The sequence below is a fragment of the Myxine glutinosa genome, unplaced genomic scaffold (assembly GCF_964187855.1).
Source record: "Myxine glutinosa unplaced genomic scaffold, kmMyxGlut1.1 SCAFFOLD_2542, whole genome shotgun sequence".
Classification (NCBI taxonomy): domain Eukaryota; kingdom Metazoa; phylum Chordata; class Myxini; order Myxiniformes; family Myxinidae; genus Myxine; species Myxine glutinosa.
This window is the reverse complement of record NW_027618636.1, coordinates 1-66,116: the sequence shown is the minus strand read 5'-3', so window position 1 is coordinate 66,116 and position 66,116 is coordinate 1. Positions and strand designations below refer to the sequence as shown.

At 47.9% G+C, this 66,116-nt stretch overlaps 1 long non-coding RNA gene across 1 annotated transcript; it reads right to left on the bottom strand.

Annotated features, from left to right (window-relative positions):
* Window positions 1-37,934: 37,934 nt before the first annotated feature.
* LOC144889315 (uncharacterized) lies at window positions 37,935-63,089 on the bottom strand. The gene is made up of 3 exons (XR_013621691.1): window positions 63,021-63,089; window positions 62,538-62,637; window positions 37,935-38,063 (listed from the first exon to the last, which is right to left on the bottom strand). It is a non-coding gene; the product is annotated as an uncharacterized LOC144889315 (long non-coding RNA).
* Window positions 63,090-66,116: the final 3,027 nt, after the last annotated feature.

Below are 66,116 nucleotides of genomic sequence, written 5' to 3'. Positions count from 1 at the left end.
GACCCAGATGGAAATAAAGGAAGATGGAAAAGATATATGGAAATGCTGTTGAATACAGAGAATGAATGGGATGGCAACATAGAGAGTAACCCAGTTTTAGGACCGGCAGAGAAGATAACTGAGAAGGAAGTTGAGGAAGCGATAAAAGCAATGAAGGGTAGAAAAGCCGGAGGGCCGACGGGAGTTGTGGGAGATATGTTGAAGGCAGCAGGAAGTTGGGGTGTGAAGAGAATGACAGAGATCTGTAATCTGGTGGTGAAAGAAGGCTGCATTCCAGTGGATTGGGAACTGAGTACCTTCGTCCCTCTATACAAGGGGAAAGGTGACCCTCTGGAGTGTGGCTCGTACCGAGCGAAAAAGTTATTGGAGCATGGAATGAAGGTATTGGAAAGGGTGTTGTAGAGGAGGATAAGGAAGAAAGTGAAGATCGACGAAATGCAGTTTGGATTCATGCCAGGAAGAGGAACGACAGACGCGCTTTTCATTGTGAGGCAGTTGCAGGAGAAGTACATGGAGAAGAGGAAGAAGTTGTTTCTTGGGTTTGTTGATCTGGAGAAAGCATTCGATCGGGTTCCACGCAAAGTATTGACATGGGCATTGAGGATGTTAGGAGTGGAGGAATGGTTGATCAGAGTAGTGATGGCAATGTACAAAAGAGCCGCACAGCTGTAAGGACGAAGGACGGGAACAGTGGTGAGTTTGAGGTGAAGGTGGGAGTGCATCAGGGGTCGGTACTAAGTCCACTACTATTTGTAGCTGTGATGGAGGTGCTGGCTCAGAACGTAAAGGAGGGTTTACCATGGGAGTTGTTGTATGCAGATGATCTGGTGTTGATTGCGGAAAGTATGGATGGACTGAAGGAAAAGATGAACACGTGGAAGGAATGTATGGAGACAAAAGGTCTGAAGGTGAATATCGGAAAGACGAAGGTGATGGCAAGTGGTAAAGCATGTGGTGAGGTGGAAAGAACTGGGAAGTGGCCCTGTGCTGTGTGTAGGAAGGGTGTCGGAGTGAACTCCATTCAATGTACAATGTGCGCTGAGTGGGTTCATCAAAAATGTAGTGGTCTGAGAGGGTCATTAACCAGTGTGGCAGCTACATTCAAATGTAAGGTGTGCACAGAGGGAGCTGCAGATGGAGGAAATGTTGAGTTGGATCTTGGAGACGGCGTGAAGCTGGAAGGTGTGAAAACATTTTGCTACCTCGGAGACATGCTGAATGGAGAAGGTGGGTCAGACTCGGCAACGGTTGCTCGAGTGAGATGTGCATGGAAGAAGTTTCGGGAACTGAGTGGCGTGCTGATGATGAGGGGAGTGTCGTTGAAGCTGAAGGGAAAGGTGTATGCTGCATGTGTGAGAAGTGTTGTGATTTATGGGAGCGAGACATGGGTAATGAACGTCGAGCAGCAACGAAGGTTGGAAAGGGTGGAAATGCGAATGGTTCGACGGATGTGCGGAGTATCGGTGAGAGAGAGGAAGACAAATGATGAATTGCGAAAGATGATGGGAATAGAGCCTGTGATTGATGCTGTGAAGAGGAACAGGTTGAGATGGTTTGGTCATGTGTTGAGGAAGGATGAAAGTGACTGGTTGAGAAGAGTGATGGAAATGAATGTAGAAGGAAGCAGAGGACGGGGAAGACCGAGAAAGACTTGGCTAAAGATGGTGGAAGAAGAAATGCGGGCAAGGGGGTTAACAAGGAGAGATGCAGAAAATAGGGCAAAATGGAGAAGATTGTCATGGGGACTGCAAGGCTAACCCCCGCTCTAGCAGGGAAAATGGCCTTTAAAATGCATGTTGTTGACACGACCATGAAGAAGATTTTGCCTTGATAGGACAAATTCTAACTTCACTTGGTGGGGAAAGTTAACCTGAAGTTTCCAACTGAGCATAAATCTCTTTATATTCCTCATCACATCCTCATGGCAAAGATGGATCGCAACGATTTAAATGTCAGACAAGGAAGATTGGATGTGGGATTTCAACTGTGTACCAACACTCACTGACCTACTCCTTTTCAAACGCTGCTCCTGGAATCTTTGATTTATACAAAAAAGTACTGCAAGACAAGACAGCCGATTTAAGAGTGATAAAAATTAGCAAATCAGGAGGACCTGAGGAGATATGAGTGAAGTATGGACCTGCCTCGGTGAACATGGGGTTCAGGTCCTGAATAAACTATTTAACTGTGTTTTGATGAGAGGAAATCCAAAGGGAATGGAGGCAAAGCATTCTGGGAAAAACATTTCATAGTCCAGTTGCCAGATGCATATATTTTAGATAATTTAAGTTATTTAAGATAATATAATTTAAGTTAGATAATTTAAGTCCAACAACATGAAGTTGTGCACATAAAATGTTTTTAAATGGTTTCTGGTGATTTAAGGTCTCCTGAATCAGAAACTGCATCACAATACTCTGTCATCATGAAAGATGTTTTATATATATTGTTGCGGATATGAGGACTGTATTTTTTTTTGATTGTGTGCTTTATCATTATTATTATTATTGTTATTCTGCGCCTCCTGCCTCCGCCGGAGCTGTGTAAAGGTCAAAAGGGCGTCCCATAACTAGTCCACAAGCATACACGTCAGCCAATAATAGAATACCCCTGTTCGATAGTTATATCTTATTCTGTAGCGGTTACCGCTGGATGCACACATTCGCCTTGCACCGGCCAGAACACGGCCAGACGCGCCTCTCCCGGGCATGCCCGGACTCACTGTTCCCGGGCACGCCCGAACCTCCCGGGCACGCCCGGTCTCGTCTTTCCCGGGCATGCCCGCTCTCGCCTTTCCAGGGCTCGCCCAGAGCGTCCGGGCATGCCCGCTATCGCCTTTCCAGGGCTCGCCCAGAGCGTCCGGGCATGCCCGCTATCGCCTTTCCAGGGCTCGCCCAGAGCGTCCGGGCATGCCCGCTATCGCCTTTCCAGGGCTCGCCCAGAGCGTCCGGGCATGCCCGCTATCGCCTTTCCAGTGCTCGTCCAGAGCGCCCGGGCACGCCCAGCCTCGACTTGCCAGGCCGCAGCCAAACACGCCCGGGCAGGTCCAGACTCACCTTTCCAAGGCTCGCCCTTGATACCCGGGCATGCCCGGTATAGCTTTTGCCGGGCAAACTTCCCGACATACAACAACAACACAACATGCATTTTAAAGGCCATTTTCCCTGCTAGAGCGGGGGTTAGCCTTGCGGTCCCCATGACAATCTTCTCCATTTTGCCCTATTTTCTGCATCTCTCCTTGTTAACCCCCTTGCCCGCATTTCTTCTTCCACCATCTTTAGCCAAGTCTTTCTCAGTCTTCCCCGTCTTCTACTTCCTTCTACATTCATTTCCATCACTCTTCTCAACCAGTCACTTTCATCCTTCCTCAACACATGACCAAACCATCTCAACCTGTTCCTCTTCACAGCATCAATCACAGGCTCTATTCCCATCATCTTTCGCAATTTATCATTTGTCTTCCTCTCTCTCAACGATACTCCGCACATCCGTCGAACCATTCGCATTTCCACCCTTTCCAACCTTCGTTGCTGCTCTACGTTCATTACCCATGTCTCGCTCCCATAAATCATAACACTTCTCACACATGCAGCATACACCTTTCCCTTCAGCTTCAACGACACTCCCCTCATCATCAGCACGCCACTCAATTCCCGAAACTTCTTCCATGCACATCTCACTCGAGCAACCGTTGCCGAGTCTGATCCACCTTCTCCATTCAGCATGTCTCCGAGGTAGCAAAATGTTTTCACACCTTCCAGCTTCACGCCATCTCCAAGATCCAACTCAACATTTCCTCCATCTGCAGCTCCCTCTGTGCACACCTTACATTTGAATGTAGCTGCCACACTGGTTAATGACCCTCTCAGACCACTACATTTTTGATGAACCCACTCAGCGCACATTGTACACTGAATGGAGTTCACTCCGACACCCTTCCTACACACAGCACAGGGCCACTTCCCAGTTCTTTCCACCTCACCACATGCTTTACCACTTGCCATCACCTTCGTCTTTCCGATATTCACCTTCAGACCTTTTGTCTCCATACATTCCTTCCACGTGTTCATCTTTTCCTTCAGTCCATCCATACTTTCCGCAATCAACACCAGATCATCTGCATACAACAACTCCCACGGTAAACCCTCCTTTATGTTCTGAGCCAGCACCTCCATCACAGCTACAAATAGTAGTGGACTTAGTACCGACCCCTGATGCACTCCCACCTTCACCTCAAACTCACCACTGTTCCCGTCCTTCGTCCTTACAGCTGTGCGTGCTCTTTTGTACATTGCCATCACTACTCTGATCAACCATTCCTCCACTCCTAACTTCCTCAATGCCCATGTCAATACTTTGCGTGGAACCCGATCGAATGCTTTCTCCAGATCAACAAACCCAAGAAACAACTTCTTCCTCTTCTCCATGTACTTCTCCTGCAACTGCCTCACAATGAAAAGCGCGTCTGTCGTTCCTCTTCCTGGCATAAATCCAAACTGCATTTCGTCGATCTTCACTTTCTTCCTTATCCTCCTCTACAACACCCTTTCCAATACCTTCATTCCATGCTCCAATAACTTTATCGCTCGGTACGAGCCACACTCCAGAGGGTCACATTTCCCCTTGTATAGAGGGACGAGGGTACTCAGTTCCCAATCCACTGGAATGCGGCCTTCTTTCACCACCAGATTACAGATCTCTGTCATTCTCTTCACACCCCAACTTCCTGCTGCCTTCAACATATCTCCCACAACTCCCGTCGGCCCTCCCGCTTTTCTACCCTTCATTGCTTTTATCGCTTCCTCAACTTCCTTCTCAGTTATCTTCTCTGCCGGTCCTAAAACTGGGTTACTCTCTATGTTGCCATCCCATTCATTCTCTGTATTCAACAGCATTTCCATATATCTTTTCCATCTTCCTTTAATTCCATCTGGGTCGACAACGATTTGTCCCACTTCATCCTTCAAGCAGCTCACCCCCATCACATCACACCTCTCTTTCGCTATCTGCTTTGCAATCCTGAATACCGCTCTCTGACCCTCTTCCGAATCCAAGCGTTCTCCGAACATTTTCCTACATGCCTCCTGCGCCTTTGCTACCTCTTTCTTTGCAGCCTTCCTGGCTGCCTTATAACTTTCATGCTCAGCTGTTTCTGCTCCCGTACCCTTCGCCTTCTGCCACTCCTTGAACTTCTTCCTCTTCTTGTCAATCGTCTTTCCAACTTCATCATCCCACCACCATGTTTCCGAGTGCCTTGGTGGTCCTTTTGTCCATCCACATACCTCACCAACGGCTCCCAACAGACTAGCTTTCATTGACATCCAACCACTTTCAAGCTCAACCACATCATCCTCGACCCTACTCAGCCTCTCTTTTAATGCCTCCCTTACTGTCACCTCTTTCAACCTCCACACCTTCATTCTCGGTTGGTACTTCACCCGCCGAGCTCTCCTCGCACCTTTCACCCTTACGTCGCAGACAACCAAGTGGTGCTGTGAAACAGCCTCCTCCCCCGGGATCACCTTTGTGTCTCGGAGGTGCCCCCTATCTCGCCTACGCACCATCAGGTAGTCAACGGTTGTCGTCGACCCACCTGACGTGTATGTAACAAGCTTATTATCCTCTTTCTGGAACTGAGTATTACAAATCAACAAATCAGCTCCATCAGCAAACTCCAAAATCCTCCGTAACCCCCATGAACTCCTTCAAAACCATCCATACTCCTTCCCACATGTCCATTTAGGTCTCCTCCTACCACAACAACTTCCTCATCTTTCACGTTTTCCATCAGCTTCTCTATCGCACACCAGAACATGTCCTTCTCTTCATCGCTCCGACCAACCTGCGGAGCATATCCCGAGATGACGTTCACCAAGAGCTTTCCAATCATCATTTTCACCATCATCAACCTATCACTCACTCTAGTCACACTCACCACACTGTCTACAAACTCCTCAGAAAACAGGACACCAACACCATTCATGCCCTCCAGGCACCCTTGCCACACAAACTTGTATTTCTGTCCCTGCCTACCCTTCACCATTCTCACACCACTTCCCTTCCATCTCGTCTCTTGCACACAACATATGTCCACTCTTCTTCTGACCAATACTTCCACCACTTCTCCTGATCTCCCTGTCATTGTCCCTACATTCCATGTCCCAAACCTCAGAAACCGATCTCCACTTCGGGCTGTACCCTGCCCACATGTAGTTGTAATTGTCATGGTTCTCTTTTTGAGGCAATGTTTTTTTTTTTTTATGGCCGGATGCCTTTCCCGACGCCAACCCACTTAGTCGCCTCCTACGACACGCAGGGATACGGCGTACCTATTCTTATCCAGGGTACACACTGGGAAACGTTTAAAACATGGAAATCCTGGGGGGGGGGGGGGGGGGGGATCACCGCTGCGGTTTAAACATATTTAAAGAAATATTTCAACAAAACCATGAAAACAATCTGGGAAAAGTCTCTAAGTGAGAACGTGGATTTGAGAAAGCAGGAGCAGAGGTGAAAGAACAAACGAGAATATAGGGGGCGGGGCACAAGTCGAGACGAGGAGGCCGCACGAGACACCAGGCCGCACGAGGCGCGGACAAAGAAACGACTAATTACACACAAATTTGCAACAACTACAAAACCAAAACCAAATAGAAACACACAATAACACATACACAACAAAATACGCAGCGGAAATTTGACAAAGAAACGAACGGGAAAACACTCAAACTTTGATGCCGTGGAGAGATCAAAGCAAGCCCCGTCGCTCGAGGGACCGGAAGCGGATTTGGGAACTTCACGATTGGGAACAAACTTCCCGACATAAATGTGTATATATATTGCTGCCCGATAAACGGGCTTTTGAGAGTACCCGAGTGTGATACATTTATTAAACCTACTCGGACGAATTTCCATCTTTGGTCGCGTCAATTCTTTCAACTCGCGTTGGAGCACAGCTCCTTCAATTCTGTGTTTTAGGGTAAGGCTGTGTCTCCCATTAATAGAAATACTCCATTGCACCAGTGAAAGAGATAGATTCCCTTCATTCCCACTCCCAAAACTTCCATTCCCATTGCCAATTACCTCCCTTCCAATTGCCAACTGCATTTTGGGCGGTTTTCCCTTCATCCGCCATTGACCACGAGGCAGGGTTGGGGAAGAAAGGCGTGCCTCCACCTCGTCATAGAGGGGAGGAGTGAGCCAGCCCCACTCGACCAACCATGAACAAGGGGTTTGGCTTGAGAGGGCGGAGAGAGAACGTTTGGGGGAGGTTCGCAAAGGTTGAGGGGCGGGGCCTATATAACCCACGGCGGGGCGTTTCCGAAAAGAGATGCGCTTTGAGTAGAGTCGAGGAGGGAGGAGATCAGAAGACAGGAAGGCCTTGAGTTGGACTAAGCAAGAGAGGAAGTTGTTGGACTGGGTGGGACTAAGAAAGAGAGAGAAAGAGTCCTGAAGCTTGTGAGGGAAGGAGAGAGAACCCGTCACACCAACCCTCCACCAAGCTCCGCGTTGGCTCCACCAAGCGTTCACCTCCACCAAGGCTCCACCAAGCTCCGCGTTGGCTCCACCAAGCGTTCACCTCCACCAAGGCTCCACCAAGTTCCGTGTTGGCTCCACCAAGCGTTCACCTCCACCAAGGCTCCACCAAGCTCTGTGTTGGCTCCACCAAGCGTTCACCTCCACCAAGGCTCCACCAAGCTCCGCGTTGGCTCCACCAAGCGTTCACCTCCACCAAGGCTCCACCAAGCTCCGCGTTGGCTCCACCAAGCGTTCACCTCCAGCCATCCACCTCCTGCCATTCCTGTCATTCCCCGCGTGAGTCTGTCTTTTGTTTGTTCTGTCCTGGGTTAATTAAGACTGTAGGTAAGCTAGTATTTGCACTGTGTCACCTGCGTCTTATGTGTTGTAAATAAACGTGACTGCTTTCTTTTTGCTTGTGTGTATAATAAATCCTGTTATTCCTCCGTACTCTGTTTTCTTCTCTCTTCCTCTTTACATTCGGTCGCTTTAGAGGTTTCCCGATTGAATACCTGTGGCGCGATCTGGTCAACGTTCAGGAAGTCGGGCCAATCGGGGATCCTGCAACGGTCGCGGTTGACCATCCGCTCGGCCCAAAGTAACATCTTGTCCGCGACCCGTAACAATATATATATATAGATATTTTAAAAATACCGGGATCGAGTCTTAAGACGTCTCCTTTTTCAGGAGTAGAGGAAATGAAGTTTGGCACCATTCCACCCACAACTTATACTCCTTTATTAACAATCTTCGTGCGAAATAAGTTGTATAAGCACAAAGTAGAAAAATAATAGCTTCGCAATAAATTTAATTTCTGTCGACAGAGGTCAAAAGGTCATCTAAATTGGCAGAAGCCCAACATTGTGTTAAAAAAAATTTGTTTTGGTAAAATTCTTGAAAAGTTTATTTTGAAAATAATGTTACGTTTGTGGGGGGAGGGTGGGCAGTAGGCAATACCTTAGCCCAGGTAGATTTGCATAGATAGTGTGCTCTGATTGTCATGAAGAAGAAGAAGCCCCATGTATCATAAGTAGGGATCCGGTAGACCGTATGTCGTGCAAGAGCGTATTTTCGTTCCCATCACGAGGGGTGGGGTTATGTTAATTGGTGAAGGACTATGGGTAATTAATCCCTTGTATGTAATGGCCTCTGTTATTTTCCTCTGTTTCTTATGACACCAGCAACACACACAGATAGCCAGGCAATCACGCATTTATAACACTAAATAAAAACCAACTGGAAGCAGGACATTGAAAACTACCACTGATACCACCGACCTGGTGAGCACACAGGCACAGGAGGTCCGGGAGGCGACGCCCTGAAGAGCAGTGATTGGTCCGGGATTGATTGGCGCAAGGACTGCTAAGATGGGATTAGTGATTGGTGGAGTAGGCACGGATGAAGTCAGAGCATCGAGTTTAAAATAACGCTCTCCCCGACATTTTTTCCTCTTTGCTGTCCCTCTAGAAGACAAAAGACGTTGTTCCGACATTTTCTGCCCCTTACACCCGGGAGATCATAGCGAACGGTGGCATTTTTGCTCTCTTGCGTTGGGCATTGGTGCTGTGCAGTCAGCATTTCATATCCGTAACTTTGGGTTTTGACGATCGTGAGGAAAGGCGGTCGTGGCTTGTGGACTCTGGCACGCTTGGCCGTGGCTTTGTGATGGCTGAGGGCCATGCCGAGTGAACCGGAGAGGCGGCGGTGCTGTGTGGAGCAGAGACGAGTGAACGGGCGCGGCCTGCTCGCTGCGCACTCGACAGCTAGAGGGGTGAACTGTGCACGGAGGCCTGGTTCCTGCTCGCGTGCTGCACGACAAAGCGTGCTGTTCCCGCCAAGGACGCGGGGGTTTGGACGATTCCTAACGAGGTTTAAGAGCAGATCGGAGCTATGTGCCCACTAAACAAACACACATTTTTTACTTTCGTTCTTTTATATTTCCCTATGTGTGTATTTGAGTCTGTCTGGGGACGTCCCATTTAGGATATTAGTTTAACGTGAATTTTTTTGTTGCTGGCATTTATTTTCAATAAACCTGTATATTTTGAACATTTTAATTGTGTGTCGGTTTGAGTTAATTGTTGCAGGTTCAAAGACTGCTGGTGGACCCCGACTTCCCCCCCCTCTCCCCCCCAGCCCCACCACCCACTCTTCCCCCGTGCGTATAATGAAGGTGCGCCATAGGTTTGAACGCCTTGGAGTTAAAGCTCGTTTGGTCATCTGTGTCGCCCTGCGGTGTTCACGACAGGGCAGACACGACAATAACATTACCCCGTACCCCTCCATCTACCAAATGGTACACCTGGACACTCACCTTTCTGAGAAACCTCAGAGGAGATTTCCAGGAATGCCTCATTCTGAGATGTGGGAAAACCCCCAAAATATTCCACATTGAAAAGAAAGGAATCCTGATCAAGTTGCTGTTGATGTAAGAGAATAACTATTTTTACTCCGATAAATGTATTTTGATTATTGTTCTTTGAACAAATACAGGTTTGTAACATTTATCCCACAAATCGATCAACTTGTCCTATTTAAGGACGCTCAAATTAATTCTTGTGGAGCCCTGCTTGTTATTGAACGTACGAGGAAGATAATCAATTCAGTTCTTGTGAGATGTTATTGGGGAATATTGGATCAAGAGTGGACATGGGGTGCAAATTATTGTCAATAACTAAGTAAATAACGTCAATTGTGGTTATACACCTGTTATGGGAATTTCCCATTGATTTCAATGAAAGTTAAATACATGTGTTGACAAATATTGCAAAACAAATCAATGTAACTTATCAATGAAATATTTTACATGCATTGGGTCTTGACCCGCTCCATCCTCGGTGAAAGTACTTTCGTCTAAGATTGCACTTGTAAATGATTCGGTCAAATCGTGAAGAATTTTCTTTCTTTGTTACCTCCGCCACCAAAGGTGGATGGGGGTTATGTTTTTACCCCTGTTTGTTTGTTTGTGAACACGATATCTCAAAAAGTTGTGGACGGATTCGGACAAAATTTGGCAGTGAGGTAGTGTATGTGACAAAGACGAAATGATTAGATTTTGGTAAAGATCCGGATTCGGCTACGAGAATGTTTTACGTGATCCTTCATCATTGAGAGATAGGGTCAGAAACGGTACATAGCAGGATATCTCAAAAAGTTATGGACGGATTTTGACGAAACAGATTGCACAGGTTGTGTGTGTGACAAGGAAGAATCGATTCAATTTTGCTGAAGATCCGGATCCGACGAGTCACATTTTTTAAAGTGATTCGTCACCAATGGGAGATTGGGCCAAAAACGATTTTGTTTCACAAACGATTTGCCAAAAACGACAAAAACGATTAATGGGAAAAACGATACAGCAGGAAATCTCCAAAAGTTGTGGACGGATGATTTTGATTAAATGTGATTCTGTATTGTGATTTTCTGGTCTACTCTGGGATACAAAACGTAAACTATCCACCTGGCAGAGGTATGCTCTATACTGAGTGCCGTTCTCGTGAATTCAGTCTGCATTTGATGGGCCAGCGTACTCCTGACCACTTGCGCACAAGACGGAAAGCGAAGCGGGTTCCTTTAGTGGATCCGACCGTCATGTTTGAATAGAGTTTGGACGTTTGGGCGATTTGGTAGGTCTCGACCGGCGATTGTAGGACCGAAAGATCCATGAGGGTGAGAGTGGATCACGTGCAGGGTCGTGTTCTCTAAATTGCTGGATTCCTTTCTTGAAGTTTTACTCTTTGGTCCAGCATGAATTTTATGGGTTCTTGAGGTTCCCGTCAGTGGTTGGGGTGAGCACAACGACCAAGGTCAGTGGATATGTTGAGGGCAAGGGGTATTGCTCTCATGGTGGTGGATCGTGGCACTGGGGGCCATCTCTTCCCTTCCCTTGGCTGGTGATCTCATGTGACTTCACACATCTGCAGAGTTCCCTCCGGGTCATACTCCTCCTTACATCCTGTGAGATGGGGTAGGGGTTGAGCAGAGGCAGCCTCACTGAACCTTCTCGGGTGAGCCAGCTAAGGGAAGGGTGCATTTTCGCGATGCCCACCCACCAACGTTGAGCTGTGATCCAGGGTCGTGTGGTCCATCGTATACTTTTCATCAACCATTTTGGATAAACACATTTCTATCCGTTCAAAAACATACAGAACGAGAAAGAGCAATTAATGGTTGCACACCCTCGCTTGGACTTTCTACCTCTGCCATCGAAGGTGGATGGAGGTCTGTATTTTTTTTTTTTTTTTTTTTTTGTTTGTTTGCAAGATCGAGGCTCGTGAAAGAGCGAACATTAATCACACAGAAAGACAAACCGACACACAAACATATAACATCGGGAGCGGTAGACAAGATGGGGAGAGAGGGGGAAGGACACAATCACAACATTTGAGAGCAGGGACCGAGAGACATGGAGACATCGAGAGATCTGAGAGAGGGCGAGGGCTTTGGGGGAGGGCATGGGAAGGGGGAGGGGGGGTGGGAGAGGTATAAAACATATGGACACGGCCAGGACTTCCAGGAAAGAAGTTGGAATTTCAAACAAGGTGGATCTGGGGTGAATTAGCGGGGGTAGAAAAGATCAAGGTTTTGGATGGGGGAAGATAAGAGATGGTGGTGAACAGCTGTTTTAAAGACCTGGAGGGAGGAGTGGGATTGAAGGGAGTGAGGGAGTTTGTTCCAGAGGCGGGAGAAAAGAGGAATGAAAGAGTGAAGGTGAGCAGAGAGCCGAGATTTCGGCAGTTTAACCATCAGAGGGTTGCTGGCAGATCTTGTGCGACCTGTAGGAATATTTGGAGGACAGAGCACAGAGAGAGCTGGGGGTGCAAGGCCGGAGAGGAGTCGGTAGAAGACAGAAAGACCACCTACCTGCTTGCGGTGAGTGAGTGAAAGGCCCTCAGAGATAGCTTCATCGCGGGAGATTCCAATAATTCTGAAAGCTTTGGTTTCAACAGCGTGAAGCCGAGCTAGGTGTGAGGCAAGAGCACCGGCCCGGCCCATAGGGGAGAACAGTATTCCATTGAGCTGCGGATGAAAGCCTTGTATGTGGTGAGGAGCTCAGGTGTGCCGAGGAAGGACTTCGCACGACGGAGGATGCCCAGTCGGCGACTGGCTTTGGAGGCCAGCTTGGAAATGTGGTTTTCCCAAGAAAGATCATGGCAGATAGTGAGACCCAAAAGCTTGAGCGACAGAACTTCTTGGAGAGGATTGTTGAGAAAGTAGATGGGAGGGTTGTCCAGTCGATCTTTTCGGAGAGACATAGTAAGAGTGTGGGATTTGTCAGGATTGAAAGACATGTTCCACTTGTTTGACCAGTCTGTGATTTTGTCCAAGTCTTCAGAGAGTGAGGAGGCTGCAGACTGCCGATCTGAGGGAAGAGCAATGGAGCGGCAGAGAGTGGAGTCATCAGCAAAAAGATAGAGAGGATTTTCAAGTGAGTCAGAGAGATCATTGATGAAGACCAGAAAAAGCACAGGGCCCAGAACACTGCCTTGGGGCACTCCAGCCTGAACAGGAAGAGGAGATGAGAGAACCCCATTCAGGGCCACACGTTGACGATGACTAGAGAGGAAGTCAGCCAGCCATACGTGGAGATTTCCATGGATACCAAAGGAGGAGAGTTTGGTGAGCAGAGCGGGGTGCCAGACCGTATCGAAGGCACGTGATATGTCGAGGGAGACAGCTCTAATTTCCTGTTTGGCATTGAGGACCTCCATCCATTGTTGAGACAGCAGAAGCAGCATGTCCAGAGTAGCGTGACCTGGTCTGAAACCAAATTGATGCTCAGAGATCAAGCCATTGGAGAAGAGGAAAGATTTCATATCCGAAGCAATGATGGATTCCATGACTTTGCTGATAATTGGGAGAAGGCTGATTGGTCTGTCGTTGCTAGGATCTGTTTTTGCACCTTTTTTGTGCAAAGCGGTGATGTTGGCCGATTTCCAAGCAGATGGCAGTTGACCTTGAGCAAAAGAGAGGGTGAAGAGAACAGAGAGAGGGTGAGATAGAGCGGCAGAGCAGGATTTTAGGACCCGTGGGCTGATGCCGTCGGGTCCAGTTGCAGAATCAGAGTCGAGGGTTGACAAACTTTTCCACCTTGTCAGGAGGAAAGGACACGGAGTCCAGGAGCAGCTGGGTACGACTGGGTATGGTGGGTACAGAGAGGGATGGGTTTGGGACACAAGATTTAGAGGCAAACACAGAGTTGAGGCATTCAGCTTTTTCACGTGCGGAGTCAGCTGTGTAGCCGTTTGAGGTAAGGGAGGGGATGGAGGAGGAACAAACACCAGAAACGGATTTGACCAGACACCACCAGGTTTTGGAAGAGGGAGACAGATAAGAGAGTTCGGTCTTGAGAACGGAGAGATATTGTTTCCTGGCTCTCATGAGGGTGGACACACACTTGTTTCGGGCTTTGTGAAAGGAAATGAGATTTCCTTCCGTTGGATTTGCTTTCCAGGAGACGAAGGCAAGTTGTTTCTGGGCAACAGCCTCACCACAAGATTCCGTGTACCATGGACGGGAGGAAGGGTATGACAACTGAAGACGAGATGGGATAAATCTGTGCATGAGGGAGAGCAATTTACTTTGGAAGAATTCCCAGGATGAGTTGATGTCAGAGGTGGTAGAGATGGGAGACCAGTCCAGATGATTGATGGCTGCTTGAAGACCGTGCCAGTTGGCCTGAGTGAAATGCCAGACTCGTCGACGCTGAGCAGGCTCCCCGAGAATGGTCAGAGAGATGTCCACTTTAACAAGGACATGATCAGATGATCCGATTGGTGCAGAAGAGGAGCAGCAGACATTTTCAGGGAAGTTAGTCAGTACCAAGTCGAGAAGAGAAGACGCTCCGTTGACTGAGATCCGGGTCGGGAAATTGACAGATTGTGTCAGTCCCAGTGAGTCGCAGACGTCCTTTGCTGAGGAGCCATGGCTGGTGAGGGAGGTACCCACACCCAGCCAACTGGAATGACGACAGTTGAAATCACCACATATGAGGAAGAGAGAGTTGGGATGAGTAGATAGAAGTTGGTCCATATTATCAGACAGCGAGATGTAGATGGAGTCATCACTGTTTGGTGGACGGTACAACACACATATGAACAAGAGGTGGGAGCAAAGGGGAAGCCGTAGCCAGAGGTATTCCTGGGGGTGAGGTGGAGAGAGTACAGTGCAGGGCGAGTGAGGACGAGAGTTTTTGATAAAGATAGCAACCCCACCTCCAGGACGAGGCTCAGGTCTATCATACCGGAGGAGGGAGTAACCCGGGAGAGATACTAAGGAATCAGAGACATCATGAAGGAGGAAAGTTTCTGTTAAGCAGATCATGTCTGGTTTGACAGAAGCAACCTGTATGGAGAGATCAGTTAAGTTTGAACGAAGACCCCGGATGTTTGAGGTCCATACCGTTAATGAAGAGGAAGGGGGAGCATCGGATACAGAACAGGGGGGAGGAGGGGCAGGGTAAGATGTGGAAGAGGTGGAAGAGGTAGGGAGAGCTGTTGAAGGTGTGTCAGAGATTTCAGAATAGCTCGGAGAAAGAGAAGGATGGGGCGGACAAAAGGTTTGATGGTGATTGGGTGAGGCACAATGAGGTGTTATTTGAGGAGGGGGAAGAGCGAGGCAGAAGGTTGGGGGAGATGGAGGTGAGAGTTGGAAGGGGGAAGAATCGGGGAGGACGCTTTGAGGAGGGGGAGTGAGAGGGCGGAAATTGAGAAGAAATGAGGGTGGGGAGATTTGAAGGGGAGGGGCGAGGGGGGAGTTTGGGAGGGAAGGGACAAGGGGAGGGATTTGAAAGGGATGGGATATGGGGGAGATTTGGAGGGGAGGGGTGAGGGAGGAGTCTAGGAGGGGAGGGGTGAGGGGGTAGTTTAGGAGGGAGGGGCAAGGGGGGAGATTTGAAAGGGATGGGTGATGGGGAAGATTTGGAGGGGAGGGGTTATGGGGAAGATTTGGAGGAGAGGGGTGAGATTTGATTTTAGAAAGTGTACGATTAATGGGAAACGAACATTTATTGCAAAATGAGTTTCTTGGTTGCACACCCTCGCTTGGACTTTCTACCTCTGCCATCGAAGGTGGATGGAGGTCTGTATCTGTTTGTGAACAGGATATCTCAAAAGTTTGTGGCCAGATTCGGACAAAAAATTGTGGACAGGTTGAGTGTGTGATGAAGTCGAATCGATTCGATTTTGGTGAAGATACGAATCCGGATACGAGAATTTTTGAAAATTTTAAGTGATTCTTCACCATTGAGTGATTGGACCAAAAGATATGCAGCATCATATTTCAAAAAGGTGTGGATGATTTATGACAAAACTTGGTGGATGAGTTTGGTAAGTGACAAGAACAAGCCGATTAGCTTTGAGTTCAGGTCCAGGTCTAGATCCGACCTGTCAGTGGATACAAAACGTAAACTGTTCAGCCTGGCAGGGGTATGCGCTCTACCGAGTGCCGGTCTAGTTTTACATGCGACCTGCTGCCATGTTCGAATCTGGGTGAACATTTCCAAACAGCAAACTGACCAAAGCCCTCACCATGCATGCCCAGAGATAATAAAAGGTGTTGTAGCTGAGAGAAGGCAAGGGCAGGCAACAATCATATCACCTGAGAAATAAAACTTGATCAAAATCCAGATATGACTTTACAATACCAGCGACAGTCCAACTACCTACATCTCCAAACACCAAAAACTGTCCAACTACCTACATCTCCAAACACCAAATCACAAAAACTGTCCAACTACCTGCACTCCAAGCAGCATCCCACAGAGACTGTGCAACTACACACACCTCCAAGCAGCATCCCACAAAAACTGTCCAACTACCTACATCTCCAAACACCAAATCACAAAAACTGTCCAACTACCTGCACTCCAAGCAGCATCCCACAGAGACTGTGCAACTACACACACCTCCAAGCAGCATCCCACAAAAACTGTCCAACTACCTACACCTCCAAGCAGCATCCCACAGAGACTGTGCAACTACCTACACCTCCAAGCAGCATCCCACAGAGACTGTGCAACTACCTACACCTCCAAGCAGCATCCCACAGAGACTGTGCAACTACACACACCTCCAAGCAGCGTACCACAGACACTGTGAAACTACCTACACATACAAGCAGCATACCACAGCGACTGTACAACTACCTACACATACAAGCAGCATAACACAGAGACTGTACAACTACACACACCTCCAAGCAGCATCCCACAGACACTGTGAAACTACCTACACATACAAGCAGCATACCACAGCGACTGAGCAACTACCTACACATACAAGCAGCATACCAAAGCGAATGTGCAACTACCTACACCAACAAGCAGCATATCACAGCGACTGTCCAACTACATACACCTACAAGCAGCATCCCACAGGGACTGCAACTACCTACACCTACAAGCAGCATACCAGAGACTGTGCAACTACCTACACCTACAAGCAGTATACCACAGACACTGTGCAACTACCTACACCTACAAGCAGCATACCACAGGGACTGTGCAACTATGTACACCTACAAGCAGCATACCACAGCGACTGTGCAACTACCTACACCTACAAGCAGCATACCACAGCGACTGTGCAACTATGTACACCTCCAAGCAGAATACCACAGAGACTGTGCAACTACCTTCACCTACAAGCAGCATACCACAGAGACTGTGCAACTACCTACACCAACAAGCAGCATACCACAGCGACACTGCAACTACCTACACATACAAGCAGCATACCACAGCGAATGTGCAACTACCTACACATACAAGCAGCATACCACAGCGCCTGTGCAACTACCTTCACATACAAGCAGCATACCACAGCGAATGTGCAACTACCTACACCAACAAGCAGCATGCCACAGCGACTGTCCAACTACATACACATACAAGCAGCATCCCACAGAGACTGTGCAACTACGTACACCTACAAGCAGTATACCACAGCGACTGTGCAACTATGTACACCTACAAGCAGCATACCACAGAGACTGTGCAGTGTGCAACTACCTACACCTTCCAGCAGCATACCACAGAGACTGTGCAACTACCTACACCTACAAGCAGCATCCCACAGAGACTGTGCAACTACGTACACCTACAAGCAGCATACCACAGCGACTGTGCAACAACCTACACATACAAGGAGCATACCACAGCGACTGTGCAACTACCTACACCAACAAGCAGCATACCACAGCGACACTACAACTACCTACACATACAAGCAGCATACCACAGCGAATGTGCAACTACCTACACATACAAGCAGCATACCACAGCGACTGTGCAACTACCTACACATACAAGCAGAATACCACAGCGAATGTGCAACTACCTACACCAACAAGCAGCATGCCACAGCGACTGTCCAACTACATACACATACAAGCAGCATACCACAGCGACTGTGCAACTACGTACACCAACAAGCAGCATACCACAGCGACTGTGCAACTACCTACACCTACAAGCAGCATCCCACAGACTGTGCAACTACCTACACCTACAAGCAGCATACCACAGCGACTGTGCAACTACCTACACCTACAAGCAGCATACCACAGCGACTGTGCAACTATGTACACTGACAAGCAGCATACCACAGAGACTGTCCAACTACCTCCACCTCCAAGCAGCATACCACAGAGACTGTCCAACTAGATACAAGAACAAGCAGCGTACCACAGAGACTGTGCAACTGCCGAAACCAACAAGCAGCGCACCACAGAGACTGTGCAACTACCTGCACCTACAAGCAGCGTACCACAGAGACTGTGCAACTACCTGCACCTACAAGCAGTGTACCACAGAGACTGTGCAACTGCCGAAACCAACAAGCAGCGCACCACAGAGACTGTGCAACTACCTGCACCTACAAGCAGCATACCACAGAGACTGTGCAACTACCTGCACCTACAAGCAGCATACCACAGCGACTGTGCAGCTACCTACACCTACAAGCAGCATACCACAGCGACTGTGCAACTATGTACACCGACAAGCAGCATACCACAGAGACTGTCCAACTACCTCCACCTCCAAGCAGCATACCACAGAGACTGTCCAACTAGATACAACAACAAGCAGCGTACGACAGAGACTGTGCAACTGCCGAAACCAACAAGCAGCGTACCACAGAGACTGTCCAACTACCTGCACCTACAAGCAGCATACCACAGAGACTGTGCAACTGCCGAAACCAACAAGCAGCGCACCACAGAGACTGTGCAACTACCTGCACCTACAAGCAGCGTACCACAGAGACTGTGCAACTACCTGCACCTACAAGCAGTGTACCACAGAGACTGTGCAACTGCCGAAACCAACAAGCAGCGCACCACAGAGACTGTGCAACTACCTGCACCTACAAGCAGCATACCACAGCGACTGTGCAACTACCTACACCTACAAGCAGCATACCACAGCGACTGTGCAACTATGTACACCGACAAGCAGCATACCACAGAGACTGTCCAACTACCTCCACCTCCAAGCAGCATACCACAGAGACTGTCCAACTAGATACAACAACAAGCAGCGTACGACAGAGACTGTGCAACTGCCGAAACCAACAAGCAGCGCACCACAGAGACTGTGCAACTACCTACACCAACAAGCAACGTACCACAGAGACTGTGCAACTGCCGAAACCAACAAGCAGCGTACCACAGAGACTGTCCAACTACCTGCACCTACAAGCAGCGTACCACAGAGAATGTGCAACTGCCGAAACCAACAAGCAGCGCACCACAGAGACTGTGCAACCACATGCACCTACAAGCAGCGTACCACAGAGACTGTGCAACTACCTGCACCTACAAGCAGCGCACCACAGAGACTGTGCAACTACCTGCACCTACAAGCAGAATACCACAGCGACTGTGCAACTACCTACACCTACAACCAGCATACCACAGCGACTGTGCAGCTATGTACACCGACAAGCAGCATACCACAGACACTGTCCAACTACCTCCACCTTCAAGCAGCATACTACAGAGACTGTCCAACTAGATACAACAACAAGCAGCGTACGACAGAGACTGTGCAACTGCCGAAACCAACAAGCAGCGCACCACAGAGACTGTGCAACTACCTACACCAACAAGCAACGTACCACAGAGACTGTGCAACTGCCGAAACCAACAAGCAGCGTACCACAGAGACTGTCCAACTACCTGCACCTACAAGCAGCGTACCACAGAGACTGTGCAACTGCCGAAACCAACAAGCAGCGCACCACAGAGACTGTGCAACTACCTGCACCTACAAGCAGCGTACCACAGAGACTGTGCAACTACCTGCACCTACAAGCAGCGCACCACAGAGACTGTCCAACTACCTGCACCTACAAGCAGCGTACCACAGAGACTGTGCAACTGCCGAAACCAACAAGCAGCGCACCACAGAGACTGTGCAACTACCTGCACCTACAAGCAGCGTACCACAGAGACTGTGCAACTACCTGCACCTACAAGCAGCATCCCACAGAGACTATGCAACTACCTACACCTACAAGCAGTATACCACAGAGACTGTGCAACTACCTACACCTACAAGCAGCATACCACAGCGACTGTGCAACTATGTACACCTACAAGCAGCATACCACAGGACTGTGCAACTACCTTCACCTACAAGCAGCATACCACAGAGACTGTGCAACGACCTACACCTACAAGCAGCACACCACTGCGACTGTGCAACTATGTTCACCAACAAGCAGCGTACCACAGAGACTGTGCAACTACCTACACCTACAAGCAGTATACCACAGCGACTGTGCAACTATGTACACCTACAAGCAGCATACCACAGACTGTGCAGTGTGCAACTACCTACACCTTCCAGCAGCATACCACAGAGACTGTGCAACTACCTACACCTACAAGCAGCATCCCACAGAGACTGTGCAACTACGTACACCGACAAGCAGCATACCACAGCGACTGTGCAACAACCTACACATACAAGGAGCATACCACAGCGACTGTGCAACTACCTACACCAACAAGCAGCATACCACAGCGACACTACAACTACCTACACATACAAGCAGCATACCACAGCGAATGTGCAACTACCTACACATACAAGCAGCATACCACAGCGACTGTGCAACTACCTACACATACAAGCAGAATACCACAGCGAATGTGCAACTACCTACACCAACAAGCAGCATGCCACAGCGACTGTCCAACTACATACACATACAAGCAGCATACCACAGCGACTGTGCAACTACGTACACCAACAAGCAGCATACCACAGCGACTGTGCAACTACCTACACCTACAAGCAGCATCCCACAGACTGTGCAACTACCTACACCTACAAGCAGCATACCACAGAGACTGTGCAACTACCTACACCTACAAGCAGCATACCACAGCGACTGTGCAACTACCTACACCTACAAGCAGCATACCACAGCGACTGTGCAACTATGTACACTGACAAGCAGCATACCACAGAGACTGTCCAACTACCTCCACCTCCAAGCAGCATACCACAGAGACTGTCCAACTAGATACAACAACAAGCAGCGTACCACAGAGACTGTGCAACTGCCGAAACCAACAAGCAGCGCACCACAGAGACTGTGCAACTACCTGCACCTACAAGCAGTGTACCACAGCGACTGTGCAACTACCTACACCTACAAGCAGCATACCACAGCGACTGTGCAACTATGTACACCGACAAGCAGCATACCACAGAGACTGTCCAACTACCTCCACCTCCAAGCAGCATACCACAGAGACTGTCCAACGAGATACAACAACAAGCAGCGTACCACAGAGACTGTCCAACTACCTGCACCTACAAGCAGCGTACCACAGAGACTGTGCAACTGCCGAAACCAACAAGCAGCGCACCACAGAGACTGTGCAACTACCTGCACCTACAAGCAGCGTACCACAGAGACTGTGCAACTACCTGCACCTACAAGCAGTGTACCACAGAGACTGTGCAACTGCCGAAACCAACAAGCAGCGCACCACAGAGACTGTGCAACTACCTGCACCTACAAGCAGCATACCACAGCGACTGTGCAACTACCTACACCTACAAGCAGCATACCACAGCGACTGTGCAACTATGTACACCGACAAGCAGCATACCACAGAGACTGTCCAACTACCTCCACCTCCAAGCAGCATACCACAGAGACTGTCCAACTAGATACAACAACAAGCAGCGTACGACAGAGACTGTGCAACTGCCGAAACCAACAAGCAGCGCACCACAGAGACTGTGCAACTACCTACACCAACAAGCAACGTACCACAGAGACTGTGCAACTGCCGACACCAACAAGCAGCGTACCACAGAGACTGTCCAACTACCTGCACCTACAAGCAGCGTACCACAGAGACTGTGCAACTGCCGAAACCAACAAGCAGCGCACCACAGAGACTGTGCAACTACCTGCACCTACAAGCAGCGTACCACAGAGACTGTGCAACTACCTGCACCTACAAGCAGCGCACCACAGAGACTGTGCAACTACCTGCACCTACAAGCAGCATACCACAGCGACTGTGCAACTACCTACACCTACAACCAGCATACCACAGCGACTGTGCAGCTATGTACACCGACAAGCAGCATACCACAGACACTGTCCAACTACCTCCACCTTCAAGCAGCATACCACAGAGACTGTCCAACTAGATACAACAACAAGCAGCGTACGACAGAGACTGTGCAACTGCCGAAACCAACAAGCAGCGCACCACAGAGACCGTGCAACTACCTACACCAACAAGCAACGTACCACAGAGACTGTGCAACTGCCGAAACCAACAAGCAGCGTACCACAGAGACTGTCCAACTACCTGCACCTACAAGCAGCGTACCACAGAGACTGTGCAACTGCCGAAACCAACAAGCAGCGCACCACAGAGACTGTGCAACTACCTGCACCTACAAGCAGCGTACCACAGAGACTGTGCAACTACCTGCACCTACAAGCAGCGCACCACAGAGACTGTCCAACTACCTGCACCTACAAGCAGCGTACCACAGAGACTGTGCAACTACCTTCACCTACAAGCAGCATACCACAGAGACTGTGCAACTGCCGAAACCAACAAGCAGCGCACCACAGAGACTGTGCAACTACCTACACCTACAAGCAGCGTACCACAGAGACTGTGCAACTACCTGCACCTACAAGCAGCATCCCACAGAGACTATGCAACTACCTACACCTACAAGCAGTATACCACAGAGACTGTGCAACTACCTCCACCTACAAGCAGCATACCACACAGACTGTGCAACTACCTACACCTACAAGCAGCATACCACAGCGACTGTGCAACTATGTACACCTACAAGCAGCATACCACAGGACTGTGCAACTACCTTCACCTACAAGCAGCATACCACAGAGACTGTGCAACGACCTACACCTACAAGCAGCACACCACAGCGACTGTGCAACTATGTTCACCGACAAGCAGCATCCAACAGAGACTGTGCAACTACCTACACCTACAAGCAGCATACCACAGAGAATTGTGCAACTACCTACACCTACAAGCAGTATACCACAGCGACTGTGCAACTATGTACACCTACAAGCAGCATACGACAAAGACTGTCCCACTACCTCCACCTACAAGCAGCACACCACAGCGACTGTGCAACTATGTTCACCGACAAGCAGCATCCAACAGAGACTGTGCAACTACCTACACCTTCAAGCAGCATACCACAGAGACTGTGCAACTACCTACACCTACAAGCAGCATACCACAGAGACTGTGCAACTACCTACACCTACAAGCAGCATACGACAAAGACTGTCCCACTACCTCCACCTACAAGCAGCATAACGCAGAGACTGTGCAACGACCAACACCGACAAGCAGCATCCCACAGAGACTGTGCAACTACCGAAACCAACAAACAGCATACCACAGCGACTGTGCAACTACCTACACCTACAAGCAGAATACCACAGAGACTGTGCAACGACCTACACCTACAAGCAGCACAACACAGCGACTGTGCAACTACCTACACCTACAAGCAGCATACCACAGAGACTGTGCAACTACCTACACATACAAGCAGCATACCACAAAGAATGTCCAACTACCTACACCAACAAGCAGCATACCACAGAGACTGTGCAACTACCTACACATACAAGCAGCATACCACAGAGACTGTGCAACTACCTACACCTACAAGCAGCGTACCACAGAGACTGTGCAACTGCCGAAACCAACAAGCAGCGCACCACAGAGACTGTGCAACTACCTACACCAACAAGCAGCGTACCACAGCGACTGTGCAACTGCCGAAACCAACAAGCAGCGTACCACAGAGACTGTCCAACTACCTGCACCTACAAGCAGCGTACCACAGAGACTGTGCAACTACCTGCACCTTCAACTTACAGTTGCAGTGTGCCCGAGGACGACGAGTGACGAGTGACGAGTGACGAGCCGGAGGGTGGTTGTTCTTCTTCTTCTTCCTCTGGGGGTCAACTTCCTGGATCTGGAACGGGAAGTGATATTTTTTTCTTTTATTCTTTCCTTTACCCTGTGGATGGTCCATCGATTTTATATATAATTATAAACCGAAGGGTTTTATATATATATATATATAAGTCCTTAAGGGTCAACGAGATTATTTAAATATCTTTCAAAAAAACAACAACATTTCATTTTACGGTCGGTTGAATGTGACGTCACGACAAGGAACGGTGGACGATTTCAAATGCATTAATTAGCTTTTCAGTGATTAATTATTGATTAATTGGTTTAGATTCAAAAGGGTGGAGGCCCGGGTGCCCGGGGCGTCCGTCCGGACGTCTTTGGCTTGAAGGCTCATTTTCCGCGGCGCAACACCTGCGGGGGCCCAGGATCGAGGGTTCGAACCTTTAGCAGTTTGCTTGCAGCTCTCGATCTCATCGTTGATACGTCATCGTGGCCCGCCTTAGCCCGGTGCACCACGACGCCTCCACCGATTGGAGCTCACTTGGAACATGCATTTAACCCCCATGTGATTGATCTAGTTACGTCACCGGCTGGAGCAAGGTTACGTCACCGGCTGGAGCAAGGCGATTCTGCTGCTGGTCTCGCTTGGGGGACCAATGGGTCGCTACAATATTAATATTAATATCGAGCAACACATTTATGCCAATAAATCATCAGCTATTGGAGTTGGACTAAAATCGTAAATACATAAATTGCTGGACAATAATATTAATAATATTCCTTGAACAACAACAACATGTTGTCTGTTCTGATGGTATATTGTCATTACAATATTACATCCTTGTAGTTGCGTACATGTTACTGTTAGATATATGAGAGGTGCGCCGAGTCACAAGTAGAACACATTTGTATTGACTATTGAGTATTGTCTAAACACTCGGTATTATATTACTAATTATTATTATTCTTATTACATGGAAGCGTAAGATTTATTATGCAGGCAGGCATGCATAAACTTTTACAAATAACACTGCATGTGATGAAATGAAAGTGAGCCTCCTTGTTGAAATATATACATAATTGGTTTTTGTCCAATAAAAAGGTGAAAAACACTGTACGGTATATTTATTTCTTGCCTCCGATCCTAAATGCATTGTACAGTCACGTGAAAGAGTAAGTAGGGGAAGGCGGGGCAAGTTGAGCATCGGGGTAAGTTGAAGTGAGGCACCACCTCCCAGCCATTTATGAATGAGTCAGACTTTGTGGTGGCGCCATCTATAGTATAGATGCCCCATTGCATAAGTCCACGTTGTGCCATATTGTTTTCTAAATTGAAATTGAAACGGAAACCAGTGTTGCAGAGGGAAAAATCCAATTTTCAGCCATAAAAGTAAAAAGGTGTAAAACAGGTAAGTTCACGTTTCTTCCATATGCAGCATGGAGATAATATGGATATCAGATGACAATTATTGTTAGTCCAGGTATGTGTCTCCATTCTTGTCGTAGACTTTAATACGATGGATGCATAGAAGATGTGTGTATGTGGAGACATCTCAGAAAGTTCAGACTGGGGTAAGTTGAGCCAGACCCTACGGGGCAAATCGAGCCATGGCTCAACTTGCCAACTCATGTTGGTGGAGATAATAATAATTAGCATTTATAATGCGCTTTTCCCCAAAGGCTCAAAGCGCTTACAGAATACCATATTATTACCGTACCCCGGTCATTGGATACATTGCGAGCCTGCACCACACTGGGTGTACCATCTCCACACCCCAGTATGCCAGGAGCTTGCAGCCCTATCTGAAAATCGCAAACGGAAGCCATCAGCCAAGAAATCAAAGAGATGCTTGTTCAAAGCTAATGGGAAAAAGACATGTCCCCCAAGATCAAACACCCCTAGTTCCAGTGAGACAGATGGTGATTCAGAAGTTGAGTATGATGACGAATCAGATGTGGACAGTGAATAGGATATCATTGAAGGTGACTTTGTAGTTGTCAAATGTGCTGGCAAATCAAGATTTGTGCATTACATTGCTCGGGTTGATGTACTGAATGGAGAGGAATTTCAGTTTGAAGGTGTCTTCCTGCAGAAAGTTGCTGGAAAAGTTGGATCTGACAACCCAGTGTTTGTTCCAAACCCAAAGGATGAAGCAGGATTTGAACTGCAAGACATCGTGCGTAAGCTGCCACAGCCTAAGTGCGTTGGCAGTTCTGCCCGTTGTTCTGGACAGCTTGTGTTCAATTATTGTGACTTGTCAGTTTGGCAGCTTAATTGACTTGATTTCTGACATGTTTTACTTTTAGTTGCAGATCCAAATGATGAAGCTGGCATTGATGAGCAAGATATTGTGCCTTAATTGCCACAGTCTGACTGTTGGCCTTTCTGGGTGTATTTGGGACACTTTTCTTTTATTGTGACTTGAAACTGTGACAGGTGGATCGAGTTGACTTTTCTTACCACAGTTGACAATCTTGTTTTTCTATGAGAGTGACTCAATTTGTTCGTAACTGATTACTATAACCATGAACACAAGGTAATCATTTCGTTCAGTGTTGTAGAATTTTACAACATTAAATATTTTTTTCTGGCAAAACAATGCTTTTCTACTTTAGTTATCTTTATTTGGGGCAATGATCAACTTACCCCTATGTGGTACAACTTACCCCAGAGGTTGGATCAACTTACCCCTCAGGCGGGCAAGTTGAGCCATTTTGCCTCCGTTTTTTCAAAATGTCACAGTGACTTTCAGTGTGGGGATAGAAAGTAAGAACCAGCTACAAAATGTTTCCCAAGGATTAAATTAGAAGGCAAGATACTCATTTGTGCAAGATCATCAGTAAGTTCAGTCCTAACATTCCAAGAACAAAAACTGGCTCAACTTGCCCCGCCTTCCCCTACACCCCATGTGAAGTTTTGACTTTTTCAACGTATTTCAACGTAATAATAATAATAATAATAATAACTAGCCGAAACCCGTGGAACATCCACGGAAGGGAGGATGTGGTGTATGGATAGAGTGTACCATTATGGATGGCATAGGGGATTTGCTTGTCCGAGTAAGAGTTAGGAAGAAAGATGAGAATGAAGAGTGCGTATATGAACAACGTATTTATTGCAAGCTAATTAAATGACAACGCTACGATATACTTTTGAAAATATCACGTACCGTCTCGAAGTCAATGGCATCCTTTTATCTCTTCGTATACAACTCTGATTTCTACCTTATCGTGAACAGGGTAAAGCCTACTTTGATAATCATGAACGGTGGCAGATGCAGGAGTTGGTGAAACGAAAGGGAGGGGGAGGGGGGGGGGCTGATCATGACCGACCCTACGACAATATGACTCAGCCAGCTGATTCAGAGACAACGCAGGAATTGCAAAGTTACCATCATATTGAGTCAACTTACACACTGGTCTTTGAGGAACAATAAACTGCTCTATTCAAGGTGCTTAAGTTAATCCTTCAAATCATTTAAAAACAACCCAACGTTGACGAAGCATGGCATACGAGGCCCGTTCAAAAAGTTCACGGAACGACGTACTCTCAAAGGTCTGAGGCCAAAATGTTTGTTTTTTCCCCCCCTTACACAACGGAAACAACAACTGGATAGGTAGGGCCGAGGCCTACGCCTACGTTTCGTCACTCGGCGAAGTACACTTTGTTTTAAGCTTTCAGAAGCTGAAGCCTTGGTATTTATTGCTTTATATGATACTGATGGGCTGCTGATCAGTTTCACTTCGTTGTAATCACAGTATATGGAAGACATTATGGTAAACCCACCTGATGAGGTTAGCGTACAGCGCGATCGACGACACCGGCACAAATGGCGGAATGCATGATCAGGATTGTCCAATCAGCGGACGGCTTGTTGCGCCTTCACCCAGCAGACGCCAATACGATGGAGTCGTAAGATGGCGTCGTATCGGCCGTTAATCGGATGCTTTTGGGCCCCAACGTCGGCTAATTCAGATTTTTCGAGTATGGCTGTAGGTGATAAACAAAGAGCGCGGTTCGTAGATCGTAAATCCATTAGTGCCGGGGCATTGGGTCACTGGGTGCGGCGTAAAAGGGATAACAAAGTCGAGTCCTTACGGTATTATTATATAGATAATAATAATAATAATAATAATAATAATAATAATGCATTTATTTTATATAGCGCTTTTCAGGAAGCCCAAAGACGCTTTGACAGAGTGTAAAACATAAAAACAATTGCAAAAAAGACAAGAATCAACAGGGAAATATTCAAAGCAAAAAGGAGGGAGAAGGACAACAGATAGTCAGGGGTTAAATGCTGTGGGTTAAATGTTGAATGCAGTGTTGAACAGGTGGGTCTTGAGTGATGTTTTGAATGTGGTGAGTGAGGAGGAGGAGGACGAGTCTCTGATGGTGTGAGGTAGTGAGTTCCAGAGGGTGGGAGCAGCGATGGAGAAGGCCCTGTCCCCCCAGGATCTGAATTTGGTCCGGATGGGGGTGGGAGTGTGTCTGGAGAGGAGGTCAGCCAGGTAGGATGGGGATGGGGCCAGGTCATGGAGGGCTTTGTAGGTCAAGAGGAGGATTTTGTACTGGATTCTCTGGGAGATGGGGAGCCATCGGGGGGGGGGGGTGATGTGGTCACGGGTCCGGGAATGGGTGAGTAGACGGGCAGCGGAGTTCTGAATGTATTGGAGTTTATTGGTGATTGTTGAGGGTGAACCATAGAGGAGGCTATTGCAGTAGTCCAGACGGGAGGTGATGAAGGCGTGGATGAGGGTTTCTGCAGCCGTGGAGGAGAGGGATGGACGGAGACGGGCGATGTTTTTCAGGTGAAAGAAGGCTGTCTTTGTGATCTGTTTAGTGTATTTGTCGAAGGAGAGGGATTGGTCAAAGATTATGCCAAGATTCCGGATGTGAGGGGACGTGGATACTGGGATACCGTCGATGTTGAGGGCAAAGTTATGGGTGGATTTTATGAGCGTTTTTGGGCCAATGATGATTATTTCAGATTTATCATAGTTAAGTTTGAGGAAGTTGATTTGAAGCCAGGATTTTATTTCAGTGATGCAATTTGTCAGGATAGAGTGGGTGGCGGTGCAGATGGACTTGGTGGAGATGAAAAGCTGGATGTCATCGGCGTAGCAGTGGAATTGGAGACCATGACGGCGGATTAAGTGACCGAGGGGGGACAGGTAAAGGATGAAGAGGAGGGGGCCAAGGACTGAACCTTGGGGGACACCTTGGGGGAGGGGAGCAGTGGGGGATTTGCAGTTATTGATGGAGATGAACTGGCGTCTGTCAGAGAGGTATGATTTAATCCAAGAGAGGGCAGTGCCGGTAACGTTAAAGGTGGTTTCAAGTCGGGTGAGGAGGATGGTGTGATCGATAGTGTCAAAGGCGGCGCGGCGCTCAGGTCGAGGAGGATGAGAATGTTGAGGTTGCCAGCGTCAGAGGAGAGGAGAAGGTCGTTGGTGATTTTGAGGAGAGCAGTTTCCAGTACTGTGGTTGGAGCGGAATCCGGATTGGAATGTTTCATACAGGTCATTGGCAGAGAGGTGATGTTTGAGTTGAGTGGCTACAGCGTGTTCCAAAACTTTCGACACAAAGGGTAGGTTGGAGATGGGTCTGAAGTTGTTTAGGGTGTCAGGGTTTAGTCCAGGTTTTTTCAGAATGGGGGTAACAGCAGCAATTTTGAGGGATGGTGGGACGATGCCTGTAGACAGGGAGGAGTTTATTGTTGCAATGATAAGTGGAGAGAGAGAGAGCACAAAGGGAGGCCTTGACAAAGCTGGAGGGGATGGGGTCAAGAGTGCAGGTGGCAGTTTTCATTCCTATGAGGAGTTCAGAGAGGTCAGTAGGGGAGACTGGGGAGAATTGAGACAGGGGATGGCAGGATAAGGGGGGGCAGGTGCGGCGGTGGTCAAGCTGTTGTAGATGTTTTCAATTTTGCGTTGGAAGAATGAAAGGAAGGAGATGCAGTTGTCTACTGTGAATGACTGGGTGGCGGTGTTCAGGGGGCTGAGGAGTTTATTTATTGTAGAGAAGAGTGCTTTTGGCTTTCCGGAGCCAGAGTGGATAAGTTGAGAGTAGTAGGCGGAGCGGGCGCGGGAGAGGGCATCTTTATAGTGTTGTAGGTGGTCCTTGTAGGCTTGGGAGTGAACTGTGAGACCTGTTTTATTGCTGAGTCTTTCAAGTTGGTGAGCACGAGTTTTCATCAGGCGGAGTTCAGGGGTAAACCAGGGAACAGAATGGGTGAAATAAACGGTTTTGGTTTTTATAGGCGCAAGTTGGTCAAGGCAGGAGAGAGTGCGGTTGTAGTAGTCAGTGAGGTCAGAAGGGGTGTGGAGGTCAACGAAGGGAGAAGTGGACATTTTTTCAGAGAGGGTGGATGACAATGAGGTAGGTGAAAGAGCGTTTAGCTTACGGAAGTTGATCGTGCGATAATGCCTTGGTGCTGGGGTGGGAACGTTGACGGTCATAGTGATGGCTAAGTGGTCAGAGAGGGTGAGGTCGGAGCCAGAGAGATGGTGCAAAATCAATCCAGTAGAGCAGACAAGGTCCGAAATGTGACCACGGTTATGGGTAGGAAAGTTGACATGTTGAGTGAGGTTAAAGCAGGTGAGTAAATCAGTGAAGTCAGTGGAGTCCATGTGGATATTGAAATCACCAAGGACGACGACGATTGAGGGGGAGAGGGAACATAGCTGGGTCAGAAAGTAGGAGAAGTCAGACAGGATGATGGGTGTGGTTTGGGAGGGCGGTAGACAACAGCCATGACTGACTGTGCGTGACCAGAGAGTTTAGATACAGCTATTTGATCTTCATTTCAACAATATTGATATTTAAAGATGATATAATAAAACAAATATCATGAAATATTTACATTTTGTAGTCCATTGTATATTTTAAATAAACATAAATGCAAATTTCGCATGTGGAAAAAGTAAGTACACCCCTACATTTATTACTACTTCAAATACCTAAAATTAGAATCAGGTGCACCAGCTGAGGTGCAAATGATTAGAACATCGTTGGAGAGGATCTTGGAGGAACCTGTCTTATTTAAATCTGACATTTCGTTTGGTTTGCTCTTTGTTGTTGAAGTGTGCGGCGTCACCATGCCAAGATCAAAAGAGCTGTCTGCGGCCTTCAGAAAGAAGGTTATAGATGCCTACGAGTCTGGGAAGGGATTTAAAAAGATCTCCAAACAATTTGAAACGAATCATTCGACTGTCCGGAAGATCATCTACAGGTGGAGAAGATTCCAAACAACTGCCAACTTGTTCGGGCCATGCCGCCCCGGCAAGTTCAGCCCGAGAGCAGACCGCAAGATGCTGAAATAAGCTTCCGAGCACCCCAGAATGTCATCACGGGACCTACAGGTAGCTCTCGTCACCGTCGATGTCAAAGTGCACGAGTCCACCACTAGAAAGAGTCAGTCATTAGAGTTAGACTGTCCGCCCCATCCTTCCCTTTCTCCAAGCTATTCTGAAATCTCTGACACACCTTCAACGGCTCTCCCTACCTCTTGCACATCTTACCCGACCCCTCGTCCCCCCTGTTCTGTATCCGATGGTCCCCCTTCCTCTTCATTAACGAACGGTATGGACCTCAAACATCTGGGGCCTTCGTTCAAACTTGACCGATCTCTCCATACAGGTTGCTTCTGACAAAGCAGACGTGATCTGCTTAACAGAAACTTTCCTCCTTCATGATGTCTCTGATTCCTTGGTATCTCTCCCAGGTTACTCCCTCCTCCGGTATGATAGACCTGAGCCTCGTCCTGGAGGCGGGGTTGCTGTCTTTATCAAAAACTCTCTTCCTCAGTCGCCCTGCACTGCAATGCACTGCACTGCACTCTCTCCACCTCACCCCCTGGAATACCTGTGGCTACGGCTTCCCCTTCGCTCCCACCTCTTGTTCATATGTGTGTTGTACCGTCCACCAAACGGTGATGACTCCATCTACATGTCGCTGTCTGATAATATGGACCCACTTCTATGCACTCATCCCAAGTCTCTCTTCCTCATATGTGGTGATTTAAATTGTCACCATGCCAGTTGGCTGGGTGTGGGTACCTCTCTCACCAGCCATGGCTCCTCAGCAAAGGACTTCTGCGACTCACTGGGACTGACACAATCTGTCAATTTCCCCACCCGGATCTCAGTCAACGGAGCATCTTCTCTTCTGGACTTGGTTATGACTAACTTACCTGAAAATGTCTGCTGCTCTTCTTCTGCTCCAATCGGCTCTTCTGATCATGTGCTTGTTAAAGTGGACATCTCTCTGACCATTCTCAGGGAGCTCTGCTCAGCGTCGACGAGTCTGGCATTTCACTCAGGCCAACTGGCACGGTCTTCAAGCAGCCATCAATCATCTGGACTGGTCTCCCATCTCTACCACCTCTGACAGCAACTGACATCATCCTGGGAATTCTTCCAAAGTAAATTGCTCTCTCTCTCTCTCTCTCTCTCATGCACAGATTTATGCCATGTCGTCTTCAGTTGTCGTACGCTTCCTCCCGTCCATGGTGCAGCACGGAATGTTGCGGTGAGGCTGTTGCCCAGAAACAACTTGCCTTCGTCTCCTGGAAAGCAAATCCAACGGAAGGAAATGTCATTTCCTTTCACAAAGCCCGAAACAAGTGTGTGTCCACCCTCAGGAGAGCCAGGAAACAATATCTCTCCGTTCTCAATACCGAACTGTCTTGTCTGTCTCCCTCTTCCGAATCCTGGTGGCGTCTGGTCAAATCTGTTTCTGGTGTTTGTTCCCCCTCCATCCCCCCCCTCAGCTCAAACGGCTACACGGCTGCCTCCGCACGTGAAAAAGCTGAATGCCTCAACTCTGTGTTTGCCTCTAAATCTTGTGCGCCACACCCATCCCTCTCTGTACCCAGTCGTACCCAGGTGCTCCGTGTCCTTTCCGCCCGACGAGGTGGAAAAGTTTCTGTCAACCCTCGACTCCGATTCTGCAACTGGACCTGACGGCATCAGCCCACGGGTCCGAAAATGCTGTTCTTCCGCTCCTTCACTCCCTCTCTCTGTTCTCTTCACCCTCTCTTTTGCTCAAGGTCAACTGCCATCTGCTTGGAAATCAGCCAACATCACCGCTTTGCACAAAAACAGATCCTAGCGACTACAGACCAATCAGCCTTCTCCCAATTATTATCAGCAAAGTCCTGGAATGCATCATTGCTTCGGATATGAAATGTTTCCTCTTCTCCAATGGCTTGATCTCTGGTCATCAATTTGCTTCCAGACCAGGTCACTCCACTCTGGACATGCTGCTTCTGCTGTCTCAACAATGGATGGAGGGAGGGAGGGGTCCTCAATGCCAAACGGGAAATCAGAGGCGTCTCCCTCGACATACGACGTGCCTTCGATACGGTCTGGCACGCCGCTCCGCTCACCAAACTCTCCTCCTTTGGTATCCATAGAAATATCCGCGCATGGCTGGCGCATGGACTTCCTCTCTAGTCGTAGTGAGCGTGTGGCCCTGAATGGCTTTCTCTCACCTCCTCTTCCTGTTCAGGCTGGAGTTCCCCAAAGCAGTGTTCTGGGCCCTGTGCTTTTTCTGGTCTTCATCAATGATCTCTCTGACTCTTTGCTGACGACTGCACTCTGTTGTGCCGCTCCATTGCTCATCCCTCAGATCGGCAGTCTGCAGCCTCCTCGCTCTCTGCAGACCTGGACAAAATCACAGACTGGGCAAACAAGTGGAACGTGTCTTTCAATCCGAAACAAATCTCACACTCTTACGATGTCTCTCCGAAAAGACCGACTGGACAACCCTCCCATCCACTTTCTGAATATTCCTCTCCAAGAAGTTCTGTCACTCAAGCTTTTGGGTTGGGTCTCACTATGTGCCATGATCTTTCCTGGAAAAAAAGCACATTTCCAAGCCGGCCTCCAAAGCCAGTCGCCGACTGGGCATCCTCCGTCGTGCGAAGTCCTTCCTTGGCACACCTGAGCTCCTCGCCACATACGAGGCTTTCGTCCGCAGCTCAATGGAGTATTGCTCTCCCCTCTGGGCCGGTGCTCCTGCCTCACACCTAGCTCATCTTCACGCTGTTGAAACCAAAGCGTTCAGAATCATTGGAATCTCCCGCGATGACGCCATCTCCGAGGGCCTTTCACTTACTCACCGCAGGCAGGTTGGTGGTCTTTCCGTCTTCTACCGACTCATCTCCGGCGTAGCCCGCCCCCTCACCCCCCAGCCCTGTCTGTGCTCTGTCCCCCAAATATTCCTACAGGTCGCACAAGATCTGCCTGCAACCCTCTTGTGGTTAAACTGCCAAAATCAAGACTCTCCGCTCACCTTCACTCCTTCATTCTTCTTTTGTCCCGCCTCTGGAACAAACTCCCTCACTCTCTTCAATCGCACTCCTCCCTCCAGGTCTTTAAAACAGCTGTTCGCCACCATCTTTTATCTTCCCCAATCCAAAACCTTGATCTTTTCTACCCCCGCTAATTTCACCCCAAATCCACTTTTTTGAAATACCAACTTCTTTGCTGAAAGTCCTTGGTGTCCTTGCATTTTATACCGATCCTGCCTCCCCCCAAGCCCTCTCCCTCCCACACATCTCCCGATGTCCCTGCTCTCAAATGTTGTGTTTGTGTGCTTCCTCCCCTTCTCTCCCCATCTTGTGTACCGGTCCCCTTTTTATATACTTTGTTTGATAAATGTTAGCTCTTTCACGAGCCTCGATTCTGTATATAAAAAAACAAAACAAACAAAAAAAAGTCTTCTTCTTCTTCTTCAAATAAAATGACCACACTCTACATTAACCCTCTTAATTGCGTTAATTCCGCCAAGACCCTTCAGGCCACCAATACCCCAAAAGACCCCGAAGGCCCAAAACATCCCGAAGACCCAAAGCACCCCGAAATGGTCAAAGATGCCGACCCCTCCGATACGACGTGCGGTGAAGCGCGCGGGGCGCGCCGAGTCACGCACGCTGGACGCTAGTATATATAAATAAATCAAGCACCCTTCCTTCGCCAATATATCCACACTTTTGAGTACAACATTAAATTTAAAAAAAACTCAAAAGTATTTTTACATTTTTTGATTTATTTCACGTTCAATTGCACATTCATCCAATAACCTGAAACACTACTTTTCCTTTTGCCATTTTATATGTGGAGGCATTCTCGAATAAATTCTAATTTATTGATCATTCGATCATTCATTCGTTCATTCATGTAAAGCTCTTCACAAAATGCAAACACCACATATAGAAAATACCTGGGGTGATATCCATATCCATGTCACATGTCACATGTCACATTCATTGCGTCACTGAGAACGTTATTATACGAGTAAAAACAAAAACTGATCATTCTCTGCACAAATGATTTCTTTTTTCATGAATAATCTTTGCTCTCTCTCATTGGGAAATGTTAAAGGTACAATTATTTTGTTTGCAATGACTGCAGCTTTAAAACTATTTCACAAGGCTGTAACAAATGACCCTTCGTCAATGGAGCGACCATATTGGGGAAGACGGAACACTATGGGGGGAGCACAAGAAAAATGGACACGGGCGGGCGGGCGGAATGCCCATTGCCCAAGCATTTATAACTTTGAAGGTAACGGAGCGAAAAGGTAACAGTTCGGTTAATGCCTTTTTTCCTCGATTCTTCTTGAAGACGAAAATGTTTTGAACAACCGCTGTTCAAGAATCACACGTCAAGCAACAATCATAACATCGACGTTCGACGTATTCATGATGTATAAAACCGCTGAATGAGGTGGATTTCATTTTTCCATTTCCATCGGTGGATGAGCATGAACACCAGGCAAGGTGGTGCCAGGACATCACCGGTCCTGGCACTGCCAAAACGAATCAATCACCCCGAAGGTAATCGAGATCAGGCCTCCATTCAAGCTACTTCACCACAGCACTGTTCTTGCCCAACCTGAAAGGAAGACAAGGACGACAACAATATTTCAGGGAATGTTGCATCATTTATCCTGAAATATCATTTGGCAACATTCAGAAAATGACTACCGACCGCCAACAAAAGATGCCCTGACATTTGACATCATGCGAGCTACCTATCGAGCCCTGATCTGGACACATGCAGGACAGGCATATCCTGACCTTCCTCCACCAGAGGAATGTGGATAGCACATCGATGGCGCGAAGTTAGTACCAAAGCTAATGAGCCTCGTACCTGTACCAGATGCCTGCCGCGAGTTAATAAGCTGTGGATGCCAGAGAAGTTGTGCATCGTCAAGATGCTCGTGTAAAAGCATGTCCGTCTCCATGCATTGGTGCATGTAAATGCGGACCAAGATGCACAAAGCCGGCAAACTCTCTGGCTGGTGATGAGACATCTGATTCAGAAGCAGATGATTCGACTAACCGATGGACTTTCAGATGCATTGTAATTACCGTATGGTGGACATTTAAGTGAATTGTGAACATGATAGACATTAAAATGGATAGTTACCAAGATGGACATTCAAGTGAACTTTTATTTTGCTCGACATCTCAGTTAAATCATGAACATGATGGGCATTCAACTGAATAGAAAATATGATGGACATTCAAGTGAATTCTGATTTTGTTGGACAAACATTTAGTATTATGAAACACATTTGTATCTCCAAATGAAACATTTATGGTGTATTTTTGTGTTTGTGTGTATTATTCCACAGGTGGCCAAAATAATCTAAGGCATCTTTAATTCAGGTCTCTTTAGTCTTGATAATGTGCAATGCAGTCGCGAAAATCATGATATTTATCTCGATGTTATACCTGAAGTAATTGCCAATATCACATCGACTGTATCCAAACTTATGTTGTATGCATATTGCATATACCATGAAGAAAATAAGGGGGTACACTTCGGTTTTGCGGTATTAAACTCAGAAATATTAATATCAGATATATTTGTGTGGTATCATTATTTTGCACAGTGTACTGGGAAACTTTTAGAGTACACATTAAACCAATACCTTCGTTATTCTCTGTGTTATGAAGACAATTTATGATGTATCAAAATGTAAGACAAAATATACATTTCACCATTTTTACAGATTTCTTGACCCAGAGGTAACCGCAGATGTCACCGACAGCTGGGTTGCAGCTTCCATATTGTATGGAAGTACTCTGATCATTTTGACACCTCACACGACCCTCTATGTCCATTATTGGCAGAGTGATGTGTGATTTTAAGAATTCAAGAAAACGCGTTTGGACCCTGACACCGGCAGACATTAATCGCATTGTCGTAAACCCCCGCACACCGCGACAACTTGACAACCCTCCTAATGTGGTCCAAATGGGTGCACTTAATGAAATTATTGGGGATGTCGGTTTACACAAGGTGGGGGTGGGTGCAACGAAGTTTTAAAATATGGCCTATGGCCGCCATACGAACAACATTCACCCTAAATATTGGCCACGCGTGGGCGTGGCCTGTGCACGACCACATATACATGTCATGTAGGCCTACTCCCACAAGGGAGTGGCGCAGTTTAGGCTTGTCTGCGATTATTGGAGCCATTACCATTGCCTTCATCCATCATAATAAGAATGGAAATATTGTTCGAGTTTTTGGCCAATGCGCGTTATGCTGTCCCGAGGGCGGAATATTGACCTCGGCCGTTCGGCCCTCGGGACAACGTAGCTGCGTATTGGCCTGAAACCCAAGCAATATTATAATCTGACTATAATCCACCGACACCCACATTGCCAAGGTCACAATCACTGACATTTGTTTCGTGACATTCAAAGCACTATTAATATACCTACATGCCAACAAACCCAATAATAATATTGTATTGCAGAGTGTGCCTCGAAGTGCCAGGAAATGGCATCTAAGAGTTATTTTTTCAGGTCACTTTAATTTACCATAATTATTGTAGCTAATCTGAGCCACTGCCTAATCTGAGCCATAGTGCCGTGTCTGCATTCCTTAAAATTGTGACAAAGAACACTCACCACAAGCACTTGACCACCTGGATGCTCCCCCGCAGCGTTGCATCTTCTCGGCAGATTGGTCGGCACGTCCACTTGTGTCAGCTGGCTGCAGAAACGGTGACGGGACAAAGTCGGGATGGGTTGGATTGTTCACCTCTTCTTCCCCTGTAGAAAGGACAATCAATTATTGTCAAATCAAACGTATGCAATCGATACGTTTACGATATTTTTGAACCATAATCATTGGGCAAACGCCGACCACTCCTATTGGGCTAGCCTTCAGCCTGAACCCGGACCCGAACCCCCCATCCCCGGTGACTTTCAACGTGGCACCGTCAAAGGATGCCACCTTTGCAACAAGTCAGTTCGTCAAATTTATGCCCGGTCGCAGCTGCCCACGGAGTGAAAAATACAATCTGGAGAGCCGATGAAGCCTCTCTTTTGAAACAGCCGGAAGTAATGAGACGGCCATGTTGGAGGGCCGATTGTTTGGACCAAGGGCACATTTGGAAGTAACATTTTGGAAGTGGGATGATGAAGTTGGAAAGAGGATTGACGAGAAGAGGAAGAAGTTCAAGGAGTGGCAGAAGGCAAAGGGTACGGGAGCAGAAACAGCAGAGCATGAAAGTTATAAGGCAGCCAGGAAGGCTGCAAAGAAAGAGGTAGCAAAGGCGCAGGAGGCATGTAGGAAAATGTTCGGAGAACGCTTGGATTCGGAAGAGGGTCAGAAAGCAGTATTCAGGATTGCAAAGCAGATGGCGAAAGAGAGGTGTGATGTGATGGGGGTGAGTTGCTTGAAGGATGAAGTGGGACAAATCGTTGTCGACCCAGATGGAAATAAAGGAAGATGGAAAAGATATATGGAAATGCTGTTGAATACAGAGAATGAATGGGATGGCAACATAGAGAGTAACCCAGTTTTAGGACCGGCAGAGAAGATAACTGAGAAGGAAGTTGAGGAAGCGATAAAAGCAATGAAGGGTAGAAAAGCCGGAGGGCCGACGGGAGTTGTGGGAGATATGTTGAAGGCAGCAGGAAGTTGGGGTGTGAAGAGAATGACAGAGATCTGTAATCTGGTGGTGAAAGAAGGCTGCATTCCAGTGGATTGGGAACTGAGTACCTTCGTCCCTCTATACAAGGGGAAAGGTGACCCTCTGGAGTGTGGCTCGTACCGAGCGAAAAAGTTATTGGAGCATGGAATGAAGGTATTGGAAAGGGTGTTGTAGAGGAGGATAAGGAAGAAAGTGAAGATCGACGAAATGCAGTTTGGATTCATGCCAGGAAGAGGAACGACAGACGCGCTTTTCATTGTGAGGCAGTTGCAGGAGAAGTACATGGAGAAGAGGAAGAAGTTGTTTCTTGGGTTTGTTGATCTGGAGAAAGCATTCGATCGGGTTCCACGCAAAGTATTGACATGGGCATTGAGGATGTTAGGAGTGGAGGAATGGTTGATCAGAGTAGTGATGGCAATGTACAAAAGAGCCGCACAGCTGTAAGGACGAAGGACGGGAACAGTGGTGAGTTTGAGGTGAAGGTGGGAGTGCATCAGGGGTCGGTACTAAGTCCACTACTATTTGTAGCTGTGATGGAGGTGCTGGCTCAGAACGTAAAGGAGGGTTTACCATGGGAGTTGTTGTATGCAGATGATCTGGTGTTGATTGCGGAAAGTATGGATGGACTGAAGGAAAAGATGAACACGTGGAAGGAATGTATGGAGACAAAAGGTCTGAAGGTGAATATCGGAAAGACGAAGGTGATGGCAAGTGGTAAAGCATGTGGTGAGGTGGAAAGAACTGGGAAGTGGCCCTGTGCTGTGTGTAGGAAGGGTGTCGGAGTGAACTCCATTCAATGTACAATGTGCGCTGAGTGGGTTCATCAAAAATGTAGTGGTCTGAGAGGGTCATTAACCAGTGTGGCAGCTACATTCAAATGTAAGGTGTGCACAGAGGGAGCTGCAGATGGAGGAAATGTTGAGTTGGATCTTGGAGACGGCGTGAAGCTGGAAGGTGTGAAAACATTTTGCTACCTCGGAGACATGCTGAATGGAGAAGGTGGGTCAGACTCGGCAACGGTTGCTCGAGTGAGATGTGCATGGAAGAAGTTTCGGGAACTGAGTGGCGTGCTGATGATGAGGGGAGTGTCGTTGAAGCTGAAGGGAAAGGTGTATGCTGCATGTGTGAGAAGTGTTGTGATTTATGGGAGCGAGACATGGGTAATGAACGTCGAGCAGCAACGAAGGTTGGAAAGGGTGGAAATGCGAATGGTTCGACGGATGTGCGGAGTATCGGTGAGAGAGAGGAAGACAAATGATGAATTGCGAAAGATGATGGGAATAGAGCCTGTGATTGATGCTGTGAAGAGGAACAGGTTGAGATGGTTTGGTCATGTGTTGAGGAAGGATGAAAGTGACTGGTTGAGAAGAGTGATGGAAATGAATGTAGAAGGAAGCAGAGGACGGGGAAGACCGAGAAAGACTTGGCTAAAGATGGTGGAAGAAGAAATGCGGGCAAGGGGGTTAACAAGGAGAGATGCAGAAAATAGGGCAAAATGGAGAAGATTGTCATGGGGACTGCAAGGCTAACCCCCGCTCTAGCAGGGAAAATGGCCTTTAAAATGCATGTTGTTGACACGACCATGAAGAAGATTTTGCCTTGATAGGACAAATTCTAACTTCACTTGGTGGGGAAAGTTAACCTGAAGTTTCCAACTGAGCATAAATCTCTTTATATTCCTCATCACATCCTCATGGCAAAGATGGATCGCAACGATTTAAATGTCAGACAAGGAAGATTGGATGTGGGATTTCAACTGTGTACCAACACTCACTGACCTACTCCTTTTCAAACGCTGCTCCTGGAATCTTTGATTTATACAAAAAAGTACTGCAAGACAAGACAGCCGATTTAAGAGTGATAAAAATTAGCAAATCAGGAGGACCTGAGGAGATATGAGTGAAGTATGGACCTGCCTCGGTGAACATGGGGTTCAGGTCCTGAATAAACTATTTAACTGTGTTTTGATGAGAGGAAATCCAAAGGGAATGGAGGCAAAGCATTCTGGGAAAAACATTTCATAGTCCAGTTGCCAGATGCATATATTTTAGATAATTTAAGTTATTTAAGATAATATAATTTAAGTTAGATAATTTAAGTCCAACAACATGAAGTTGTGCACATAAAATGTTTTTAAATGGTTTCTGGTGATTTAAGGTCTCCTGAATCAGAAACTGCATCACAATACTCTGTCATCATGAAAGATGTTTTATATATATTGTTGCGGATATGAGGACTGTATTTTTTTTTGATTGTGTGCTTTATCATTATTATTATTATTGTTATTCTGCGCCTCCTGCCTCCGCCGGAGCTGTGTAAAGGTCAAAAGGGCGTCCCATAACTAGTCCACAAGCATACACGTCAGCCAATAATAGAATACCCCTGTTCGATAGTTATATCTTATTCTGTAGCGGTTACCGCTGGATGCACACATTCGCCTTGCACCGGCCAGAACACGGCCAGACGCGCCTCTCCCGGGCATGCCCGGACTCACTGTTCCCGGGCACGCCCGAACCTCCCGGGCACGCCCGGTCTCGTCTTTCCCGGGCATGCCCGCTCTCGCCTTTCCAGGGCTCGCCCAGAGCGTCCGGGCATGCCCGCTATCGCCTTTCCAGGGCTCGCCCAGAGCGTCCGGGCATGCCCGCTATCGCCTTTCCAGGGCTCGCCCAGAGCGTCCGGGCATGCCCGCTATCGCCTTTCCAGGGCTCGCCCAGAGCGTCCGGGCATGCCCGCTATCGCCTTTCCAGTGCTCGTCCAGAGCGCCCGGGCACGCCCAGCCTCGACTTGCCAGGCCGCAGCCAAACACGCCCGGGCAGGTCCAGACTCACCTTTCCAAGGCTCGCCCTTGATACCCGGGCATGCCCGGTATAGCTTTTGCCGGGCAAACTTCCCGACATACAACAACAACACAACATGCATTTTAAAGGCCATTTTCCCTGCTAGAGCGGGGGTTAGCCTTGCGGTCCCCATGACAATCTTCTCCATTTTGCCCTATTTTCTGCATCTCTCCTTGTTAACCCCCTTGCCCGCATTTCTTCTTCCACCATCTTTAGCCAAGTCTTTCTCAGTCTTCCCCGTCTTCTACTTCCTTCTACATTCATTTCCATCACTCTTCTCAACCAGTCACTTTCATCCTTCCTCAACACATGACCAAACCATCTCAACCTGTTCCTCTTCACAGCATCAATCACAGGCTCTATTCCCATCATCTTTCGCAATTTATCATTTGTCTTCCTCTCTCTCAACGATACTCCGCACATCCGTCGAACCATTCGCATTTCCACCCTTTCCAACCTTCGTTGCTGCTCTACGTTCATTACCCATGTCTCGCTCCCATAAATCATAACACTTCTCACACATGCAGCATACACCTTTCCCTTCAGCTTCAACGACACTCCCCTCATCATCAGCACGCCACTCAATTCCCGAAACTTCTTCCATGCACATCTCACTCGAGCAACCGTTGCCGAGTCTGATCCACCTTCTCCATTCAGCATGTCTCCGAGGTAGCAAAATGTTTTCACACCTTCCAGCTTCACGCCATCTCCAAGATCCAACTCAACATTTCCTCCATCTGCAGCTCCCTCTGTGCACACCTTACATTTGAATGTAGCTGCCACACTGGTTAATGACCCTCTCAGACCACTACATTTTTGATGAACCCACTCAGCGCACATTGTACACTGAATGGAGTTCACTCCGACACCCTTCCTACACACAGCACAGGGCCACTTCCCAGTTCTTTCCACCTCACCACATGCTTTACCACTTGCCATCACCTTCGTCTTTCCGATATTCACCTTCAGACCTTTTGTCTCCATACATTCCTTCCACGTGTTCATCTTTTCCTTCAGTCCATCCATACTTTCCGCAATCAACACCAGATCATCTGCATACAACAACTCCCACGGTAAACCCTCCTTTATGTTCTGAGCCAGCACCTCCATCACAGCTACAAATAGTAGTGGACTTAGTACCGACCCCTGATGCACTCCCACCTTCACCTCAAACTCACCACTGTTCCCGTCCTTCGTCCTTACAGCTGTGCGTGCTCTTTTGTACATTGCCATCACTACTCTGATCAACCATTCCTCCACTCCTAACTTCCTCAATGCCCATGTCAATACTTTGCGTGGAACCCGATCGAATGCTTTCTCCAGATCAACAAACCCAAGAAACAACTTCTTCCTCTTCTCCATGTACTTCTCCTGCAACTGCCTCACAATGAAAAGCGTGTCTGTCGTTCCTCTTCCTGGCATAAATCCAAACTGCATTTCGTCGATCTTCACTTTCTTCCTTATCCTCCTCTACAACACCCTTTCCAATACCTTCATTCCATGCTCCAATAACTTTATCGCTCGGTACGAGCCACACTCCAGAGGGTCACATTTCCCCTTGTATAGAGGGACGAGGGTACTCAGTTCCCAATCCACTGGAATGCGGCCTTCTTTCACCACCAGATTACAGATCTCTGTCATTCTCTTCACACCCCAACTTCCTGCTGCCTTCAACATATCTCCCACAACTCCCGTCGGCCCTCCCGCTTTTCTACCCTTCATTGCTTTTATCGCTTCCTCAACTTCCTTCTCAGTTATCTTCTCTGCCGGTCCTAAAACTGGGTTACTCTCTATGTTGCCATCCCATTCATTCTCTGTATTCAACAGCATTTCCATATATCTTTTCCATCTTCCTTTAATTCCATCTGGGTCGACAACGATTTGTCCCACTTCATCCTTCAAGCAGCTCACCCCCATCACATCACACCTCTCTTTCGCTATCTGCTTTGCAATCCTGAATACCGCTCTCTGACCCTCTTCCGAATCCAAGCGTTCTCCGAACATTTTCCTACATGCCTCCTGCGCCTTTGCTACCTCTTTCTTTGCAGCCTTCCTGGCTGCCTTATAACTTTCATGCTCAGCTGTTTCTGCTCCCGTACCCTTCGCCTTCTGCCACTCCTTGAACTTCTTCCTCTTCTTGTCAATCGTCTTTCCAACTTCATCATCCCACCACCATGTTTCCGAGTGCCTTGGTGGTCCTTTTGTCCATCCACATACCTCACCAACGGCTCCCAACAGACTAGCTTTCATTGACATCCAACCACTTTCAAGCTCAACCACATCATCCTCGACCCTACTCAGCCTCTCTTTTAATGCCTCCCTTACTGTCACCTCTTTCAACCTCCACACCTTCATTCTCGGTTGGTACTTCACCCGCCGAGCTCTCCTCGCACCTTTCACCCTTACGTCGCAGACAACCAAGTGGTGCTGTGAAACAGCCTCCTCCCCCGGGATCACCTTTGTGTCTCGGAGGTGCCCCCTATCTCGCCTACGCACCATCAGGTAGTCAACGGTTGTCGTCGACCCACCTGACGTGTATGTAACAAGCTTATTATCCTCTTTCTGGAACTGAGTATTACAAATCAACAAATCAGCTCCATCAGCAAACTCCAAAATCCTCCGTAACCCCCATGAACTCCTTCAAAACCATCCATACTCCTTCCCACATGTCCATTTAGGTCTCCTCCTACCACAACAACTTCCTCATCTTTCACGTTTTCCATCAGCTTCTCTATCGCACACCAGAACATGTCCTTCTCTTCATCGCTCCGACCAACCTGCGGAGCATATCCCGAGATGACGTTCACCAAGAGCTTTCCAATCATCATTTTCACCATCATCAACCTATCACTCACTCTAGTCACACTCACCACACTGTCTACAAACTCCTCAGAAAACAGGACACCAACACCATTCATGCCCTCCAGGCACCCTTGCCACACAAACTTGTATTTCTGTCCCTGCCTACCCTTCACCATTCTCACACCACTTCCCTTCCATCTCGTCTCTTGCACACAACATATGTCCACTCTTCTTCTGACCAATATTTCCACCACTTCTCCTGATCTCCCTGTCATTGTCCCTACATTCCATGTCCCAAACCTCAGAAACCGATCTCCACTTCGGGCTGTACCCTGCCCACATGTAGTTGTAATTGTCATGGTTCTCTTTTTGAGGCAATGTTTTTTTTTTTTATGGCCGGATGCCTTTCCCGACGCCAACCCACTTAGTCGCCTCCTACGACACGCAGGGATACGGCGTACCTATTCTTATCCAGGGTACACACTGGGAAACGTTTAAAACATGGAAATCCTGGGGGGGGGGGGGGGGGGGGATCACCGCTGCGGTTTAAACATATTTAAAGAAATATTTCAACAAAACCATGAAAACAATCTGGGAAAAGTCTCTAAGTGAGAACGTGGATTTGAGAAAGCAGGAGCAGAGGTGAAAGAACAAACGAGAATATAGGGGGCGGGGCACAAGTCGAGACGAGGAGGCCGCACGAGACACCAGGCCGCACGAGGCGCGGACAAAGAAACGACTAATTACACACAAATTTGCAACAACTACAAAACCAAAACCAAATAGAAACACACAATAACACATACACAACAAAATACGCAGCGGAAATTTGACAAAGAAACGAACGGGAAAACACTCAAACTTTGATGCCGTGGAGAGATCAAAGCAAGCCCCGTCGCTCGAGGGACCGGAAGCGGATTTGGGAACTTCACGATTGGGAACAAACTTCCCGACATAAATGTGTATATATATTGCTGCCCGATAAACGGGCTTTTGAGAGTACCCGAGTGTGATACATTTATTAAACCTACTCGGACGAATTTCCATCTTTGGTCGCGTCAATTCTTTCAACTCGCGTTGGAGCACAGCTCCTTCAATTCTGTGTTTTAGGGTAAGGCTGTGTCTCCCATTAATAGAAATACTCCATTGCACCAGTGAAAGAGATAGATTCCCTTCATTCCCACTCCCAAAACTTCCATTCCCATTGCCAATTACCTCCCTTCCAATTGCCAACTGCATTTTGGGCGGTTTTCCCTTCATCCGCCATTGACCACGAGGCAGGGTTGGGGAAGAAAGGCGTGCCTCCACCTCGTCATAGAGGGGAGGAGTGAGCCAGCCCCACTCGACCAACCATGAACAAGGGGTTTGGCTTGAGAGGGCGGAGAGAGAACGTTTGGGGGAGGTTCGCAAAGGTTGAGGGGCGGGGCCTATATAACCCACGGCGGGGCGTTTCCGAAAAGAGATGCGCTTTGAGTAGAGTCGAGGAGGGAGGAGATCAGAAGACAGGAAGGCCTTGAGTTGGACTAAGCAAGAGAGGAAGTTGTTGGACTGGGTGGGACTAAGAAAGAGAGAGAAAGAGTCCTGAAGCTTGTGAGGGAAGGAGAGAGAACCCGTCACACCAACCCTCCACCAAGCTCCGCGTTGGCTCCACCAAGCGTTCACCTCCACCAAGGCTCCACCAAGCTCCGCGTTGGCTCCACCAAGCGTTCACCTCCACCAAGGCTCCACCAAGTTCCGTGTTGGCTCCACCAAGCGTTCACCTCCACCAAGGCTCCACCAAGCTCTGTGTTGGCTCCACCAAGCGTTCACCTCCACCAAGGCTCCACCAAGCTCCGCGTTGGCTCCACCAAGCGTTCACCTCCACCAAGGCTCCACCAAGCTCCGCGTTGGCTCCACCAAGCGTTCACCTCCAGCCATCCACCTCCTGCCATTCCTGTCATTCCCCGCGTGAGTCTGTCTTTTGTTTGTTCTGTCCTGGGTTAATTAAGACTGTAGGTAAGCTAGTATTTGCACTGTGTCACCTGCGTGTTATGTGTTGTAAATAAACGTGACTGCTTTCTTTTTGCTTGTGTGTATAATAAATCCTGTTATTCCTCCGTACTCTGTTTTCTTCTCTCTTCCTCTTTACATTCGGTCGCTTTAGAGGTTTCCCGATTGAATACCTGTGGCGCGATCTGGTCAACGTTCAGGAAGTCGGGCCAATCGGGGATCCTGCAACGGTCGCGGTTGACCATCCGCTCGGCCCAAAGTAACATCTTGTCCGCGACCCGTAACAATATATATATATAGATATTTTAAAAATACCGGGATCGAGTCTTAAGACGTCTCCTTTTTCAGGAGTAGAGGAAATGAAGTTTGGCACCATTCCACCCACAACTTATACTTCTTTATTAACAATCTTCGTGCGAAATAAGTTGTATAAGCACAAAGTAGAAAAATAATAGCTTCGCAATAAATTTAATTTCTGTCGACAGAGGTCAAAAGGTCATCTAAATTGGCAGAAGCCCAACATTGTGTTAAAAAAAATTTGTTTTGGTAAAATTCTTGAAAAGTTTATTTTGAAAATAATGTTACGTTTGTGGGGGGAGGGTGGGCAGTAGGCAATACCTTAGCCCAGGTAGATTTGCATAGATAGTGTGCTCTGATTGTCATGAAGAAGAAGAAGCCCCATGTATCATAAGTAGGGATCCGGTAGACCGTATGTCGTGCAAGAGCGTATTTTCGTTCCCATCACGAGGGGTGGGGTTATGTTAATTGGTGAAGGACTATGGGTAATTAATCCCTTGTATGTAATGGCCTCTGTTATTTTCCTCTGTTTCTTATGACACCAGCAACACACACAGATAGCCAGGCAATCACGCATTTATAACACTAAATAAAAACCAACTGGAAGCAGGACATTGAAAACTACCACTGATACCACCGACCTGGTGAGCACACAGGCACAGGAGGTCCGGGAGGCGACGCCCTGAAGAGCAGTGATTGGTCCGGGATTGATTGGCGCAAGGACTGCTAAGATGGGATTAGTGATTGGTGGAGTAGGCACGGATGAAGTCAGAGCATTGAGTTTAAAATAACGCTCTCCCCGACATTTTTTCCTCTTTGCTGTCCCTCTAGAAGACAAAAGACGTTGTTCCGACATTTTCTGCCCCTTACACCCGGGAGATCATAGCGAACGGTGGCATTTTTGCTCTCTTGCGTTGGGCATTGGTGCTGTGCAGTCAGCATTTCATATCCGTAACTTTGGGTTTTGACGATCGTGAGGAAAGGCGGTCGTGGCTTGTGGACTCTGGCACGCTTGGCCGTGGCTTTGTGATGGCTGAGGGCCATGCCGAGTGAACCGGAGAGGCGGCGGTGCTGTGTGGAGCAGAGACGAGTGAACGGGCGCGGCCTGCTCGCTGCGCACTCGACAGCTAGAGGGGTGAACTGTGCACGGAGGCCTGGTTCCTGCTCGCGTGCTGCACGACAAAGCGTGCTGTTCCCGCCAAGGACGCGGGGGTTTGGACGATTCCTAACGAGGTTTAAGAGCAGATCGGAGCTATGTGCCCACTAAACAAACACACATTTTTTACTTTCGTTCTTTTATATTTCCCTATGTGTGTATTTGAGTCTGTCTGGGGGCGTCCCATTTAGGATATTAGTTTAACGTGAATTTTTTTGTTGCTGGCATTTATTTTCAATAAACCTGTATATTTTGAACATTTTAATTGTGTGTCGGTTTGAGTTAATTGTTGCAGGTTCAAAGACTGCTGGTGGACCCCGACTTCCCCCCCCTCTCCCCCCCAGCCCCACCACCCACTCTTCCCCCGTGCGTATAATGAAGGTGCGCCATAGGTTTGAACGCCTTGGAGTTAAAGCTCGTTTGGTCATCTGTGTCGCCCTGCGGTGTTCACGACAGGGCAGACACGACAATAACATTACCCCGTACCCCTCCATCTACCAAATGGTACACCTGGACACTCACCTTTCTGAGAAACCTCAGAGGAGATTTCCAGGAATGCCTCATTCTGAGATGTGGGAAAACCCCCAAAATATTCCACATTGAAAAGAAAGGAATCCTGATCAAGTTGCTGTTGATGTAAGAGAATAACTATTTTTACTCCGATAAATGTATTTTGATTATTGTTCTTTGAACAAATACAGGTTTGTAACATTTATCCCACAAATCGATCAACTTGTCCTATTTAAGGACGCTCAAATTAATTCTTGTGGAGCCCTGCTTGTTATTGAACGTACGAGGAAGATAATCAATTCAGTTCTTGTGAGATGTTATTGGGGAATATTGGATCAAGAGTGGACATGGGGTGCAAATTATTGTCAATAACTAAGTAAATAACGTCAATTGTGGTTATACACCTGTTATGGGAATTTCCCATTGATTTCAATGAAAGTTAAATACATGTGTTGACAAATATTGCAAAACAAATCAATGTAACTTATCAATGAAATATTTTACATGCATTGGGTCTTGACCCGCTCCATCCTCGGTGAAAGTACTTTCGTCTAAGATTGCACTTGTAAATGATTCGGTCAAATCGTGAAGAATTTTCTTTCTTTGTTACCTCCGCCACCAAAGGTGGATGGGGGTTATGTTTTTACCCCTGTTTGTTTGTTTGTGAACACGATATCTCAAAAAGTTGTGGACGGATTCGGACAAAATTTGGCAGTGAGGTAGTGTATGTGACAAAGACGAAATGATTAGATTTTGGTAAAGATCCTGATTCGGCTACGAGAATGTTTTACGTGATCCTTCATCATTGAGAGATAGGGTCAGAAACGGTACATAGCAAGATATCTCAAAAAGTTATGGACGGATTTTGACGAAACAGATTGCACAGGTTGTGTGTGTGACAAGGAAGAATCGATTCAATTTTGCTGAAGATCCGGATCCGACGAGTCACATTTTTAAAAGTGATTCGTCACCAATGGGAGATTGGGCCAAAAACGATTTTGTTTCACAAACGATTTGCCAAAAACGACAAAAACGATTAATGGGAAAAACGATACAGCAGGAAATCTCCAAAAGTTGTGGACGGATGATTTTGATTAAATGTGATTCTGTATTGTGATTTTCTGGTCTACTCTGGGATACAAAACGTAAACTATCCACCTGGCAGAGGTATGCTCTATACTGAGTGCCGTTCTCGTGAATTCAGTCTGCATTTGATGGGCCAGCGTACTCCTGACCACTTGCGCACAAGACGGAAAGCGAAGCGGGTTCCTTTAGTGGATCCGACCGTCATGTTTGAATAGAGTTTGGACGTTTGGGCGATTTGGTAGGTCTCGACCGGCGATTGTAGGACCGAAAGATCCATGAGGGTGAGAGTGGATCACGTGCAGGGTCGTGTTCTCTAAATTGCTGGATTCCTTTCTTGAAGTTTTACTCTTTGGTCCAGCATGAATTTTATGGGTTCTTGAGGTTCCCGTCAGTGGTTGGGGTGAGCACAACGACCAAGGTCAGTGGATATGTTGAGGGCAAGGGGTATTGCTCTCATGGTGGTGGATCGTGGCACTGGGGGCCATCTCTTCCCTTCCCTTGGCTGGTGATCTCATGTGACTTCACACATCTGCAGAGTTCCCTCCGGGTCATACTCCTCCTTACATCCTGTGAGATGGGGTAGGGGTTGAGCAGAGGCAGCCTCACTGAACCTTCTCGGGTGAGCCAGCTAAGGGAAGGGTGCATTTTCGCGATGCCCGCCCACCAACGTTGAGCTGTGATCCAGGGTCGTGTGGTCCATCGTATACTTTTCATCAACCATTTTGGATAAACACATTTCTATCCGTTCAAAAACATACAGAACGAGAAAGAGCAATTAATGGTTGCACACCCTCGCTTGGACTTTCTACCTCTGCCATCGAAGGTGGATGGAGGTCTGTATTTTTTTTTTTTTTTTTTTTTTGTTTGTTTGCAAGATCGAGGCTCGTGAAAGAGCGAACATTAATCACACAGAAAGACAAACCGACACACAAACATATAACATCGGGAGCGGTAGACAAGATGGGGAGAGAGGGGGAAGGACACAATCACAACATTTGAGAGCAGGGACCGAGAGACATGGAGACATCGAGAGATCTGAGAGAGGGCGAGGGCTTTGGGGGAGGGCATGGGAAGGGGGAGGGGGGGTGGGAGAGGTATAAAACATATGGACACGGCCAGGACTTCCAGGAAAGAAGTTGGAATTTCAAACAAGGTGGATCTGGGGTGAATTAGCGGGGGTAGAAAAGATCAAGGTTTTGGATGGGGGAAGATAAGAGATGGTGGTGAACAGCTGTTTTAAAGACCTGGAGGGAGGAGTGGGATTGAAGGGAGTGAGGGAGTTTGTTCCAGAGGCGGGAGAAAAGAGGAATGAAAGAGTGAAGGTGAGCAGAGAGCCGAGATTTCGGCAGTTTAACCATCAGAGGGTTGCTGGCAGATCTTGTGCGACCTGTAGGAATATTTGGAGGACAGAGCACAGAGAGAGCTGGGGGTGCAAGGCCGGAGAGGAGTCGGTAGAAGACAGAAAGACCACCTACCTGCTTGCGGTGAGTGAGTGAAAGGCCCTCAGAGATAGCTTCATCGCGGGAGATTCCAATAATTCTGAAAGCTTTGGTTTCAACAGCGTGAAGCCGAGCTAGGTGTGAGGCAAGAGCACCGGCCCGGCCCATAGGGGAGAACAGTATTCCATTGAGCTGCGGATGAAAGCCTTGTATGTGGTGAGGAGCTCAGGTGTGCCGAGGAAGGACTTCGCACGACGGAGGATGCCCAGTCGGCGACTGGCTTTGGAGGCCAGCTTGGAAATGTGGTTTTCCCAAGAAAGATCATGGCAGATAGTGAGACCCAAAAGCTTGAGCGACAGAACTTCTTGGAGAGGATTGTTGAGAAAGTAGATGGGAGGGTTGTCCAGTCGATCTTTTCGGAGAGACATAGTAAGAGTGTGGGATTTGTCAGGATTGAAAGACATGTTCCACTTGTTTGACCAGTCTGTGATTTTGTCCAAGTCTTCAGAGAGTGAGGAGGCTGCAGACTGCCGATCTGAGGGAAGAGCAATGGAGCGGCAGAGAGTGGAGTCATCAGCAAAAAGATAGAGAGGATTTTCAAGTGAGTCAGAGAGATCATTGATGAAGACCAGAAAAAGCACAGGGCCCAGAACACTGCCTTGGGGCACTCCAGCCTGAACAGGAAGAGGAGATGAGAGAACCCCATTCAGGGCCACACGTTGACGATGACTAGAGAGGAAGTCAGCCAGCCATACGTGGAGATTTCCATGGATACCAAAGGAGGAGAGTTTGGTGAGCAGAGCGGGGTGCCAGACCGTATCGAAGGCACGTGATATGTCGAGGGAGACAGCTCTAATTTCCTGTTTGGCATTGAGGACCTCCATCCATTGTTGAGACAGCAGAAGCAGCATGTCCAGAGTAGCGTGACCTGGTCTGAAACCAAATTGATGCTCAGAGATCAAGCCATTGGAGAAGAGGAAAGATTTCATATCCGAAGCAATGATGGATTCCATGACTTTGCTGATAATTGGGAGAAGGCTGATTGGTCTGTCGTTGCTAGGATCTGTTTTTGCACCTTTTTTGTGCAAAGCGGTGATGTTGGCCGATTTCCAAGCAGATGGCAGTTGACCTTGAGCAAAAGAGAGGGTGAAGAGAACAGAGAGAGGGTGAGATAGAGCGGCAGAGCAGGATTTTAGGACCCGTGGGCTGATGCCGTCGGGTCCAGTTGCAGAATCAGAGTCGAGGGTTGACAAACTTTTCCACCTTGTCAGGAGGAAAGGACACGGAGTCCAGGAGCAGCTGGGTACGACTGGGTATGGTGGGTACAGAGAGGGATGGGTTTGGGACACAAGATTTAGAGGCAAACACAGAGTTGAGGCATTCAGCTTTTTCACGTGCGGAGTCAGCTGTGTAGCCGTTTGAGGTAAGGGAGGGGATGGAGGAGGAACAAACACCAGAAACGGATTTGACCAGACACCACCAGGTTTTGGAAGAGGGAGACAGATAAGAGAGTTCGGTCTTGAGAACGGAGAGATATTGTTTCCTGGCTCTCATGAGGGTGGACACACACTTGTTTCGGGCTTTGTGAAAGGAAATGAGATTTCCTTCCGTTGGATTTGCTTTCCAGGAGACGAAGGCAAGTTGTTTCTGGGCAACAGCCTCACCACAAGATTCCGTGTACCATGGACGGGAGGAAGGGTATGACAACTGAAGACGAGATGGGATAAATCTGTGCATGAGGGAGAGCAATTTACTTTGGAAGAATTCCCAGGATGAGTTGATGTCAGAGGTGGTAGAGATGGGAGACCAGTCCAGATGATTGATGGCTGCTTGAAGACCGTGCCAGTTGGCCTGAGTGAAATGCCAGACTCGTCGACGCTGAGCAGGCTCCCCGAGAATGGTCAGAGAGATGTCCACTTTAACAAGGACATGATCAGATGATCCGATTGGTGCAGAAGAGGAGCAGCAGACATTTTCAGGGAAGTTAGTCAGTACCAAGTCGAGAAGAGAAGACGCTCCGTTGACTGAGATCCGGGTCGGGAAATTGACAGATTGTGTCAGTCCCAGTGAGTCGCAGACGTCCTTTGCTGAGGAGCCATGGCTGGTGAGGGAGGTACCCACACCCAGCCAACTGGAATGACGACAGTTGAAATCACCACATATGAGGAAGAGAGAGTTGGGATGAGTAGATAGAAGTTGGTCCATATTATCAGACAGCGAGATGTAGATGGAGTCATCACTGTTTGGTGGACGGTACAACACACATATGAACAAGAGGTGGGAGCAAAGGGGAAGCCGTAGCCAGAGGTATTCCTGGGGGTGAGGTGGAGAGAGTACAGTGCAGGGCGAGTGAGGACGAGAGTTTTTGATAAAGATAGCAACCCCACCTCCAGGACGAGGCTCAGGTCTATCATACCGGAGGAGGGAGTAACCCGGGAGAGATACTAAGGAATCAGAGACATCATGAAGGAGGAAAGTTTCTGTTAAGCAGATCATGTCTGGTTTGACAGAAGCAACCTGTATGGAGAGATCAGTTAAGTTTGAACGAAGACCCCGGATGTTTGAGGTCCATACCGTTAATGAAGAGGAAGGGGGAGCATCGGATACAGAACAGGGGGGAGGAGGGGCAGGGTAAGATGTGGAAGAGGTGGAAGAGGTAGGGAGAGCTGTTGAAGGTGTGTCAGAGATTTCAGAATAGCTCGGAGAAAGAGAAGGATGGGGCGGACAAAAGGTTTGATGGTGATTGGGTGAGGCACAATGAGGTGTTATTTGAGGAGGGGGAAGAGCGAGGCAGAAGGTTGGGGGAGATGGAGGTGAGAGTTGGAAGGGGGAAGAATCGGGGAGGACGCTTTGAGGAGGGGGAGTGAGAGGGCGGAAATTGAGAAGAAATGAGGGTGGGGAGATTTGAAGGGGAGGGGCGAGGGGGGAGTTTGGGAGGGAAGGGACAAGGGGAGGGATTTGAAAGGGATGGGATATGGGGGAGATTTGGAGGGGAGGGGTGAGGGAGGAGTCTAGGAGGGGAGGGGTGAGGGGGTAGTTTAGGAGGGAGGGGCAAGGGGGGAGATTTGAAAGGGATGGGTGATGGGGAAGATTTGGAGGGGAGGGGTTATGGGGAAGATTTGGAGGAGAGGGGTGAGATTTGATTTTAGAAAGTGTACGATTAATGGGAAACGAACATTTATTGCAAAATGAGTTTCTTGGTTGCACACCCTCGCTTGGACTTTCTACCTCTGCCATCGAAGGTGGATGGAGGTCTGTATCTGTTTGTGAACAGGATATCTCAAAAGTTTGTGGCCAGATTCGGACAAAAAATTGTGGACAGGTTGAGTGTGTGATGAAGTCGAATCGATTCGATTTTGGTGAAGATACGAATCCGGATACGAGAATTTTTGAAAATTTTAAGTGATTCTTCACCATTGAGTGATTGGACCAAAAGATATGCAGCATCATATTTCAAAAAGGTGTGGATGATTTATGACAAAACTTGGTGGATGAGTTTGGTAAGTGACAAGAACAAGCCGATTAGCTTTGAGTTCAGGTCCAGGTCTAGATCCGACCTGTCAGTGGATACAAAACGTAAACTGTTCAGCCTGGCAGGGGTATGCGCTCTACCGAGTGCCGGTCTAGTTTTACATGCGACCTGCTGCCATGTTCGAATCTGGGTGAACATTTCCAAACAGCAAACTGACCAAAGCCCTCACCATGCATGCCCAGAGATAATAAAAGGTGTTGTAGCTGAGAGAAGGCAAGGGCAGGCAACAATCATATCACCTGAGAAATAAAACTTGATCAAAATCCAGATATGACTTTACAATACCAGCGACAGTCCAACTACCTACATCTCCAAACACCAAAAACTGTCCAACTACCTACATCTCCAAACACCAAATCACAAAAACTGTCCAACTACCTGCACTCCAAGCAGCATCCCACAGAGACTGTGCAACTACACACACCTCCAAGCAGCATCCCACAAAAACTGTCCAACTACCTACATCTCCAAACACCAAATCACAAAAACTGTCCAACTACCTGCACTCCAAGCAGCATCCCACAGAGACTGTGCAACTACACACACCTCCAAGCAGCATCCCACAAAAACTGTCCAACTACCTACACCTCCAAGCAGCATCCCACAGAGACTGTGCAACTACCTACACCTCCAAGCAGCATCCCACAGAGACTGTGCAACTACCTACACCTCCAAGCAGCATCCCACAGAGACTGTGCAACTACACACACCTCCAAGCAGCGTACCACAGACACTGTGAAACTACCTACACATACAAGCAGCATACCACAGCGACTGTACAACTACCTACACATACAAGCAGCATAACACAGAGACTGTACAACTACACACACCTCCAAGCAGCATCCCACAGACACTGTGAAACTACCTACACATACAAGCAGCATACCACAGCGACTGAGCAACTACCTACACATACAAGCAGCATACCAAAGCGAATGTGCAACTACCTACACCAACAAGCAGCATATCACAGCGACTGTCCAACTACATACACCTACAAGCAGCATCCCACAGGGACTGCAACTACCTACACCTACAAGCAGCATACCAGAGACTGTGCAACTACCTACACCTACAAGCAGTATACCACAGACACTGTGCAACTACCTACACCTACAAGCAGCATACCACAGGGACTGTGCAACTATGTACACCTACAAGCAGCATACCACAGCGACTGTGCAACTACCTACACCTACAAGCAGCATACCACAGCGACTGTGCAACTATGTACACCTCCAAGCAGAATACCACAGAGACTGTGCAACTACCTTCACCTACAAGCAGCATACCACAGAGACTGTGCAACTACCTACACCAACAAGCAGCATACCACAGCGACACTGCAACTACCTACACATACAAGCAGCATACCACAGCGAATGTGCAACTACCTACACATACAAGCAGCATACCACAGCGCCTGTGCAACTACCTTCACATACAAGCAGCATACCACAGCGAATGTGCAACTACCTACACCAACAAGCAGCATGCCACAGCGACTGTCCAACTACATACACATACAAGCAGCATCCCACAGAGACTGTGCAACTACGTACACCTACAAGCAGTATACCACAGCGACTGTGCAACTATGTACACCTACAAGCAGCATACCACAGAGACTGTGCAGTGTGCAACTACCTACACCTTCCAGCAGCATACCACAGAGACTGTGCAACTACCTACACCTACAAGCAGCATCCCACAGAGACTGTGCAACTACGTACACCTACAAGCAGCATACCACAGCGACTGTGCAACAACCTACACATACAAGGAGCATACCACAGCGACTGTGCAACTACCTACACCAACAAGCAGCATACCACAGCGACACTACAACTACCTACACATACAAGCAGCATACCACAGCGAATGTGCAACTACCTACACATACAAGCAGCATACCACAGCGACTGTGCAACTACCTACACATACAAGCAGAATACCACAGCGAATGTGCAACTACCTACACCAACAAGCAGCATGCCACAGCGACTGTCCAACTACATACACATACAAGCAGCATACCACAGCGACTGTGCAACTACGTACACCAACAAGCAGCATACCACAGCGACTGTGCAACTACCTACACCTACAAGCAGCATCCCACAGACTGTGCAACTACCTACACCTACAAGCAGCATACCACAGCGACTGTGCAACTACCTACACCTACAAGCAGCATACCACAGCGACTGTGCAACTATGTACACTGACAAGCAGCATACCACAGAGACTGTCCAACTACCTCCACCTCCAAGCAGCATACCACAGAGACTGTCCAACTAGATACAAGAACAAGCAGCGTACCACAGAGACTGTGCAACTGCCGAAACCAACAAGCAGCGCACCACAGAGACTGTGCAACTACCTGCACCTACAAGCAGCGTACCACAGAGACTGTGCAACTACCTGCACCTACAAGCAGTGTACCACAGAGACTGTGCAACTGCCGAAACCAACAAGCAGCGCACCACAGAGACTGTGCAACTACCTGCACCTACAAGCAGCATACCACAGAGACTGTGCAACTACCTGCACCTACAAGCAGCATACCACAGCGACTGTGCAGCTACCTACACCTACAAGCAGCATACCACAGCGACTGTGCAACTATGTACACCGACAAGCAGCATACCACAGAGACTGTCCAACTACCTCCACCTCCAAGCAGCATACCACAGAGACTGTCCAACTAGATACAACAACAAGCAGCGTACGACAGAGACTGTGCAACTGCCGAAACCAACAAGCAGCGTACCACAGAGACTGTCCAACTACCTGCACCTACAAGCAGCATACCACAGAGACTGTGCAACTGCCGAAACCAACAAGCAGCGCACCACAGAGACTGTGCAACTACCTGCACCTACAAGCAGCGTACCACAGAGACTGTGCAACTACCTGCACCTACAAGCAGTGTACCACAGAGACTGTGCAACTGCCGAAACCAACAAGCAGCGCACCACAGAGACTGTGCAACTACCTGCACCTACAAGCAGCATACCACAGCGACTGTGCAACTACCTACACCTACAAGCAGCATACCACAGCGACTGTGCAACTATGTACACCGACAAGCAGCATACCACAGAGACTGTCCAACTACCTCCACCTCCAAGCAGCATACCACAGAGACTGTCCAACTAGATACAACAACAAGCAGCGTACGACAGAGACTGTGCAACTGCCGAAACCAACAAGCAGCGCACCACAGAGACTGTGCAACTACCTACACCAACAAGCAACGTACCACAGAGACTGTGCAACTGCCGACACCAACAAGCAGCGTACCACAGAGACTGTCCAACTACCTGCACCTACAAGCAGCGTACCACAGAGAATGTGCAACTGCCGAAACCAACAAGCAGCGCACCACAGAGACTGTGCAACCACATGCACCTACAAGCAGCGTACCACAGAGACTGTGCAACTACCTGCACCTACAAGCAGCGCACCACAGAGACTGTGCAACTACCTGCACCTACAAGCAGAATACCACAGCGACTGTGCAACTACCTACACCTACAACCAGCATACCACAGCGACTGTGCAGCTATGTACACCGACAAGCAGCATACCACAGACACTGTCCAACTACCTCCACCTTCAAGCAGCATACTACAGAGACTGTCCAACTAGATACAACAACAAGCAGCGTACGACAGAGACTGTGCAACTGCCGAAACCAACAAGCAGCGCACCACAGAGACTGTGCAACTACCTACACCAACAAGCAACGTACCACAGAGACTGTGCAACTGCCGAAACCAACAAGCAGCGTACCACAGAGACTGTCCAACTACCTGCACCTACAAGCAGCGTACCACAGAGACTGTGCAACTGCCGAAACCAACAAGCAGCGCACCACAGAGACTGTGCAACTACCTGCACCTACAAGCAGCGTACCACAGAGACTGTGCAACTACCTGCACCTACAAGCAGCGCACCACAGAGACTGTCCAACTACCTGCACCTACAAGCAGCGTACCACAGAGACTGTGCAACTGCCGAAACCAACAAGCAGCGCACCACAGAGACTGTGCAACTACCTGCACCTACAAGCAGCGTACCACAGAGACTGTGCAACTACCTGCACCTACAAGCAGCATCCCACAGAGACTATGCAACTACCTACACCTACAAGCAGTATACCACAGAGACTGTGCAACTACCTACACCTACAAGCAGCATACCACAGCGACTGTGCAACTATGTACACCTACAAGCAGCATACCACAGGACTGTGCAACTACCTTCACCTACAAGCAGCATACCACAGAGACTGTGCAACGACCTACACCTACAAGCAGCACACCACTGCGACTGTGCAACTATGTTCACCAACAAGCAGCGTACCACAGAGACTGTGCAACTACCTACACCTACAAGCAGTATACCACAGCGACTGTGCAACTATGTACACCTACAAGCAGCATACCACAGACTGTGCAGTGTGCAACTACCTACACCTTCCAGCAGCATACCACAGAGACTGTGCAACTACCTACACCTACAAGCAGCATCCCACAGAGACTGTGCAACTACGTACACCGACAAGCAGCATACCACAGCGACTGTGCAACAACCTACACATACAAGGAGCATACCACAGCGACTGTGCAACTACCTACACCAACAAGCAGCATACCACAGCGACACTACAACTACCTACACATACAAGCAGCATACCACAGCGAATGTGCAACTACCTACACATACAAGCAGCATGCCACAGCGACTGTCCAACTACATACACATACAAGCAGCATACCACAGCGACTGTGCAACTACGTACACCAACAAGCAGCATACCACAGCGACTGTGCAACTACCTACACCTACAAGCAGCATCCCACAGACTGTGCAACTACCTACACCTACAAGCAGCATACCACAGAGACTGTGCAACTACCTACACCTACAAGCAGCATACCACAGCGACTGTGCAACTACCTACACCTACAAGCAGCATACCACAGCGACTGTGCAACTATGTACACTGACAAGCAGCATACCACAGAGACTGTCCAACTACCTCCACCTCCAAGCAGCATACCACAGAGACTGTCCAACTAGATACAACAACAAGCAGCGTACCACAGAGACTGTGCAACTGCCGAAACCAACAAGCAGCGCACCACAGAGACTGTGCAACTACCTGCACCTACAAGCAGTGTACCACAGCGACTGTGCAACTACCTACACCTACAAGCAGCATACCACAGCGACTGTGCAACTATGTACACCGACAAGCAGCATACCACAGAGACTGTCCAACTACCTCCACCTCCAAGCAGCATACCACAGAGACTGTCCAACGAGATACAACAACAAGCAGCGTACCACAGAGACTGTCCAACTACCTGCACCTACAAGCAGCGTACCACAGAGACTGTGCAACTGCCGAAACCAACAAGCAGCGCACCACAGAGCCTGTGCAACTACCTGCACCTACAAGCAGCGTACCACAGAGACTGTGCAACTACCTGCACCTACAAGCAGTGTACCACAGAGACTGTGCAACTGCCGAAACCAACAAGCAGCGCACCACAGAGACTGTGCAACTACCTGCACCTACAAGCAGCATACCACAGCGACTGTGCAACTACCTACACCTACAAGCAGCATACCACAGCGACTGTGCAACTATGTACACCGACAAGCAGCATACCACAGAGACTGTCCAACTACCTCCACCTCCAAGCAGCATACCACAGAGACTGTCCAACTAGATACAACAACAAGCAGCGTACGACAGAGACTGTGCAACTGCCGAAACCAACAAGCAGCGCACCACAGAGACTGTGCAACTACCTACACCAACAAGCAACGTACCACAGAGACTGTGCAACTGCCGACACCAACAAGCAGCGTACCACAGAGACTGTCCAACTACCTGCACCTACAAGCAGCGTACCACAGAGACTGTGCAACTGCCGAAACCAACAAGCAGCGCACCACAGAGACTGTGCAACTACCTGCACCTACAAGCAGCGTACCACAGAGACTGTGCAACTACCTGCACCTACAAGCAGCGCACCACAGAGACTGTGCAACTACCTGCACCTACAAGCAGCATACCACAGCGACTGTGCAGCTATGTACACCGACAAGCAGCATACCACAGACACTGTCCAACTACCTCCACCTTCAAGCAGCATACCACAGAGACTGTCCAACTAGATACAACAACAAGCAGCGTACGACAGAGACTGTGCAACTGCCGAAACCAACAAGCAGCGCACCACAGAGACTGTGCAACTACCTACACCAACAAGCAACGTACCACAGAGACTGTGCAACTGCCGAAACCAACAAGCAGCGTACCACAGAGACTGTCCAACTACCTGCACCTACAAGCAGCGTACCACAGAGACTGTGCAACTGCCGAAACCAACAAGCAGCGCACCACAGAGACTGTGCAACTACCTGCACCTACAAGCAGCGTACCACAGAGACTGTGCAACTACCTGCACCTACAAGCAGCGCACCACAGAGACTGTCCAACTACCTGCACCTACAAGCAGCGTACCACAGAGACTGTGCAACTACCTTCACCTACAAGCAGCATACCACAGAGACTGTGCAACTGCCGAAACCAACAAGCAGCGCACCACAGAGACTGTGCAACTACCTACACCTACAAGCAGCGTACCACAGAGACTGTGCAACTACCTGCACCTACAAGCAGCATCCCACAGAGACTATGCAACTACCTACACCTACAAGCAGTATACCACAGAGACTGTGCAACTACCTCCACCTACAAGCAGCATACCACACAGACTGTGCAACTACCTACACCTACAAGCAGCATACCACAGCGACTGTGCAACTATGTACACCTACAAGCAGCATACCACAGGACTGTGCAACTACCTTCACCTACAAGCAGCATACCACAGAGACTGTGCAACGACCTACACCTACAAGCAGCACACCACAGCGACTGTGCAACTATGTTCACCGACAAGCAGCATCCAACAGAGACTGTGCAACTACCTACACCTACAAGCAGCATACCACAGAGACTGTGCAACTACCTACACCTACAAGCAGTATACCACAGCGACTGTGCAACTATGTACACCTACAAGCAGCATACGACAAAGACTGTCCCACTACCTCCACCTACAAGCAGCACACCACAGCGACTGTGCAACTATGTTCACCGACAAGCAGCATCCAACAGAGACTGTGCAACTACCTACACCTTCAAGCAGCATACCACAGAGACTGTGCAACTACCTACACCTACAAGCAGCATACCACAGAGACTGTGCAACTACCTACACCTACAAGCAGCATACGACAAAGACTGTCCCACTACCTCCACCTACAAGCAGCATAACGCAGAGACTGTGCAACGACCAACACCGACAAGCAGCATCCCACAGAGACTGTGCAACTACCGAAACCAACAAACAGCATACCACAGCGACTGTGCAACTACCTACACCTACAAGCAGAATACCACAGAGACTGTGCAACGACCTACACCTACAAGCAGCACAACACAGCGACTGTGCAACTACCTACACCTACAAGCAGCATACCACAGAGACTGTGCAACTACCTACACATACAAGCAGCATACCACAAAGAATGTCCAACTACCTACACCAACAAGCAGCATACCACAGAGACTGTGCAACTACCTACACATACAAGCAGCATACCACAGAGACTGTGCAACTACCTACACCTACAAGCAGCGTACCACAGAGACTGTGCAACTGCCGAAACCAACAAGCAGCGCACCACAGAGACTGTGCAACTACCTACACCAACAAGCAGCGTACCACAGCGACTGTGCAACTGCCGAAACCAACAAGCAGCGTACCACAGAGACTGTCCAACTACCTGCACCTACAAGCAGCGTACCACAGAGACTGTGCAACTACCTGCACCTTCAACTTACAGTTGCAGTGTGCCCGAGGACGACGAGTGACGAGTGACGAGTGACGAGCCGGAGGGTGGTTGTTCTTCTTCTTCTTCCTCTGGGGGTCAACTTCCTGGATCTGGAACGGGAAGTGATATTTTTTTCTTTTATTCTTTCCTTTACCCTGTGGATGGTCCATCGATTTTATATATAATTATAAACCGAAGGGTTTTATATATATATATATATAAGTCCTTAAGGGTCAACGAGATTATTTAAATATCTTTCAAAAAAACAACAACATTTCATTTTACGGTCGGTTGAATGTGACGTCACGACAAGGAACGGTGGACGATTTCAAATGCATTAATTAGCTTTTCAGTGATTAATTATTGATTAATTGGTTTAGATTCAAAAGGGTGGAGGCCCGGGTGCCCGGGGCGTCCGTCCGGACGTCTTTGGCTTGAAGGCTCATTTTCCGCGGCGCAACACCTGCGGGGGCCCAGGATCGAGGGTTCGAACCTTTAGCAGTTTGCTTGCAGCTCTCGATCTCATCGTTGATACGTCATCGTGGCCCGCCTTAGCCCGGTGCACCACGACGGATCTCATCGTTGATACGTCATCGTGGCCCGCCTTAGCCCGGTGCACCACGACGCCTCCACCGATTGGAGCTCACTTGGAACATGCATTTAACCCCCATGTGATTGATCTAGTTACGTCACCGGCTGGAGCAAGGTTACGTCACCGGCTGGAGCAAGGCGATTCTGCTGCTGGTCTCGCTTGGGGGACCAATGGGTCGCTACAATATTAATATTAATATCGAGCAACACATTTATGCCAATAAATCATCAGCTATTGGAGTTGGACTAAAATCGTAAATACATAAATTGCTGGACAATAATATTAATAATATTCCTTGAACAACAACAACATGTTGTCTGTTCTGATGGTATATTGTCATTACAATATTACATCCTTGTAGTTGCGTACATGTTACTGTTAGATATATGAGAGGTGCGCCGAGTCACAAGTAGAACACATTTGTATTGACTATTGAGTATTGTCTAAACACTCGGTATTATATTACTAATTATTATTATTCTTATTACATGGAAGCGTAAGATTTATTATGCAGGCAGGCATGCATAAACTTTTACAAATAACACTGCATGTGATGAAATGAAAGTGAGCCTCCTTGTTGAAATATATACATAATTGGTTTTTGTCCAATAAAAAGGTGAAAAACACTGTACGGTATATTTATTTCTTGCCTCCGATCCTAAATGCATTGTACAGTCACGTGAAAGAGTAAGTAGGGGAAGGCGGGGCAAGTTGAGCATCGGGGTAAGTTGAAGTGAGGCACCACCTCCCAGCCATTTATGAATGAGTCAGACTTTGTGGTGGCGCCATCTATAGTATAGATGCCCCATTGCATAAGTCCACGTTGTGCCATATTGTTTTCTAAATTGAAATTGAAACGGAAACCAGTGTTGCAGAGGGAAAAATCCAATTTTCAGCCATAAAAGTAAAAAGGTGTAAAACAGGTAAGTTCACGTTTCTTCCATATGCAGCATGGAGATAATATGGATATCAGATGACAATTATTGTTAGTCCAGGTATGTGTCTCCATTCTTGTCGTAGACTTTAATACGATGGATGCATAGAAGATGTGTGTATGTGGAGACATCTCAGAAAGTTCAGACTGGGGTAAGTTGAGCCAGACCCTACGGGGCAAATCGAGCCATGGCTCAACTTGCCAACTCATGTTGGTGGAGATAATAATAATTAGCATTTATAATGCGCTTTTCCCCAAAGGCTCAAAGCGCTTACAGAATACCATATTATTACCGTACCCCGGTCATTGGATACATTGCGAGCCTGCACCACACTGGGTGTACCATCTCCACACCCCAGTATGCCAGGAGCTTGCAGCCCTATCTGAAAATCGCAAACGGAAGCCATCAGCCAAGAAATCAAAGAGATGCTTGTTCAAAGCTAATGGGAAAAAGACATGTCCCCCAAGATCAAACACCCCTAGTTCCAGTGAGACAGATGGTGATTCAGAAGTTGAGTATGATGACGAATCAGATGTGGACAGTGAATAGGATATCATTGAAGGTGACTTTGTAGTTGTCAAATGTGCTGGCAAATCAAGATTTGTGCATTACATTGCTCGGGTTGATGTACTGAATGGAGAGGAATTTCAGTTTGAAGGTGTCTTCCTGCAGAAAGTTGCTGGAAAAGTTGGATCTGACAACCCAGTGTTTGTTCCAAACCCAAAGGATGAAGCAGGATTTGAACTGCAAGACATCGTGCGTAAGCTGCCACAGCCTAAGTGCGTTGGCAGTTCTGCCCGTTGTTCTGGACAGCTTGTGTTCAATTATTGTGACTTGTCAGTTTGGCAGCTTAATTGACTTGATTTCTGACATGTTTTACTTTTAGTTGCAGATCCAAATGATGAAGCTGGCATTGATGAGCAAGATATTGTGCCTTAATTGCCACAGTCTGACTGTTGGCCTTTCTGGGTGTATTTGGGACACTTTTCTTTTATTGTGACTTGAAACTGTGACAGGTGGATCGAGTTGACTTTTCTTACCACAGTTGACAATCTTGTTTTTCTATGAGAGTGACTCAATTTGTTCGTAACTGATTACTATAACCATGAACACAAGGTAATCATTTCGTTCAGTGTTGTAGAATTTTACAACATTAAATATTTTTTTCTGGCAAAACAATGCTTTTCTACTTTAGTTATCTTTATTTGGGGCAATGATCAACTTACCCCTATGTGGTACAACTTACCCCAGAGGTTGGATCAACTTACCCCTCAGGCGGGCAAGTTGAGCCATTTTGCCTCCGTTTTTTCAAAATGTCACAGTGACTTTCAGTGTGGGGATAGAAAGTAAGAACCAGCTACAAAATGTTTCCCAAGGATTAAATTAGAAGGCAAGATACTCATTTGTGCAAGATCATCAGTAAGTTCAGTCCTAACATTCCAAGAACAAAAACTGGCTCAACTTGCCCCGCCTTCCCCTACACCCCATGTGAAGTTTTGACTTTTTCAACGTATTTCAACGTAATAATAATAATAATAATAATAACTAGCCGAAACCCGTGGAACATCCACGGAAGGGAGGATGTGGTGTATGGATAGAGTGTACCATTATGGATGGCATAGGGGATTTGCTTGTCCGAGTAAGAGTTAGGAAGAAAGATGAGAATGAAGAGTGCGTATATGAACAACGTATTTATTGCAAGCTAATTAAATGACAACGCTACGATATACTTTTGAAAATATCACGTACCGTCTCGAAGTCAATGGCATCCTTTTATCTCTTCGTATACAACTCTGATTTCTACCTTATCGTGAACAGGGTAAAGCCTACTTTGATAATCATGAACGGTGGCAGATGCAGGAGTTGGTGAAACGAAAGGGAGGGGGAGGGGGGGGGGGCTGATCATGACCGACCCTACGCCAATATGACTCAGCCAGCTGATTCAGAGACAACGCAGGAATTGCAAAGTTACCATCATATTGAGTCAACTTACACACTGGTCTTTGAGGAACAATAAACTGCTCTATTCAAGGTGCTTAAGTTAATCCTTCAAATCATTTAA